Below are 72,089 nucleotides of genomic sequence, written 5' to 3'. Positions count from 1 at the left end.
CCAATCTGAAATCACACTCGTGATCAGAATTATATCAATCTCGTTTAGGATTTCTGTGATTTTTAGCAATTGAAACCTTTCAAACTCTGTGGGCCTTGAGATGGTCGCGACAGAAATTAAACATAAAACTAATATAGGAAATATTTACCTTAGAACAGTGGTTCTCGAACTTTTTAAGACACGCCCCTCTTGTGATGGTGAACGATTTGGCGCCCCCTTATCGTCATATCACATAACGCAACCAGTATGCTAGAAAACCTAACGGATAATTTGATGGCATGGAAGGTTACGACTGTGGGTGAGAGATTTTTAGATATGAAATTCAGACTAATTACAGAGCAATAATCATCAGGAATTGGGGGTAAATCGCGCCGAGCGCGAAAAATTTTTTCAGTTGAGCTCAGCTTCGCCCCCATTCAGATGCTTTCACGCCCTCAAGGGGGCACGCCCTCAAGGGGGGACGCCCTCAAGGGGGCACGCCCCCAAGTTTGAGAACCACTGCCTTAGAATTATTATGGTGAAATATACTAAGAAAAAGTTTAATAAGTCCCTGCATGAATTCTGTATTTAGTACGCATTTTATTAATATTTTTAATAAGTTTCTTTAGACTCTCGCGGGCCGCACAAAACGGTGTTGCGGGCCGCATGCGGCCCGCGGGCCGTAGTTTGCCCACCCCTGCTCTAGTCTATCTCCATCTCCGACTTCAACCACCTTCGTTTTATGGCGTAACAATAGACTAATACGATGTAGGCTACTATTATATCGTAGCAATGCCACATTTTTTTCATGCAGTGCTGCACTGCAGATTGAAACTCATTATGAAACGGCGGGCCGTATTCTTGTGATAACTAATTATTATGTCGCGGGCCGGACGATTTCGCTTGGCGGGCCGGATCCGGCCCGCGGGCCGTAGGTTGCCGACCCTTGTTGTAACATATGACTAGAGTGGTTCTCAACCGGTGTGCCGCGGCATACCATTGTGCCATTTACGGTACGGCAGAGATTTCTTCGAAATTTTCAAATTATACACACAATAATTCTAGTCAATAGCAAATAATCAATAATCTTAATCGGGCTCGAGGTGGAGTTTGTATATTTGACAAATCAAAATTGATGTCATGCAGGCAATGAATATTCTGCACTAATTCACTTTACTCGACCTTTCGCGTGATTTGAATGCGATTTAAGTTTTTCACAATACGTTGATTATTATTCGCAGAGCCTTTGGCGGTGCCTGTGTGGCAAAACAATTTTCAAATCTTCAGTGTATTCTTAATCAAAACCGAGAAATGAACTCCTTTGGAGGTGATGTTCACGTTTACAAAGACGAATTACAGACATAGCCACCCCCATTGTGGTTTTTGGGCAGCGTGCCGGCAATGCCGTTAAAATCTAGGCTTGTAACGAGGCGTTATGTTGGACACAGCGAAAAACGTTGGCCCATAATGACCGTCCCAAATCTAAATAAGCGCTTTGGATGATGAAGCGAACATAACTATCTCGTAGCGATATAATGCAGTAATAGGTCATCCGTTCTGACCTAACAGCGCCCGCAGTCATATTGCCTCCTGTAGCTATACCACACTCTTTTTGAAGGCTAGATATCTGAATCTTAAAAGATATTTATTCGCCTGATTAGAAAGTAAAGCAAGCACTCAAATACAAGTAAACGGAATCTATCAAAAGTCATGATTAGGGCAAGTTTTTTTGCAGTCAAATCCGAGAAACTGATTTTTCACAAACGTTGCACTAAAACGTTGCATTTATGGACAAGTTTCTTGAAATTATTACGGTGTGAGATACTCGAACCGAGCCGTATCCAAGGCACTGTAGAAAAACTCAGTGTTGGCGACTTACACAAAATCAATAGCCTGAAAGAATTTACCCAGAGGTCTAACCTGAATGTACCTCAAATTTAAACGGTAGTGAGAAAATCAAGCGATCTATTTACATATAGCGCTAAATGTTTCAAGTAAAAAGTCGGTTGCATGAAAAATCGAAAAAGTTGCAAATAGTAGCATGAAAAAATGGAGAAAAGTTGCAATATAAGATTCCTCTAAACAGCTTAAAACACCATACAACATAACTTCTGAGTATTTAGAAAGCTGCCAGAATTTGTAAAAAAAAGTTGCAAAAACTTGCCCGAGGGATGATATTACTCGATCAGGATCAGCCCCAATGCAATGCATTACGAGACCTTCAAATTTGATTGCGGGTGAATAAATTTGACAATCGCGTAACAGAAAGTTCGTACTGGTCTAACGATGGCAGTAATTTTGCAACGATAGCAAGAACGGTCTTAGATGCTACTCAAGTATAAGTAGGAACGATGATAGAATCCAGCATTGATGGAAAAACAATTCCTCACTATAAATGGCCAATAAAATGACGGTTTGAAAAAATGATATGATCCTCCAAATATCGTATTTTATGTGATAGAAGTCAAACTTATCTGCAGTTCTTTCAGACTGATGGCAACTGAACTCCATTTCACAAAATTCAAACAAAAAAATAGTATTGAAATAGTAACATGTAGGATGGAGCATGCAGAGGACAACAACAAAATTTTATGGTCGCATATTCTCCCGATAAGGCCTTCGCGATTGACTGTTCGATAACAATCGCCATAGGGAGCATGGCAGGTTTGAAGTACTCATCATTTCAAAACGTCAAGCAAGATACATCCAAATCCACATTCTTTGTGGGGGGATGTTGCTTGTCAGTTTCAGATACCACCAGATTTTTTGTATCTAAAATTTTTATTTTAGTTCCTAACTCTCCTCCGTACATATATAACTTGTCCGCACTTTGAACTTTGCATCCACTGATGTACTTGCATGTGGGATCTGGAATAAATTTCCATTGCTTTGTTACATCGTTGTAGAATACAACCTCATTTGGAGTGTGGCTAATGACATACACAAATCCCTTGTACTCAAAGACAGCTTCTTTTCTAGTTTGCACTGGTACGCGTGCAATCTCTGCAGACTGCATGGTTTTCAAATTGATCTTGTAAGCAGGTGTTTTGCAATATTTGCTTCTAACATCAATGACATAAATGCACTCTTTGGCACTTGTGATGGCAAAGGAATCGAACGGTTCTTCTTGCCTTTTGATTTGAATTGATGATGACTGGTCAGTGCCAATCTCGTGTATGACTGCACATTTTGCTATAACTATCACAAAATACTTTCCACATCCTATACATCTGTTATATTCTTCATCAGAGTCACTCTCGTACAACTTTTTCCATGCCAGTCCAGAAAAACTATATATTGCATTCCCCGTTGTGACATAAATGAGTCCTCTATACTCAACTACATCAAGCCACTTTGTTGTCATGCCGATAGGGAGTTGAGAAAAGACCGACCATTTCTCTTCAAATAGGCTGTACCTATACACTACTCCTGCTTCTTTGTCACAGGATACGATGCCCGTTATTGGTTCAGTGGGAACAGTCATAAATTTCGGACATTTTTCCACCATATAAGCCTGGCGTGACAATTTAAGCAAACATTCTTTGGAATTAACCACCAAATCTTCACAAATAACATTTTCTGAAATAAATTGTTGGGGAAGAAATGATAGATCAATTGATTGGAAACAATCATCAAAGGCATCTTTTCTTGCATCCATATGATGTTTGACCCAGGTAACAACGGCATCCCATTTCAGCATTTGATATTCTTTACCCCAGTTTTCCATAAGAGACAGCGCATAAATGAACTCATCTTGTGGTAATGACTGTATCTCTGGTGACTCAATGAACGCTTGGAGATTGCCTCGGAAAAAGATTTTAATGGAGGATTCCAAAACTTCCTTCTGATAAACTCGAGCCACTGAGAGCATCTCATCTACATTTCCAATGGTTACATTCTCAGAAAGAAATTCAACGTAGAGATCCGTCAAATTATGGAGGCAAAGTATATCCGATGCTTTAATGAAATCAGTGATGTGATCCAAAGAAAAATCAACTTTCCCAGTATAGATGAAGTTGATGCATTGTTTCACAACATCCCCAGGAGTATCAGGAAATGAAACAATCCCAGTCTTTGACTCTTTTGTATCATTCGAAAACATGGCTAGGAAATATTTCGACGCGGTAATCAATACAAATTTATGAACCTTGATTTCATCTTGACCAATCTCAATCGTGATATCGCAAAACTCTTCTTCGTCTTTCAATGCGTTCATGGAATCGAGCATCGATCGTGGATGCAAGCAACATTCCTTTGGAGCCATTTTTCATAGAAGATCAGATAGACACATACAACTACTTATGCTGCAAAAACGTGACAAAAATACAGTATTGCATTCCGTACAATTTCAGGGTTAGGTTAACAGATTAACCGTTTTGATGAGGATAGGTTTAGAGAGGTTGGATAAGGGTTAGATGTAAGACTCGATTACAATGTAACATATCCAATTATCCATGTATTACTCGAAACTGCTTCATTTCTGTTATTCTAACAATTTAAACTGTACTTTTAAATGTATGACCTGAAAAACACCAATTTTCTCACACAAATGAGATGTAATTTAGTAGATATGCAATTAGATCGAATGATACACGATATCATTTCAAATCCACAAAAATCAGTTTTAAGTTTCAGCAACTAAAACTTATTCAATGCTCAATAATACTCATAGAAATATTATTTACAAAGAGGATATAGTTCATGTTCGAATATGTACCGTTCTCCTTGGAGAGGCACGGCATTCAATTGAAGAATCAGTGATCTATACTTACACCATCGCAGATCCGTGAAGTCGGAAATTTTGATCTGTACCACCATCCACGCCATAACATTTTCTGTTTATCAAATCATACTTCCCAATGTAATCAGATTCGCTGCAATCTTCCAATATATAAATCCAGTTGCCAATGTGATAAGCTGCGTTGCAACTTCCACAACGCATAGATGGCAATGAAGTCAATTGAGCCGAGGTGACGTAACATTTTACGAAATCAATGCTATAATCGTAACTCGACCCACCGATCACAAATATCTTTTGATCAATTGCAACAACACCACAGTTACACACAGTCTATCACATTGGTTCAAGGTCAACCCACTGTGACGGGGATGGAGTAAATCTGCAGAATGAAGAATCTTCGACATCATCTCGCCAGCCTCCTATACAATAAATGGAATCATCTAGTGATACAAGGCTTGCATCACAAATTGCTGTAGGCCTCTTTTGCAGTTGAATCCATTGATTTACAGAGGTGTCAAATCTTTCCACGCCGTTTGATGCTATGTCAAGACTTCCTCCGATGACAACCAGCCGACAATACATTTGTATGGGTAGGATAGACATCATGGCCGACTTGAATTATGAAATCACAATGATCATTATCTTGCTTCATTTGATACAATTCCGTTATCATATGCAGGTACTCACTCCGTGCTTTTTTGCATCCAACATACCATTCACACCATGATCGCTAATCTCTGATTGAGTATATGCTGTACAAAAGAAACTAGCAGATGTAATCTGTTTTGACAGTAAACATGAATAGTCACAGGTATCACATATAACTAGTTAGAATAGACAAAATCAATATGGACTGAATATACCAGCATTCCGCTGCACATAGCATATAACGAAGGTGTGATCAAGAAAATAGTCAAAATTGACATCAGGGTACTAATAAAAATGTCCAGATTGGAAACAAACACCAACTTCAGGCCGCCTGGTGTAAGCAAATGGATACTCCTTCACCAGGTAGCCATATGGAAACCCAGCAAACACCCGATATCCCATGGATTTACTGGTATGTCCACAATTGTTCCAACTCGTCCCACCTCCCAAGGTTAGTTACTGAGGACTTGCTCAGTTTGTCACAAATTGGACGTCCAGTTATGTAACTCCAGGTGACTTCCAGTGGAAGAAATTTTTAGAATCTTCCTATTCCCGTCACCAATGAATATTCCAGAGGATGTCATGGTAGTCAGTCACCTGGATGCCACGTACATGGGAGTTCATCAGGATGCCCCTACTTGGATATCGTTTTCATGGAGTCCAGCTGGCTTGTTCAAAATAAAGACTCTCTCTCTCTCTCTGTTCAAAATGGCATATTATCATTATTCATCCCCACGTGGGATGCACATGCACATCTCGCGGACGAAATCGTAAGACAAATAGGCTGTAACGGGTGAATAACTGCAGTCACGTGCTGGGGTTTTCCCCGCACATGTTTTCGGTGTCGGGCCCAGGAAATGTGTGGTTCCCGAAGGATTGTCTTTTAATTTGTTTATATTCTTTTCGTTTAGAGCGAGTTAAATTATTGTTAACCGTTTCCAATAAATATCATAAACCGTTTAATGACTGATATAAAGATGCCAAGAGACGTGTTAGCATCAAGACCGCTGAGCAGGCTTACATTAATGTAGCAGTCTACAATCGACTCCAATCGTCTAAAGTAACTGTTACATTAAAGTTAACAATAACAACTTTCGACCAAGAAGAATACATGATGACACATGCTGCCAATATAAGTGCAATGAATTTGCAACAACAACCCATGATGGCACATGATGTCAATGCAAGTGCAATGAATTTGCAACCAGAACCCATGATGGCATATGCTGCCAATACAAGTGCAATGAATTTGCAACAAGAAACCATGATGGCACATGCTGCCAATACAAGTGCAATGAATTTGCAAAAAGAACCCATGATGGCACATCCTGCCAATACAAGTGCAATGAATTTGCAACAAGAACCCATGATGACTCAAGATGTCAATGCAAATATCATGAAGCTGCAAATGATGGTCAAGAACCTACAACAGCTATATTTAGAAGTGGAGAATCTCATGCTTAACAAAGAAAATAGAAGCTTGGTGATATCGAAATCAAGATTAATTGACAAAGTCTTTGATGAGTATTCATGTACAAAGAACATTTGTGTCAGTCTTCTCCATGAAGATGGAGATCAGACAGTGAAGATCAAACTTGAGTATGAAAATGAAGTCAAGGCATTTCAAGAAGCCAAATTACATATCAATGATTGGATGTATGAAGATATGAAGGATGACGTTCAGGAATGGTGTAAGAGATCAACTAATATCAAAAGATCAGACAGATCACACGGATCTAGTCTTTCATCACTATGTTATTCATCTACTGCAACAAGAAGGATAGAAGCTATTGCCTTGAGAGAACTTGCAAAATTGGAATTATCCCAATTACGAAAAAAGGTTGAACTAGAAACCAGGCGAAGAGAATTAGAAACTAAGCAAAGAGAATTAGAAGCCGAACAAAGGGCTGTGGAATTACAGCACAAATATGAAGCAGCATGTTTGCAGGCAGAGATATGGGAAAACGCTGATGAAGAATATATTAGTAGAGAAACTGAGGGAGTGCCGAAGCCGATGAATACCACTGCGAAATCCATGAGTACAGCTGAAGGTAACATCAAACATTCCTTCATTCCAATGAGTAATGACGTTCCACCAATCGATCCTATGAGCTTAATTCCTCAAAAGGAGGACCATGAAGTTGGAAGTTATATCATGAACAGTTCACTGTCCAAAGCATGTGCCTCGAAAGAATACGATATCCCTGTACTATCTGCACCTGCAGTACAACCACAAGTTTCAATGTCAGTAAATAATACAAGTTTTGCTACTGACTTGGCAAATGCAATAGCCTCTGCTATGAATGTTCCAAAAATTGAAATTATGAAATTCAGTGGTTCCATCACCCAATATGCGCAGTTCAGAGAGTCATTTCAAGTAAATGTTGTAGAGAAGACATTTGACAATGGAAAACGTCTAGCGTTGTTGCAACAATACTGTGACGGAAAACCAAAAGAATTGATTCAGCATTGTTCCATGTACCCACCAACTGAAGGCTACGCTAAAGCGATGGAAATTTTGGACGAACAATATGGTAACCCGATTGTTATTTCACGAGAATTTCTTGATGAATTAATCAGAGCACCTCCTATTAAATATGATGATGCTGGTGCATTAAATGACCTTGCGAACAAGATGAAAGAGTGTTATCTCGTTTCACTACACTTGAATCGGGTTCAAGATTTGAATACCTTTGATAATATTGTGAAGTTATCATGTCGACTGCCAACAAAATATCACAGCAATTGGGAAGATGTGGCAGCTGAATGTGAAGCTAATCAGAAAGATGTTACATTTATTGATTTGCTAAGATTTGTGACAAAAATAGCCAAGATTGCCAATTCGTCAATGCATCAGGCAATGCAATCTCAAAAGAATGATGACACGGGTAAACAACATATCCACAAGAAAGTATACTCACATGCTACCCATGCGGTCATTACCGACAAAGAACAAGAAACCTCTACTTATAAGAATGTGCAAAGAACAAGAAACTACAGTACATGTCCATCATGCTCAGGTGATCATATAATAGCTAGATGCAAGATATTGACAAACCGACTGCAGAACGTGTTGCGATTGTGAAGAACGCAGGGTTATGCTGTAATTGTTTAATACGAGGACATATTGCAAAAGTATGTAAAAGTCAATCTAGGTGTGAAGAAGCCGATTGTGGTAAAAGACATCATACCCTTCTGCATCTACATCAATCAGAAGAACAAAACTGAGAGAAAAAGGGAGGAAACAAATCCAGTTTCAAATGCCAAGATTGCAAGTACAAATATTAATGAGAAACGAAATCGTTCCCGTGGCGTATATCTGAACCTTGTTCCTGCAAGGATATGTGCAGATGGCAAAGAACTGGAAGGACTTCTCATGCACTATTGAGCCGTCCCATTGCCAAGTTTTGTTTAGTACAAAAGTCAAGTGTTTGAAATTGTATTCACCCATACTATTGTTTAGACCCGATGTTCTGCGATATGCACATCTGAGGGGGAGAATGTAACGGGTGAATAACTGCAGTCACGTGCTGGGGTTTTCCCCGCACATGTTTTCGGTGTCGGGCCCAGGAAATGTGTGGTTCCCGAAGGATTGTCTTTTAATTTGTTTATATTCTTTTCGTTTAGAGCGAGTTAAATTATTGTTAACCGTTTCCAATAAATATCATAAACCGTTTAATGACTGATATAAAGATGCCAAGAGACGTGTTAGCATCAAGACCGCTGAGCAGGCTTACATTAATGTAGCAGTCTACAATCGACTCCAATCGTCTAAAGTAACTGTTACATAGGCTATATAGCCATTTATTGGTGTACTGTTTGTTTTTAATTTATCGCAATCCTGCTTTGTATTGATTTAATGAAATTGTTAATAAGCTGAACTATAGGCCTAAAGAGGCATATAGCAGGACCCAGGCGTGCACCTGCACAACTGCACAGTGCACATCATGGCGAAATACGTGTTCTGAATATGTATACTATCCCAATATGGTGAAATACAAGAACAAATGTGAGCATCAAGGTGAAATTGTGATGCATGTGGCGGCATCACAACGTGATTCAGTAAGCATGATACGCCATGACCAATTGACCATTCGTAGCACACGACACGTCAAGTCTGGTATCTCAACAATGGCGGCCCAGACAGCCTTCTTCCTTCTCCGTCACGTGATACCTGCTCAGTGCAGCGCGACGGCGCGTGCTTCTGGCATTTGAATCTGAGTTGATGTCTGTGTGACTGATGCGACGAGTTTCTTAGAGATAATGGACGCAGACAAAACAGTCATTAGTCATTGATTAGATTGAGAAGCTGTACGAAGCGAAAGCTGAAGACTTGCTGTCTGTTGTTAGTGTTGTTGATTCAGAAACTCTACCCGAACCGCTCCAACAGTGAAACAGTTTGAAATGGTAAGAGTTCTAATATATAGAATGATATAGAATGATGCGTAAATAGACTTAACCACCGTATACACTTCTTGTGAGCGTAATTTAGCTTCTCCTTTTTCGTTGATAGTTTGTGTTCAATATCGATATATGGTAGAACACTCATTGTTTGTTACGCCTCGTTATTTCTTGGAATGCAGATACGCCACACTGTGAAGTGTGAACACGCTGCAGTATGATTGAAACGCCATAAACACCTATTTGCTGATTCATTCCAATAGCAATGTTTTGCTGGTTGGTAGACTGAATGTTCCTCAAGATAGTGATAAAAATATATCATGTATTTGCGCGGTCATACCATAGTAATTCATGTAATAAGGCATTTATATATTGCTTGATCACTGGCTAACTCTATATGGATTGTACTAGTTTGGTTGCGCCTGAGACTGATTGCCGCCATTGTGGATTATTCCCAATTAACAACTCTTGCTGAAAGTATTCTGCTGACTTTTCCTTCAAAAACCTGATAAAATGAGTACATTTGCTGAAAAGTATGCCCCATATACAACCTATATGAGTAATTGATTATGAACAAGTGCAAGTTATACTTTGATAGGATACCATGATTGATTATTATGTAGTTAATTGTTAATGACTATGCCCCTTTGTAGTACATGATACGCTCTTGCCGTGGCCAAATTCACCCTGTATATATAGCCGCACCCCAGACTGGAATCGGTGGTTGTTTTCGACAACATGTTGTGCGTGACAGACACATTTCTCGCGTGATTGAAAAATTTAATTCGCGTGGCGGAAATATTTTTCGCTCTGATTCGATACTGAATTACTTTTGAACGACAATATGTGCTGAAATAGACCTGGTATACACCGGACTAAAGTTACACCGTATATTCGCTGTTGCGCAAATGCCACGGTTGCTTGCGTTCATTGTAAAGCGCAAGCGCCTTATTCTGCATCTGGACTATGATATCGCTTTGTGACGTCAGCATAATTCATTATTCGGCGTTATCAGATATAAATGCTCGCGTGACAACTGATGTTAATATACAAGCATATTGTCTAAACGTGATAGAAGGCATTATTTAAGATTATGTTGACTCCCTCTTCAAGTTGAGGAAATGCATGTGCCGCAATCAAACCCTCAACTCAGAGCCGCGGTTTGGCCTTATCGCCCAGCGAATCTCGGCTATCAAAATGAATTATCGAATTACCATTGATGACGTAATCATATTCTGGGTGATTCACAGTAGCCAATATTCTCGCCAACAGTAACCTGATAACTGATTAGTGTGTAAATGTACTATAGGCAGCATGCTTGCACCCGCATCGGTTTGTTTTTGTTTCGCGTACTGTCAGATGACTTGAATACAACCATTCTGATTTTTTACCTAGATATCAGCAATGTCCGCCGTTGGTGATGACCACGTCAAGCAGACTGCACGAAGAATGCATTATAAAGTGTGTAGTGTACCGTTAACATAATGAAGTACTTCAATACATCATGGGCTTCAACTTGACAAAAAAAAGAGCACGGAACAAGTGGTGCCTGTATAATATCATTTTCTGTAAGTTGAATGGTAGGCCTACCTATCATATGCGAAAATCAATGTTCAAAATCAGAATCTATTCTCAGGCACCGGATGCGAAATCCATTCATCAACAATGCGAAGTGTGGCGCCAGGCCCAGGCAAGAAAGTTGGAAAGCAAACGATGGTAAAATAAATAGCTTCGATACAATTTGCAAAAACCGAAGGTGGTTAAAAAATTTAGTGTTGGTACTCAATCAGTCGTAGCATCATATCATATATTTCTGCTCAAGTTCAAGTAGCAGTAGTGAGCGATTGCTCAAGTGGAAATAGAAAATTAAGAAAATTGCACGAGCATCAAGAAGTGGATTAGCCTGAATTGTGGAATTCTTTAGAGTGTAATCGTAAGTGGCCATTTCCAAATATAGGTATAGTCAAGGTGAAAGTAATATCCTAAATTTCTGTTGAAACTACAAGCGGAGATAAAAAATTGCGTTGATAAGTCTTCAAGAAATTTTGAGAAGTAAATTTGGTCAAGGTCTTACCATCATCTTGCCACGAAATCGTGACTATTTCTGAATATAGGCAGTCAACGTATATCCATGTTGACTAGCGCGTATCTTAATGTTGAAGATGATCAGCATTGGAACCCAAGCGAAGCATCAAATTTCTAATCGAGTGTATGTAGAGATCTATAAGGCATGTAAAAGCTGCTTCCAGTACAAGCAGAAAATTGAGTTAGAAAGAAATCTTGTAATTAGTTTCATAGAGTAGATTTGATCTCGGTCAGGAGTAGCCAACCCGTGGCTTGCGAGAAGGTTTTCAGTGGCCCGCGAGTTAATTATCGAAATAAATTAGGCAGGTAATTTATTGTGAGCTTGCAAGACCAACGAAAATTTGATTGTCCTGACCGCAAACTTTGAGATGTTGATGACGAAAATATCAGTTCCGACGCATTGGCGTAGCCAGGGGCCATCCACATTTTCGTATATGAACATAAAGTAGAATATTTTGTTGCAGATTTATTTGACTTGATATTTTTCTTAGCTCTTCGCGCGATTTATTGTCACTCGATTTCTAGCTTTTATAGTATTGTTTCCCTCTCATGAAAATTAAATATGCGCCCAATCTACGGAATTGAGCTCAACTATATTTGCAATTATGTAAGAACTTGTTGTCCCACATGCGACTTCGCGCCTGCACTCGCTGAAAAATAGTCGTTGATGAAACCTTTGCGCAAAATGATAGACACATGTTCACTGAAATCTTCGATTATTCGTGTCTTGGTCAATTAAGCCCTGCGGTACACAGATCTGGTCAATTGAGCCCAGCGATATACAGAGGTGACCCACAATATATGCAACATTATTATTGCCATAATTCATTCATTAACTTTGAAAAAATTTCGCGATTTCGGATCATATAGGTTCTATTCTAGCTGCACCTATATTCGCAAACAATGGAATTGTCAATAATATGGTGATTTGGCGGAAAAATACAGTTAAAATCAATAAAACAATGATGTAAGTCGGTATTTTTCTATGCTACCTATAATTTACTCGAACACTGCGGCAAACCTGGGTATGCGTTGAGGTAGACAAAGTATGTTACTGTAAACGCGGACGTTGAAATTTTCTTCATCGTCTTAAATAGTGATTCAGGTTTCCCTCAAGGCCAGGGATCATTTGAGTCTTTTGTGATGCACTAGTGCAGGGCCGGCCAACCCGTGGCCCGCGAGAAGGTTTTGAGTGGCCCGCGAGGTAATTTCCGAACTTGGTAATGTTATAAAAAAAAATGAATTGCACAGATTGTGAACTTGCAAGGCCAACCAAATATTTGATTAGTCTCGCCGCAACACTTGAGATCTGATGACTAAAATATCAGTTACGACGCATTGGCATTTCCAGGAGCCAGTCACACTTTGGTAGATCTTCGTACACTACAAAGCAGAAGAATTTGCGAAAAATTTATGAAAAGTAAATATTTTCTACACGCTTCGCGCAACATGTAGTCATTCGATTTCTTGCTTTTAATATTGTTACCCCTTTTTGAAAATGAATGAACGCCTAATGTATCAGATTGAGTCTAACTATATTCTCGATTACGAGACAAAGTGTCGTTCAACATATGCGACCTAGCGTTTGCGCTCGCAGAAAGACCGTCGACTATGAAACCTAGGCACAAAATGATTGATGCATGTTGGTCGAAGCTTTCGAAATTGATATGTCCCGGCGCTGATTAGTCCAGTCCTGGCAAACTGAGCCCAGCGATATACTGCAGGCCCGCAATATAGTCAAGTGACAATATTATTGAGCTATGAACTTCGAAAACTTTTCGCGCTTGGCGCGGCTAGTAGCCCGCGCAATATTTCGGCGTTCGAATGTGGCCCTTTGGCTGAAAAGGTTGGCCAGCCCTGCACTACTGCGACAACAGATATTGTAATTATATTTTTGTGAAACTATTGTCTTCACCATGTAACTTGCATGTATCAGTTCCGTTTTGGCGTTTGTGCTTCAGTTTTTGGTAATTTTTTCATAGAACTCGGAACACAATATGCATTTTTTCCGCAATCGATATTTGCAGTGTTGAGGGATTATTTAATGGAAGTATTTCTTACGGAAATTTTAAACGTTGCATTGCATCAAACAAGCATTGTTCAATCTATGCAGAATTGCTGGGCGGTCTGTATGTTTGACAGCCCTGATGTAATGGAATTTGGCTTCTTGCCAACATGGGTAGTCGAAGTAAAAGTAGGCAGTACTGCTCAAGTAATACATAATTTATAGTGAAGTATATGTAGTGGTTTACAAGACATGTTAAACCTACCTCAAGGAAGCCGTTAGTGTGATGTCGTAAATTTGGTCGAGGTGTCGCTTGATTTTTGCATATAACCGTAAGTGGCATTTAACAAATTAAAGTATTCAACGTTGGGACTCTAGTGGAAGTAGAAGTAACAGGAATTTATACTGGAGTATGTAATGATTTACGAAGTATGTTAAAACTACTCCAAGTTGAAATTGAAGTTGAAAGGTACTCGAGTTGTTTGGAAATGGTAGATTGGGTTGTAATGTTTCATTCTTTTACCATGTAATGGTCCGAACATGGGTAGCCGAAGTAAAAGTAGTCGTTTTTGGTACTTAAGCTGATGAAGTAGAAGTAACATCATAAATTTCAACTGAAGTAGATGTAGCAATTTTCAAGGTATGTCAAGATTATTTCAAGTGGAAGTAGAAATATAAGTTGATAAGTACTCGAGAAGTGGTCTCCGTCGAACAGGAGTTAGTTCTCAAGCAGACATGTACCGGTAAGTAACGTAAATCTGTAGTGAAGCATATGTAGCACTTTCCAAGGCGTTGTATAACTACTTCGAGCAGAAATAGGCAACATGCGGAATTCACTGACATTGCTGTATATATTTCAGCCACAAGCGCCGAGAAAAAACGTTTTGGTGCAGCCACTTGTGATTGACGAAGAAAAAGAATAGGCACTCGACATCTGCAAACGGTGCATTGATTTAATTCTTGCAGAGTGAATTTTTACTGAACGCTTTTTGTAATGCTCGTTTTAAATTGTTGCGGTTACTTTATTCCTGCGATACCATTCTTTCATTTCATCAATCTTTTGCACATGGACTGTTCCATTAGCTTCAAGTTGTCCCAACAGTTGCAGTGTCTTATATTCCTGTGACACCTTTTTTTATGTAATTAATGCTTTTTTACTTTGACTATTTGTCATTAGTTTGAGTGGTATTAGCAGTTGCTGTTTGCTAAAACACATTTTCTGTGATTGCTTGTCGCAATATGATTTTTTACTTCAGCCTTGACTGTGTTGAGTGGTAGTAGTTCTCGCCTTATTTCACATTTTGTGTTTCGTAAATTAGATAGTTGTAGTTTCGTTGATAATAACCAATATCGTATTTGTATTTTGCCAGTTTCATTCCCCACTCGCCCAATATACGCTGTGTGTGAGCTGATATGATGTTGTATCCCATGTTGTTAGTCGTGAGGCGTTGAACCAGGTATGGAGTGTAGATGATAAAGGGGGCGAATGACAGTTCCATAGGGAGTGGCGTCATGTCCACAGTACGTCAGGCGTGTCCATAGGGAGTGACGTCATGTCCACAGTACGTCAGGCGCGTCCATAGGTAACCACGTGACGTCCAGGCTAGGTCAGACGCGTCCATGACGAGTCTCTCCATGTCCACAGCACGTCATTGCGGACGTACTCAGCGAGTGGACAGGACGTCTCTAGTTGTCGACAAACTCACTCCAGGGAGGTAACGGCCGGAAGTAACCGGATGTCCTGCCAGCTATTCCACCGGAAGTCAACTGGACATCGAGTGTTTGCTGGGAATCTAAAAGTCCTAGCCAATATATTCGGCTAATTCCAGAGTTTTTACCTGACTTAATGTCAGATCAGCTAGTGCAGTGGTTCCCAACCTTTTTCATCTCGTGCCTTCCTTGGCCGGAATTTAAGCCAAAATTCCCCCCTTAGGATAAATCTGCCCGATGATTAAAAAAGATCATTTTTACCGCGCAAACACCTGTTGACCGAGAGAATAAGACGGGCTGTACCGAGTGTTTGTTTCTAGCAGTGCTGTAATAACACTTTGCAGACCTCCAAAAACACTGGTCTTGGTCTCAATCAAACAAATTCTGGAAGGCTTGACTCGACAGACTCCCACACTTCCATTTTTGTTTTAGGCTTACTATATGCACCAATCGCTAAAACAACTGCTGTGAAAAATCAGTATGCATAAGTTTACTGGTCTCGCGATTTTTTTCTCAAGCTTGCGTATGCATTTGTCCAATAATATTGGTACTTTCACATATGGCAGGGTTGACCAGACTCGAGTCTGACTCATCGAGTCACCATTTTCTGATGACTCGATTTGACTCGAGTCATTTTCTCAAAATGCGGAAACGACTCGACTCGAGACAATCTGGGTATTGACTCGACTTGAACTCGAGTCATTGTGCATGACTCGAACCAAGCCATATGACTCGAGACTATAAGACGACCAAGACCGACATGTCATTGTAATTTCGAAGAACAGTAAAGTGACCACCCTATCGGAATTTTATTTAGTGATCTTGGTACTTGACAATGCGACAAGAAACTGCTCAAAGTGAGGAAAATTAGTATATAACGAATCCAAATCATTCAATACCACCAAACAGTGTTGACTTGAGTGTGACTTGGACTTGGACTCGAGTCATAATACCATGACTCGGACTCTACCCTGTGCTCGGTGACTTGTACTCGGACTTGACCCAATGGTGAATTGAAAGTGATTCGAATTGACTCGAGTCAAAATTATGAAAGTGAGACTCGGGAGTTGGTTACAGCATTGATACATAACGTACACGTGATCAGACTCCCTGCTGGAGCTCATTGAAATTTAAAACATCCATTACGTTTCGGCAACATTGCACCGAGTTTAACATGTCTTTTTTCGATCAGGTTGCTGTTCACTAAAAATAAAGCAAGGCTAGCGATCTCTTTGACTTGAATCGATGACGTTGGAATATTTTGTCACTGTCTGAAAATGTTGACTTGAAAATATAAAATTTTTTTTTTCACTAGAGGCCTTGTGATAGATTCGGCACGACATTTGCTCGCTTAGGATATATTTGATTGAGAGGCCGTCGCTGGCCTACAAAATTGCAGAAAATCTGAACTAGTTTGAAAGGGGGGATTTGTATGTGAAAAAGAGATTTCAAATAACATTTGAACATACTTTCAGCAAACAAAAAACAGGCATAAGGAGCATACGTTCAAATATAACATGGTTGACTACATGACAGTTCGGACATGAACAATTTGGGAAATACGTTACAATTCTAAAGTGGAATTCCTCCCTAAAAATTGCAAAATTACCCCCGAGGGGGGAATTCCTCCCCCGTTGGGAACCACTGAGCTAGTGTTACCAAATGGGCAATCCTCTATCCTCTATAAAACAAAGACAAAGAAAGCCTATAGGATTTGAAAGTTGACTTATGGCAGCTCCGTTTGCTCTTGTTACCGTGTTAAAGGGCAGGCAGGTTCTTGAGAATCTGAATCTGTCCGACACCTGAGTATCGCAACGATAATACATTTTACTCATGAGTAACTTATCCAACAATCTGAAAATTCTGTTTCAAATAATACATTGGAGAATCGCAATCATACATCGGAACGAATACAAATGAAAAAAAATTGGACTTGCCAGTCTAGAAAGAGCAACGCAGTGAGACAACACCATCAAATTATTGCAAGTCAACGAGTGTAGATGAACGTTAACATTATCGCAACTCGGATCGGATGCAAAAAAACAGCTGGCAAAGATGAATGACAAATGACAGAGTTTATAAAAACAGTCAAGCAATAAACTGTAACAAAAATGAAGGAGTAATCTACGCCTGCTTCCTTTTTCATGCTATGCAATTTTTTGTTCAATAAATCTGTATATTGACTCGACTCATCGCGCACGACTTGGACCAAGTCATACGAATCGAGACTCAGGCGGCCAAGATCGATATTTCATCGTAATTTTGAAGAATAGTGAAGTTACCACACTATTGGTATTTTATCTATTAGTAATTTAGTACTGTTAGACCAGAAATTGGTAAAAGTGAGGTACATTGGTATATTATGAATGAAAGCATTGGATAACACCAAGCAGATTTGTGAAAAGTGGATTTACCAAGATCAACTCGAAACTGAACAGTCAAAACAATGAGTTGGATTTCAGTCAAAACGCTACGAGTCAGACTTGAGATTGACTTGAAACTCGGAACCTTGTGACTAGGTTAGAACCCAGGCATTTTCTACTTTTTTTACTTTGAGTACTAAGACTGACTAATTTGACGTAAAAGTCGCTCAAGAGAAATGGTCATCAAGGAAATACATCAAATGTATTAGGATAGCACATCTGAAACTTGTTCCAAGCTCAAGCGTTATTGTTTGGACATTATACCAGAGGTTTTTAGTTCATGTTACAATATGTCATGTCGTTAAGAAGTGATGGCGGTATTTAGTTTCAGAACCAGTCATTTATATCTTCACCATTGCAGATCCGCCAACTACGAAAGATTGATCTTCATTTTTTTTAATGCCATGCCATTCTTTGTTCAGTAAATCGTACTTCTCAATGTCATCGGATTTGCCAAGCCAGTCCACTACAAATATCCAATTGCCGATGCAAAAAGCAGTATTGCGACCATGACATGAATTCATAGATGGCAATGAAGTCCATTGAGATGAAGTAACATCGTAACATTCTACATTGTTGACAGTATCTTCTTCACTATACCCACCGGTTACAAATATCTTTTGATCAACTGCAACAACACCACAGCTATCAGCATGATATCTCATTGGCTCGAGATCAACCCACTCTGATGAGGATGGAGTGAATTTGCAGAATGAAGAAACTTCGACACCATCTCGCCAACCACCGATATAATAGATGGAACCATCCAACGACACGAGAGTTGCATCAGAAATTGCTGTAGGTTTGTTTCGAAGTAGAAACCATTGATTTACAGATGGGTCAAATCTTTCGACATCAGCTTTTTCTGCATAACCACTTCCTCCAATAACGATTATGGATCCAGTTAAATAAACCGAGCTTGGAGACATACCATGGTCACAAATCATATCATCCATCTTTTCCCATTTTGAATTTTTTCTCTGGAAATTGAGTCGATGAAAAGATTTAGCTTCAGAAAAGACATAAATATATGAGTCATGGGAAATCGCTGTGAAATGCAACGAGAAATGCAACTCCGCATCATGGAACTTTTCTATTTCCTCGGTTATTGGATTAAAGGATCGGAGGCATTCTGCGACATCATCAAAAAGAATTATCATTTTGTCAGCGTCATTATCTTCTTTTGCCTTAACGGAGGCTTTCATAATATGATCATTGAATACCTTGTACAGCTCGAAGTCGTTACTTAGGCCCTTTTCATACCGGGGTTCCGGGAATAACATTTCTCGAAAATGTTTACCGGAACCCCTCTATGTGAACATAACACTGGTGATTCGGGGCGGTATGAACGCGCTTATTTTCGGAGATTTTTACGGGACCGACTGAGTATGAACACGAATGGCGCAGCTGGGTTCCAGGGACGCTGTCAATCAAACTTTTAGTTACCGTAACGCGCTGTTCATTCAGGCTGCTTGTATTTCGAGGTCAGATACCTGCGGCATTTTGATCTTCTTGGTAATGGTGTTGGGAATGCATTATTCTTGGATTTATATTCTGTATGCTCAGTGCTCACAATACGTAGTCACTGACTACTAGTCGGCTTCTTTTTTCTGTGGTTTTGTAAACAGAGCACGGCTTAAAAGGTAGAACACCATCTCCAAATGATGCAGCATTGGGTGAGTTGCCTGAAAATGTTAGCACTTCAACACTAATTTGGTAGGTGATCTTAACCCTTACCAAATTTGTTACATCAAAGGGAAGTTTCTAACCACGGATATGCTGTGTGTAGGTTAGTCACCGACTCACCGTCATATACGCCTACTGAAAAGGGGATTTAGTAACATCTGCTTTGATAGTGGCAGCACAGCAGAGAATGATGTCCTTAGCTCTGACTCACTAACCAAAATTCAAATTGTACCAACTGGCTGGTAAGCCATCGTACATCATCCAAGCCATAATTTGGTTTTCACCTATGCCTTCATTTTCTTGTTGCATAACAAAGGAAAACAATCAAGTCATTCCTTTGTCATGCAAGGTTAGGCAAGTGTAACTTAATTTGATCTTTTCGCAGGTCTAGATGGAGGATACTGATGAAAAAGGTGAAAAGGCGGAACTGTGCAAGTGTGCATTAAGTTATAGTTTCTCTCATGAATAAAATGAAACAGCACAAACACATCTGGTTAAGCAAGAGCATTGTTTATTGAGAAAGTCACACAGGGCATTTCCGACGTCTGGGCCAGCGATACTTAGATCACCACCAGGTCTTGTCTTCATTGCGTATACCATCCTCTGTATCTTCTGGCCTTAGCGGATTGCAGTTTATGAGAAAAGCTGAGCACCGCGCCTTCAGTCGACCAAAATCTTTCAACCTTCATGTGTGCTTTGCCAAGTTTCTGAAAAAGCAATTGTGAATTTTAAGGGCAGCAGAAAGGAAATTCGTATTACATATTTGAAATTAGCTTTAGCTTATGCTTTGTTTGTGTTTCAGGGAAAAGGCTCCATGAGCCGGGGCTGAAAGGGATAGGCTGCGTCATCAGTTATGTAGGCTAAAAGGCTAGTACGGAACCCTCTGGCTCCCAATCATGAAGTCATCCTGAAAAAACTTGAATGCAGCAAATGCATGTTTGGTACAAATGTTGCTGTGGTAATTTTTTATCCACCCACAACACTCAGACTTGTACAAAGTACTGGAATTTCAAAATGGAATTTCAAAATGCGCAACTTCAACTAGAACTACTGAATTTTTTAAACTAGCAACTAAAACAGCGGTGGCCAACCTTTTCAGCCAAATCACCACATTCGATTGACGAACTATTCCACCAGCCACTAGCCGCGCAAAGCACGAAAATTTTTTGAAGTTGATAAATAAATAATATTGTCACTTGACTATATTGTAAGCTTGCTGTATATCGCTGGGCTCAGTTTGCAAGGACTGGACTATTCGGCACCTGGACATATCGATATCACCTTCGTCCAACATGCGGCAATCATTTTGTGCCTGGGTTTCATAGTCGGCGGTCTTTCTGCGAGCGCAAACAGGAGGTTGCGAATATATATATAGTTAGACTCAATCTGATAGATTAGGCGTTCTTTCATTTTCACAAAGGGGTAACAATATTAAAAGCAAGAAATCGAGTGACAGGATGTTGCGCTAAGCGTGTAGAAATTTTTTACTTTTGATTAATCTATCGCAAAGTATTCTGCTTTATTGTAGTGTATGAAGATATACCAATATGTGACTGGCTCATAGACCTATCAATGCGTCGGAACTGATATTTCAGTCATCACATCTCAAGTGCTGCGGCCAGACTAATCAAATTTTTGATTGGCCTTGCAAGTTCACAATCTGTGCAATCCATTTTTGATAATACTACTGATTTCGGAAATTAACTCGCGGGCCACGGGTTGGCCGGCCTTGAACTAGAACTATCAACTTTTCAAAATCTACTATTAGAACTAGAACTACTCACTTTCAAATATCCGCAACTAGAACCAGAAACTGTATTTTTTGAAATCCACAACTAGAACTACATAGTTTTAGTAACTATAAGTAAATAAATAAGTAGGTTGATGTACATGTCTGACTACACTACAAAAAATATACAAATTTGGTCTCAATTTCAGTCAAGTGAGCAGGGTTGTAACCAAGTCACAAGTCGATCCCACTTCAATAGTTTTGACTTGATTCAAGTCGAGTCACTTTCAATTTATCACCGAGTCAAATCCGAGTCCAACTCATCGAGCAGAGCGTCAAGTTCGAGTCATGGTTTTATGACTCGAGTCAAAGTCATTGTGTTGATTGCTCAGTTTCCAGTTTAAGTCTATTTTCCATCAATTTGGGTCTTACTTTTGAGACAGAAAGTAGCCTACTTGGCAAGAACAATTGGTCTTTCAGACTTCTTTTTCTGACATAATGATTCAAGACCAAATTTGTCTGACCTTTTTGCAGTGGTATGCTACTCAAAAACTGGCTGACATTCCGCCATGACAAATATAGAAATATTACTATGCACTACGGCTGGGCAAAATAGAGTACCTGAGTGATTCGATTCTGAATCACTTATTACGCTTCGAGTCGAGTCGAGTATCATCATGATGACATCACAACACAATGTACCATGCCAAAATTCAAATGTGTAGGCTACCTTTTATGCCACCATAAAGAACATAACGCCTATTGTCCGTCACATTAAAGATACTTCAATGTTTTTTCGACCATACCGTTTTCATTGCACTGCTTGACAGTGTTATATGGGATGGCCATGACTTCGGAAATGTGTTATTTCCAGCAACGTTCGTAGCTTTGTACTATATCTCGTATGTTGCGACACGGCCAATCAAGGTTTCAAGGTTTACTCAGTGGAAAAGTTTATCAAAACTACGGTATAATTCTAGTTAGTAAATCAACTTTCAGTATAATTTCAGTAGACTACTCGAAAAGTAGTATTTTACGACTAGCCTCGAATCAATAAAGTTGATACTCGATTCAGATTCGAGTACTCGAATCGAATCATTGTGGCTAGCCCTACTAGGCACCAGCAATTTTTATTAAAATCAACTTGTGACAGTTGCCTTCTTAAAACACATCTGATGTTTACCTGGATCTATAAACGATTGGCTTCATTGGCTAGCCTCCAAAGAGCGACAGCTACTCAGCAAGCAAGAGAAATTGAGTTCGTGTAATTTGCTTGTTGCTTTTCGTTATGGTCTCGAAGCTCGTCGCAGAATATACCAAATGTTTCTCTCACGAATTTCTTGATTTCCCTGGTTTCTCTGTACAGTGTACATAAGATTAGATTTACCTAAACCATTATACAGCAATCACAAAGATAAACTGACTTTGTCGTACCTCGTAACAGTCGTACCCAGATGTGATCGGTGGTTCTTTTCATTCCAGGACTCTATCCTCTTTGCTGGCTTTCAGTTTCTGCTCTCAGCTTCGGTTGATAATATACAAGCCAGCGGCAGGAACATGCTCGGGCTCTATTACTGATACAGATATTGAGTATAGAGCCCCATACACTTCGAGAAGGCATATCCGCAACATCCCATAGCTAAAAGTTGGAGCCAACTTCTCCGCATCTCACGTATATGCCTCTCCCACATTGTTTTCCACAAGCATATTACAACTGGAACACCCCACAGACATGGTTTCGTAACTATCAACACTTACGGAGAATCGCGTTCATACTGGCCATAATTTCCCGAGAATTTACCGAAAAAACGACCTGTATGAACATAAGTTCGCGGTAACTCTAAATAGGTATGAACGCGCCTTTTTCCCGGAACTGTTTCGGTAATTTTTTCTCTATGTGAACATCGCCTGTTTCGGAACTTGTTCCCGAAAGAGTTTCGTAAATCCGGTATGAAAAGGGCCTTAGACGGGGGTCAGTTTCTAAAATCTGTTGTAAATATGGCGGGGATATTAGATAAAACTTGATTACTTTGAGAAATTCGTGTAAATATTTGCTTTTACTTTGACATTTCTCGATCCATTTGAGCGATAATGCAAGTTTTTCTTCTTCCCATAATTTCAGTTTCCCTGACTTCAAAAGACTGAGAAGGTCATCTTTTTCAATGCTTACAAATCCAGCTTGGTCTGAGATTTCCATGATATTTTCTTGTAAAAATATACTGCATCTCGAAGAAACATCAACCAGTCCATAAATATCACCAACATTTCTGGTAGAGAAGAAATTTTCAATGGTGATTGATTCCTCCATAATATCGGATACGGCTTGCTTTACATCATCCAGCTGCATCATCATTGCGACGTGAAGAAGTTCAATGATTCTTCCATCAGGAATCTCAAATTTACCCGAATATATGAAATCGATGCAATTTTTCACACACTGAGAATCCACATCTTTCAAAACAACTTTTCTGTCGCGACTCTCTTTCGTGTCATACTTCAACATGGCTCTAAAATAAGCGGAACCAGCCGACAATACATTTTTGTGTGTACGATAGACATCATCTCTGACTTGGATTATGAAATCACAATGATCATGATCTTGCTTCATTCGATGTAATTCCTCGAGCATCCTCATAGCATGCCTTGCCACATCTTGATAAACAACCTGCATAATGGTAACCAATAACTTGTCAAGGATATTTTTATAGATTATAGTGCTGTTTTTAAAATACACATGGTTAGAGTCAAAGCGCACACAAATCATTCATATCGACAAAATAACCTGCACTAATAACTGCCGGTAACCACCTACGTTAATAATGATAATTTCCGTGGAATACAATCACACATTTTCGAAATTTTCAAATAGAAGTCAGTCAATTCTAAGAGTAGAACAAAAGCATTAACATTAGCCTCTTCGACTGGTTACAGAAAGCATCTACCTGAATGAGGAAATGAAAACAGAAAACATAAAATACTTATAGCCAGGGTTGAGTTACCTAGCTGTAGAAGAAGCATAAAATATGATCGAGGCAAGATCATTCTTCGATTTTTCTTTGACCGATGGACATTTTCCCATCATACATTGAGTATTGAAGCTACGTTTGTGATTTCTAACTATTCGTTTGGTAGTGAATGCTGTGATCCAAACGTTTCATTAACCCTTTCGAAATACTATCACAAGTGGTATAGTAAATTGTGTAAATGCCGTAAGTTTGCACGCTAGCAGTTCCACTTTAAGTCCTTTTAAACCCACTTTTTATAATTGTTTGGTGATATCGATTCGTTCGAATTTATAATATACTAATTTTCTTTACGTTTAGCAGTTTCTGGTCGCATTTTCAAGTACCAGTACCAATAGACGAAATCCCAAGAGTGTGGTTACTTGACTTCTCCTCGAAATCACAAGGAAATGTCGGTCTTGGCCGTCTGAGTCTCGAGTACCGTAATTTTCCAAGTATAGTACGCCCCCTTAAAATGGCATGCAAATTCTGGGAAAAAGCCTGTACCCATGTATAGTACGCACCCTGCATTCACAGTACATGAATAGCTGTGTTTTAGTACGCGATGTTGTTCTGTTTTGCGATGTCACTGGCGAACAATCATGACATAACCATCGCTAATCATTATGCAATTAACGGCATTGTCTCTAAACCAGGGGTGGGCAGACTTTTGAGTTCGCGGGCCGCATTCAACATACGAATTCATTCCCGGGCCGCACTACATAAAATTGGGATTATAAACGAAAACGCAATGTTGGTATTTGATTATATAATGAGGACATGGAGATGCTTATTTAAAAGAAACCAAGCATTGCTTTGCTATTGTCGTACATGCGTCAGTAACAGTGGCGAGATTTCATAGGCTGGTCGACTTCAATGACCAATTTGTTAAAACTATAGAGATGAAAGTCGGTGGTCCCGATTCTTAGAACAGGATTGAAATTTAAATCTGTCAGCAGCGATCTGTTCATAGATTTGCCAATTCCATTTTTGGTTCAGCTCCAGGACACACAATGCTGACAGCATCATAGCCATGTTAGCCTCAAACACGCTTCTTCTGTGTGTAGATAAAATATAAATACCCTAACTCTACGAATACAGAGAACAAATCTACCTAATACACGTGCGAATCGTTTTTTACAAGCATATCACTGAAATAATTAAAACTGGACTAGCCAATCTGAAATCACACTCGTGATCCGAATTGCGTCAATCTCGTTCAGAATTTCTGTGATGTTTAGCAGTTGAAACCTTTCAAGCTACGTGGGCTTTAATATCAGGCTGTCGCACCAGACATTAAACATAAAATATAATATGTGCATTATTTATCCTAGAAAAGTGGTCCTCAACTTTACAACTCACGCCCCCTTATGATGGTGAAAGATTTCGCGTCCCCCTTATCGTCATATCACAAAACGCAACCAGGATGCTAGCCAACCTAACGGGTAGTTAGGTGGCATGGAAGGCTACTACTGTGGATGAGGGATTTTGAAATGTGAAATTCAAACTAAATACAGAGCAATAACTGTGAAACGAACGTAAATCGCGCCGAGCGCGAAAAAATTTTTCAGTTGATCTCAGCTTCGCACGCCTCTTCAGATGCTTTCACGCCCTCAAGGGGGGGACGCCCCCTAGTTTAAGAACCACTTCCTTAAAACTATCATGGTGAAATATACTAAAAAGTTTAATCAAGTCCCTGCATTAATTAGATTTTTAGTACGCATTTTATCAATATTTTTTATTAAGTTTCTTTAGACTCTCGCGGGCCGCACAGAACAGTGTGGAGGGCCGCATGCGGCCCGCGGGCCGTAGTTTGCCCACCCCTGCTCTAAACGATAGTACAGAGCAGCCAAAGCCTGCGAGGCTGGCGACGCGACAGTTCGGGCCAGCGACGCGACGTCTTGCGCACGAGGCCTATTACAGATGCGATTGCTAATCATTATACAAGTAAAGGTATTGCCTCTGTACGATAGTAGATAGCAGCCAAAGCCTGCGAGGCCGGCGACGCGACATCTTGCGCACGAGGTCAGATGCGATTGCTCAGGCCAACGGTCATGTCGTGCACACCACGCCTGTTGGAGGTGCGACTGATTACGCAAGCGAATATATTTTGCGCACATGGCCTGTCGATGAATCAGCGAGGATTGCCGTGCGCGCGTTCAGCAATCAATGAATGACCTAATTTCGCTCGCGTGCAAACGGCAAACCAACTAGGCAGGAGATTGCGTGCTGTGCAGACGACTCTCGTTAATTGGCAACACGCTTTTTGCTAATTGGTAGCGCGTTACACTGATAATACGAATTACTGGGCACGATGGCTGAAAGTGATGCGCGATTGGAAACGAACATGAAGAAAGGTGTGCTTTCAAGTTTTTTATCGAGGGAGATTTTTTTCAAGCGTGTTGCTCCCATGTATAATACGCACCACCTGATTTTAGGGCAAAAAAATCGTGAAAATTTTGCGGATTATACATGGAAAATTACGGTAATATGACTTGGTTCGAGTCATGCGCAATGACTCGAGTCCAAGTCAAGTCAATACACGGATTAAATAGAGTCGAGTCATTTCCATATTTTCAGAAAATGACTCGAGTCATTACAACCCTGGGTTTCAAGTGAACATTGGACATGGCAACATCTTATGTCCTATGCAGACATGGGGTAGTCGCGATTAGTAATCGTAATCGATTACGACGATTACAGCATTTTCAAGTAATCGTAATCGATTACATTCGAAAAAATTCCGAAGTAATCGTAATCGTAATCGACTACTTCGCATATTTAATCGATTTCTTTGTGAAAGAACGATTACTTTTATTTGTACGACGACTGTGACATAAACTGAACATTCGTTAACAAGCAAGAGATATTATATAAGTTATTGAGTCACAAACGTCTGATTTTCAAATACCATTGCTCATTATTACGTCAGAAGTAGACTATTAGTTTTGCTCGTCTTTGCGTAAAAATTTTCCACATTCCACACTTTCAGGGTTGCCATCGACATGGACCCAAAAATAAGGACGGTCGAAAAATTAAATTAGCATGAGAATATTCCCCGATGTTTGGATCGGATAATATTGCTTTGAGTTTGAACAATTGCGATGTGCAATCGTTGGTGAGGAATGATTGCCAATGTTTGACAGTACGGAATGCCCAGGTACCCTCTGCAGCAACTGCCTTGTCGTATGTGGCCGCCGGTGCTGATCGACGTATGGGAAAATTATTCATCGACTGGCTCAAATTAATCATTATAACATATTTTTTGTGTTTTGGGGTATCAATGTGAAATGAAATAGCGGTCTTTCCTATGGCCTCCAAGTTAATGTTACAATTGCAGATATTGCAATGTGCGAAACACTCGCCCTTCAAGCTTCATTTGATACTTTTGAATTATGTCTCATAATCATCACGAAAAACGTTCTTGCGCCTGCTTATTTTAACTAATCAGATTTAGCCTTATTAGTAGCTAAAACTATGTGCGCAAGGGCAATATAATTTAGAAATATTTAGCAATGATTAATAGCTTTACTACTTTTTAACCAATGTGTCGACTGCACTGCGCCTTTTTTCACTACGCACTAAATGCTGCCTTCCCCATAGCCTGAGCTTATTCTGTTGTAGACCGAACAGCAGGAACCTGGTACTGCTGTTTACTGCTAAAATGACGTCCGGTATGGTAGCGTGGTATACAGACGAAACCACTCACTGCCCTAGCTATCTCACCACTTGGAAGTCAAATTTTATGGTGTGCACGCCACGAGAGTTCCTTTCCTTTATGTTGTCATAAAATCTCGACGCAAAAGCGTAATTTTAGAATATTATTATAACACATATACCAGAGTAAAACGATCGAAGTTCTGTAATGGTTGAAAATAAGACAAAATAAGGACACAAGTCGAAAATAAGGACATTTCTTAGAAATAAGGACAGTTGAGTTTTCTAAGACGTGGCCCTTCAAAATAAGGACAAATCTTAGAAATAAGGACGGTATGGCAACCCTGCAATAGTGAATAGATATTCGATGTACATTAGTGTGATTGTAAAACACCCACCGTTCAGTATATCGGGTCATCAATACATTTCAGACGCCACTACCTCGCTGCAGGATAATTAATCACCTCTCTGCCTAGTTTAGAACAGCAACTTTTGTATTGATGTTTGGTTATGCTCAGTTAAACGCAATTTGATCGTTGTTGCTTGGCGAGCAGTAGGCCTATGTGCTGGTACAAACGTACACCAGACAAAGGTTTGAAATTTTGTACTCGTCAAATAAAATATTACAGTTTCCACAACGAAGCATTAAAAATCAACAGCTGCTGATATATATCATAACCTAGGGTTACCATATTTTTGTGAAGCAAATTCCGGACACTCCTTAGCGCCCACTAGCGGATTTAAAAACGAGGTATTACACATTGAGTGACAATATGACGTCACACTCGCAAAGCATTGACAAACGACTGTATACAGGAATGGAGTGGAACATAGGTCATGAACTTGGCCCTCTGTAATGTGAGCTCTGGTGATTGCTACTTGCTATGGTGTGCAATAGATTTCTCCACTGGCCGGATGAAATCGTCTGGCGGACCGTGTTTGGCCTGTCGGGATTGTGTTTGGCAGCCCTGCTATACTGTTTTGTGTGTTTTTATTTTAATCAGGTCCGAAACAACATTTTTTCCGCCCCCTTCCGTCCAAAAACAGCACTGATCTCTAACCCACCATAGGGTAATCGATGCAACTTCTTAGGCAATTACTATAAGCATTTGGCTGTGAAATTTTATGAGTGAATTCTTCAATAATATTGATTCTTCCATTAGGCTACTATAAAATGCACCAGCAGGTTGCTCATCCGGTGATTTCCAACCTTTAATAGTCGCGACCTCATTTCAAACTTAAAATTGTTCCGTGGCCTAGATAAAAACTTGATAAGCTGATTACTGAAAAAATTCAACTTGCCCAAACTTACTCCCGGCCTAGGACGGTGATTACGTCCAACATCATCGCGATCCCCAGATAAAGGTAAACGACCCGAAGATTTGGAGCCACTATCCGTGACTAAAGCATCCAATTAGCCTTGACCAACTCTAGTACTATACCGTTTGCTTATAATTGCGATTACCATTGGACTTATTTCAGTAAATGATGGTAATTTATATTTATTTTGATTGCATATTTTGGCGAATGCGGTGCCTGGTGCCCATACTAATATCAATATACGTTGCATTACCTCACGCGCAGCGCGAAGAAGAATTTCGAATATCATAAATCTGCTTGAAAAAAATATTGTTTCTGTTGATTTACGAAAAACTTTTGAGCCTACTTCAACCCTTCAAAATTCCAAACATTTAGGCATATTTTAGAAATTCCTCCCGGACGCAGATTTTTTAGTGAAATTCCGGACATGTCCGGGAAATTCTGGACGTATGGCAACCCTATCATAACCGCGCCGTTTTTTGCCGTTTCTCGTAATGGCAGCTTGCATTACATTATCTGTATCAAGTTGAAGGCAGAATTTTATTTTCACCTTCTCTTATTCTCATATTATTCTACTCAAAACGGGCGTCAATTGCTATTTCACAATTCTTTACTGAAGATTTGGACCTGCCGTCATAGCCATCGGCTTATTTACCATGTTAGCATGGGTTGTAGATAGAATCAGGATCAAAACAGCAAAATCGTCCTCCACTCTAAACGTTGGGCTTGGGCCCCCAAAGGGTAGTCAATTTTTAACTTGAAGATTTAATTTTGTCAATAACATTGTTAATTCCATTATATTGCATTATTAATCCTATCTCAGCCCCCGATGGTCAGACTTACCTGAAGAGCAGGGGGCGCGTAATCCATAATTATAACATCTGGTATATTGCAATAATTACTGTAGTGCATGTTGTTAATTCGTGACCTCCGGTCTGTTATATAGTCAAAAGATATTGTAGTGCCCCAAACTTAGCAGACTAAAAGAAAAACTTTCGTGAGACGCACACACAAATTGTCATGTCTAATGCTCTGTGGGTGCCTGCGTGGCATTTGCATCGTAGGCTCAGATTGGAAGGACCGGACTGTTAGTCACGCCCACCCAGCTTGGCTATTGACAATGGACACATACCCCAAATTTCGGCCAACGTCTTTCTTTGATAGCACACTTCGTAGAGTCGCATGTTGGCCGAAACTGCATATGTCTTTTGGTGTGTCGGGGCGCGGTATTGACTGGCACCAAAATGCCTATTACTATGAGTTATGCATCCTTTATTTCTTGAGGGGAGACGTTTGCATTTCGAAATCAAGCTATCTAGAGACATTTAAATGGCAAAGCTCAAAGAGAATTTTCAACTTAATGAAATCTGACGAGAATACTCTATAATTTATGTTCGTTCACGAAATACTTTTGAGTCCCCTCCGAGCACGCTCCCCACCCTACTGGGGAATTTGGGGTGCAGCAGTTATGGACCTGGCAAGAATGCGAATCATTGGGTGCGATAAATCGTCCTTTATAAAATGGGCAATATGTACATTGTACAATATGACGTAGCAAGCAAATGTCGCATCTGTTTTAAAGAAATATGTTATCTCATTAAGCGTTTTCAGCGCAATCCATGTATTGTCTTCCAATATAACTACTGAGATGCAAAATAAATGTAATCGTGAGTAATCATGATTACTTTTCCAATGTAATCGTATTCGTAATCGACTACTTCCTGATTTTGCTGTAATCGTAATCGCGTGATTCCGAAGTAATCGTAATCGCAATCGATTACATCCATGAAGTAATCACCCCATGTCTGGTCCTATGTGATTAGGGTCAATCGAGTTGAGTCATTTTAAATTCAGCATCAATTCCGGGTCCAACTCATTGTGTTGACTGTTCAGTTTCGAGTTAATACTTGACACCCAGTTTTTACTACTTTGCCTGTTGTTATCGAATGCTTCTCGTTGATAATATACAAGTTTTCAACACTCTTAACTGTTTCTGGTCGCAGTCTCATTTACCAGTACTGGTAGATAAAATAGCAATGGCGTGGTAATGTCAGTATTGGCCGTTCGAGACTCGAGTCATATGACTTGGTCTGAGGCATGTGCAATGACTCGAGTAGCCTACACCTCGAGTCAATGCACAGATTGACTCAGGTTGAGTCGCGTCATTTTCCATCTCTTGAGAAAATGACTCGAGTTAAGTCGAGTCACTAAAAATTTGCCACTCGAATGGAGTCATGACTCCACAGCCCTGATTGGAAGGCCTAAAGATTGAACATTAAACATGAATAATTTTCACATGTTAGCCTACACCACATCGGACTGGGTTCATATTCAATATTAGACTGATTCAACAACATTTAAATATTCAAATAGCCTATCACTGTTACAATGTAATACCAAGTAAAAATACAAGCAGTCTAATAATTTCTAACAATACGTAGGCCTACTAGTGGTTCTCCTCCAAAGTCAACCCAGACTGCAAATATACCTGCAGCATCCTGATACACATTGTTCTATTAAAGTTTCAGCAAGGCCAAGTTCTATTTAATTCACCACCAACTTGATTTGGACAATTGGATTTCTTCTTAAATAAATTCGACTTTGATATAATCTACTTCACTACCAAATAGTGCTGAAAGCGAAATATTTCGTCAAATTTTGCCTAAGAATATGTCTAGTTTTCATATATTATTGGTCCTAAACGTCGATAACGAGTTGTAGGCTGGCTTTCAGACAGTTTAGTATAACACTTGCAACATCTTGAAATAGGATAAAACGAAAGTAGACCGTGAGCTCTGTTGACTCTATATCACACTAAGGAGTGTTCTACATTCACAGCCTTCAAGCTTAAATAGGTTGAATTTAACCTTTTTTTCTCGTATGCAGATATCGTATACTTGTAATCTATCCCTCACTCGTTGACACTGACTGGAATCTGGGAAGGTGTCTTTACAGACTTTCTTGCAGTTTTTGGTTTTTTACCGACTCACGGTACAGGGTCTGTCTCCGTCTCACACTACGACGGTACCTGTGATATGCGGCCTGTACGTTCATCGCTTCATTTACTCAAGGCCATTATATCTACAAGCCACCATAAACATCGATTGGCTTTCGAATAAACATTACAACTCGATACCATCAGCTAGCAGCGTGTTCTCCTACTCAATGTTATTGTTTATTGTCGAGCGCGTGAGAGAGGGAGATAGATATAAAGAGAGAATTCATTTATTAGTCAAGCGAGAGAGAATTCTTTTATTCGTTAACCATGAAATGTAGTATAGGCAATGTCCACAAACATTCACGTCCAATAGTATACATTTTCTTTAGCCTAACCTAACCTAAACCCTAACCCTAACCCAACCAGAAACCTAACCTAACCTACCCCTGACCCGTAATTTAACCCACATGCTCATGTGTCGCATGCCAAATTGTCGCATGCCGAAGTGTCGCATGCTGTAATGTCGCATGCTCATATGTCCACGGACCGGAGTCACCATCTATCAAGCAGCGAGTAAATGGTACATACGCGCTGCTGGTAATCGCAATTTACGCGTAATGATACGGCAATTTAAAAGTGATAGTTGGACATCGTGTCAAACCTAGACAGATTTTAATTTACTTTCATGTCACAGTAGGCTATAGAATCAGATGAGTATATTAAAACTAGAGTGGTCATCGGGAAACTGTTCTCGGTGAAGTTCAATTAACTTTGAAAATGGTACATAGGCGCGGCTGGTAATCGCAATATACGCATATGGATAAGCCAATTTCAAAGTGATAGTTGGACGTCGTCTCGCACCTAGAACTGTCTTAATTTACTTTTATATCGCAGTATATGATCATTGGAGTATATTAAAACAAGATTGGTGCTCGTGAAACTGTTTTGGGTGACACTAAATTAACTTTGAAAATGGTACACACGCGCTGCTGGTAATCGCAATTTACGCGTAATGATAAGCCAATTTCAAAGTGATAGTTGGACATAGTGTTCGTGTCGGACCTAGAAAGATTTAAATTTGCTTTTATCTCGTGGTATAGAATCTTAGATGAGTGTATTAAAATCAGAGTGGTCCTCGGGAAACGGCCCTGGATGACATTAGTTGAAATTTGAAAAAGGTGTAGACGTGCTAGTCCTCAGCGCAATTCATACATGACTTTTTTCGAGGTAAATGTGGTTTCCATTGACTTAAAGCGATAGACTACTAATTTTGTAAGCTATATCCTAGTAGAGAAACATTTATATTAGTACTTCTACTCTATATTTATCACATTTTGCATTGCTATGTTCATGTTCATGGTGGATCAATTTTTACTTCCGTTTATATGAAAATCGTGCTACGATGATAGCGGTTGTCAATGCGTCATGTGAAAACCCAACTTGCAAATCACTCGGCAGATCTCGGAACTTTTACTACTGAAGCGTGAGAGTAGGTCAGCCGCTTCGCTTCATTTGACATGCGGTATTGCTATGATTACAGCAACACAGTGAAAGCAAATGTAATAACAAATATAGTATAAACGCTTAACTGATAAAACAGTTAATAACGGTTGAGACACCGTAGAGCAGAGATGGTCTCATTCGCAAATTTCCGAATCCACCCGGCTCCGGCTTGCCATTTGAAATTCAGTATCCGAAACATTTTGGACGAAGGGTTTAGAGTCCAAATAAGGCCGGCTGAAATGATACTAATTTGTCATACTTAAGAGGAAAATCCTGCTAATCTTCTATTTTCAATGCGAAATCACGATCCGGATCCATTCGACAAAATACACTCCTGCGTACAGACTTGGACAACTAGAAAATTTTCAGCTTTACCAGATTAGATTGGAATTAGATTACTGGCATTTCGCTCTTATTTAGTGCAATTAGACTACAATTATCTAGTTGTCCGAGTCTGCCAGCGTGCTTTTGTCTTCTGATTCGATTTTGATTGTTGAAAGTTGTTTTGTAATTTTACCAGTCCACATGCTATCAATCAGGTTTATTAATATTTTCATCGTTTCAAAACATCACAAGACTGCGATACAATGAAAAGATAGGAAGGTGTCGAAACAATTTAATGTTGAAAATGTTGAGCATCACTATTGTTAGCAAGGCAAACTCTTCGGTCAGCTTCAAGCCTTGCCAACTCTAACCTGGCATGTGTGCATGTAAATATGTCATTGTAAAAGCCCTGTTCATGAACACATCGTCAGAAGTTCGAAAGAAACCGTGATCGCAGAGTTACAATTTATTATGAAACATTGAAATTGCTGGAAAGAAGGTGTTAGGTAAAGATTGTGCAAAGAAACGTTATATACAAATCTTTCAAACACTCTGAAAGCGATTTCTAGATCATTCATAACAATCTACTACACCCCATACAAAAGTGATGTATGGTAGAAGCCGGAAGTTATCAAAACGAAGTACTTAATATTTTTGAAGTACTCGAGTAGGTTCTCTCGAAGTGCACTACTCATCCAAGCGGTGATGTTTTCAAGACCACTCTTACTTTACAATTTTTGGGGTAAAACTATACTTGGCTTGTACGTTATGAAATATTTCAGCTAGTTCTGTGATGGGTTTGCAACGCTTCTGTGGGTGTGATTATATTGGGCCTAGAAGTAGCTGTGTTACCGTAGCTTAATCTTCATCAATTTTAGTGTTATAAGTCATTTAAGCAGTGGAAGATACGTTTGAAAATGACAACCCACCTCGACCTAATCTACCTTTCCAAGTTAATCACGTGGGTCGTCAATTTGAATAATCATAGTGCTGATATGTCGAAAATTGACACTGAGTGTAAGTTTGTGCCGTCGTCTGTACTCGACCAGTAACACAGACTACTTTTACCAGCTCGGTGACTATACCTTAACCATTACAGTTCCACATACAGAAAATGATGGACCTGCATTCAAACGAATTTCATACCATTCGTTGTTCGATAAATCATACTTCTCAATATTATCTGAAAGGCCACACTCATCTACTGCATAAATCCAGTTGCCAATTAGATATGTGGTAGTCCAACCACGACAATGAATCATAGATGGCAACGAAGTCCACTGTGCTGAAAGGACATCATAACATTCAACAGTATTAATAGCGTCTCCTTCACTCCAACCACCGCTCACAAATATTCTTTGATCAACTGCAACAACACCACAGTCATCAAGCGGATATCTCATTGGCTCGAGGTCAACCCATACAGACGAGGATGGACTGAATCTGCAGAATGAAGAAACAAAATCGCCATCCTCCCCTTTACCTCCGATACAATAGATGTAACCGTTCAATGATACGAGACCTACATCAGATATCAATGCAGGTTTGTTCTCCAGTTGAAACCATTGATTTACAGATGCGTCGAATCTTTCCACGTCTTTGGTTGTTGTAAGATAACTGCCACCGATAACGAATATGTATCTGGATGAACAAACTGAGTGAGGAAAGATACCATGGTCACAAATCATACTGTCGGTCTTTTCCCATTTCGAATTTTTGCAATGAAAGTTGAGTCGAAAAACAGATTTAGTCTCGCATAGAACGTAAATATACGAGTCGAAGGTAATTGCAGCGAAATTCAACGAGGACTGAAATTTCGCTTCATGGAACATTTCTATTTGCTCTGTTACTGGATTGAAGGATCGGAGGCATTCTCCTTTCCTATCAAAGAGAATAATCAATTCAGTAGCAGCATTTTCTTCTTTTGCCTTGTTAGAAGCATTCAAAATATATCCAGCAATTAACTTGTACAATTCATAGTCGTTGCTTATATGGGGTTGAGTTTGTAAAACATGTTGCAAATACGCCGGAGAGATTTTATCAAAGTGAATCACTTTGAGACCTTCATGCAAATATTCCTCTTTACTGTGGCATTTGTCGATCCACTTGAGTAATAACATAAGTTTTTCTTCTTCCCATAATTTGGATTTTCCCGACTTAAAAAGACCGAGAAGTTCATCTTTTTCCACGCTCCCGAATCCAGCTTGGTTTGAGATTTCCATGATATTTTCTTGTAAAAATTCTCTGCAATCTGAAGACACACCTACCAGTCCATAAATATCACCAACATTTCTTGTAGAGAAGTAATTCTCAGTGGTAATTGATTCAATCAAAATATCGGATATCGCATACTTTACATCTTCTAACTGCATCATGATTGCGACGTGAAGAAGTTCGAGCATTTTGCCATCAGGAATCTCAAATTTGCTTGAATATATGAAATTGATGCAACTTTTGACACACTCGGAATCTACATCTTCTAATACAACTCTTCCTTGGCGACTCTCTTTTGTATCATGCTTTAGCATAGCTCTGAAATAATCCGAACCTGCTGGCAATATATTTCTGTGAGCGTGATAGACATCATTCCCCACTTGAACTATGAAATCACAATGATCTTGATCTTGCTTCATTCGATATAATTCCTCCATCATCTTCACTGCACGTTTCTCTGCACGTTTAATAGCAACTTGCACCATGATCATCATCAATCCGTCTTCACGGATAAATAATAGCACTATCTAGGCTACAATAGATATACTGCACAAGTAAAGATAGCAGATATTGAATCACTAGGAGTAAAAATACAGACATAATTATTATCACTAGAGTACCAGCATTGAAAAAATACAGATAACCAATTGCATTAACATTGAATGATAATTTCCCAAACAGGGCAGGTTGGTTAGAACTGCTACATATCTTACCCCAGTCGGAGCGACAATGAGTCTAAACTTCAAATAAGATATGTTTTATTATCAGGGTAAAAAAATTATCAACTTATATGAATTCAATTCAATTTATTATTTACAATCTAAACATGTCAACACACCAGAAGACTGTGATACAAGAAGATAGAAAGGTGTCGAAACGACTTGGAGTAGTCTTTGAAATCAGACACCTACCTGTCCTAGGCGATGTAAAATAATAAATGGTTGACCTGATAACAAACGCGAGATACATGTGTTAGCAAGTGGTAAGTAAAATCAATGATGAAAGAAAAGACTATCTATGCAGGTTAGCATACCAAATCACAAAATTCATATCCAATTTGCGTTTCATTCGTCAATTTCTTACTTACAAAAATATCAGCTAGTAGTTTGAATGAAACCAAATGTGTGTAAAATGACAATAATATCCCAATTCAGTTTATTATAAGCAAGGTCATCATTTTAATACACCACGATACTACGATACAATGAAAAGATAGGATTTTGTCAAAACGACTTGGAATAATCTTTGAAATCAGACACCCACCTGTGCTAGGCGATGTAAAAACGAGGTGTGCACACTGAATGAAAAGTAGATACAGGTAGTAAAAAAGGAAAAGGCAACAACAATCATAATGTGTAACGCGAAACAAGTTTACTTCAGACCCACAAGCCATTAAAACAGTACTTTCAAATGTGTCAAAAAAAATTCATAATTTTATCACTTAACTGAGCCTCGGTACACAGTCATGTCGCAGTTACTCGCTACCAATGTTCCCTCTAAGCTGCGCATGTGTGCAAATACGCAGTGCTTTCACGGTCTCTGCGCATAGAAAATCTAAGTTGCGTACAAAAAATCCGAAGTGATGAACTTTTTTGTCGTTACGCACTGTTTTCCAAGGGTCTGCGCAGTGAGTTGGTGAGTGTGCGCAGACCCGTCAAAATTAGAGGGAACATTCCTTGCTACCCGACCATTATTTAACAACAAATATATATGTAAGATCACTTTGAAGTTGCAGCACACCAGAAACTTTCTCGAATCTTGAGAATGCATGTTTAAACATTATTCACAGAGGTTTTCAGTCAACGCTAGAGTATCACATATTCTCAAGAGCCCTCAGTTTAAGAACCACTGATCTATACTCTCACCATTGCAGATCCTTGGAGTCCGAAAGTCAAAGTCCCATAACCATAATCATTTTCTTCTTTTTTCAAGCTATACCATTTCTTGTTCAATATATCGTACTTCTCAATGTCATCAGAATCGTTCAACCAATTCACCGCAAAAAGCCAATTGCAGATGTGATAAACAGCATGACCCTCATCACAAACATTCATAGATGGTAATGAAGACCACTGTGCTGATGTGACATCGTAACATTCTACATTGTTGATGAGCTCCTTTCAACTCAAACCGCCGGTCACAAATATCTTTCGATCAACTGCAAGGACACCACTATCACACACAGGATATCTCATCGGTTCAACGTCAACCCACTCTGATGAGGATGGAGTGAATCTGCAGAATGCAGAAACCTGGAAATTCTCATCACCACCTCCAATACAATACACTGAATCATCCAATGACACGTGACTTGCACCATAATCTGCTGCATGGTTGTTTTCTATTAGAAACCATCGATTTAAAGAAGGATCAAACCGTTCCACAAAATTTAGTTCCGGGTCGTAACTTCCTCCGAGGACAAATATTGATCCGCACAATGACACCGAGGAAGGATATGTACCATGGCGACATAACATATCATCCATCCTTTGCCATTTTGAATTTTTTCTTCGAAAATCGAGTCGATGAACAGATCTATTCTCGCATAAAATGTAAACATACGACTTGAGAACGATGGTTGTAAAAGATTTAAAATGCGTAAACTTCGCATCGTGGAACCTAGTTATTTTTCTCGGAAACCGGATTAAAAGATCGCATACAATCTGCGTCCAAATCAAAAAGAATTATCCTTTCTTTTTTGTTGACCCGTTCAACTGATACTTCCAAGTAATGTCTGTGGATCAACTCATATGACTTGGCATCATTCCTGATAATGGGGTGAGTTTCTACAAGATGCTGCAAAAATGTTGGTGAGATTCCGTCAAACTCTATCAATTCGAGGCACTCATGCAAATATTCCTTCTTTTTTTGACATGTCTCAATCCACTTGAGCAATACCTTCAGTTTTTCTTCCTCCCACAAAATCGATTTCTCCGATTCCAAAACACTGATAATATCATTTTTGTCAACGCTACCGAATCCAGCTTGGTTTTCGATCTCTCTGATATTTTCTTGTAGAAATTCTCTACACACTGAAGAAATGTCATCGAGTCCATAAACATCAGCAACATTTCTTGTAGAGAAATAATTCTCAACAGATATTGAATCTATCAAGATTTCGCATATTGCATGCGTCAGATCTTCCAACTGCATAATGATTGCGACGTGAAGAAGTTCAATGATTTTTTCATCAAGAACCTCAAATTTACTGAAATATATAAAATCGATGCAGTTTTTGACACATTCGGAGTCTACATCTTGAAGTACAACTCTATTTTCTTGACTTTCTTTCGTATCATGTTTTAACATGGCTTTGAAATAATCCGAACCAGTCAATATTATATTTTTGTAGGTGTGATAGACATCATTTCCGACTTGAACTATGAAATCACAATGATCTTGACCTTGCTTCATTCGATATAATTCCTCCATCATCTTCACTGTACGTTTCTCTGTATCTTTAATAGCAACCGGCACCATCATCATCACCAACCAGTCTTCAAGAATAAATAATAGTACAATCTAGGCTACAAAAGATATGCTGCAAAAGTAAAGATAGCAGATATTGAATCAATAGGAGTCAAAATACACACATAATTAATATCACATCCTTTCAGACTGGAACTATGAAATCGCAATGATCTTGATCTTGCTTCATCTGATGTAACTCCTTCATCATACTAACTGCACGTTCCTTCACATGTTGCAAAACAATTTGCACCATGATCAACAATGACATGTAAACTATATACAATAGAGATAAGTACTGCTTCAAAATTAAATATACTTATGATGTTGTATCAGTCAGTGCTGTAAGCCAGGGTTGTAATGACTCGAGTCATGACGAGTCACGATTTTCTGATGGTTTACCTTGACTCTAGTCAGTTTCACAAAACTTGACTTGGACTCAAGTCATTGCGCATGACTCAAACCAAGTCATATGACTCGAGAATCAGACGGCTAAGACCGACATTTCATTATAATGTCTGAGAATAGTAAAGTAACTGCACTATTGATATTCCGTCTATTGGTTTGATACTGTATTTCAAAATTCGACCAAAACTGCTAAAAGTGAGAAAAATTAGTATAAATGGGAACCCTTCGATATCGCTAAACAGAATTATAAAAAGTGGGTGTAACAACACGTTAACTGGGAGCTGAGCAGTCAACACAAGGACTTGACTCGGTGGTGAATTGAAAATGACTCGACTTGACTCGAGACAAAACTGTAAAAGTGAGATTGACTTGTGATTCGGAGTCTTCTGACTTGGTTACAACCCGGCTGTAAGCTGGTACATAACAAATAACTGAACAGAAAATTGACAATAATACGCTCAGATGTTGGCTAGCGCCTCCAGCATCCTCTGCAGATGGATGCTAATGCTAATCTGACTATAGAGTATGACTGGAGTGACGACTCGATTGTTCTCCCATTGTTAGCCGGCAGAATGGTCACGGTCAGATGGATCCACCCAAAACAGGATCGCTCAGTGCTTGTTTCAATGGCGTTCAAGGCGATTCGTCGTGTATTTCTTGAAGTTGCGTCGGAATTAGTTAGACAGTTCAACATTTAGGTAGCGGTGGCGAGTCGTTATGACTAGTGAATAATACTGTGCAGCCTATGTTACATTTCTCACGAGATTGATGTGATATTGTGGCTTTGATCCTTTGTAGAGTTTGCTACGTATATGAATATAATGACAGAAGGTATAGATTCTATATAGAATAGCTGGTTCGTGTGCATTGGCTATTGTGAGATGAATTCATGGAAAGAAAGACTGAAGAATACTACAAAGTGAACAAGTGGAAAGATCTTGAACTATACCGATATGCAATTCACGATATCGTTGATTGAAAATATGTCCTATATTAACTGCAGAAACTCGAGTATGAATATAACAAATAATATTGCAACTGTCTTGTAGTCTTATATAATGCCTGTCAGATAACCGCAGAAACTGAGTATGACTAGCAGGACCGTAACTGCCGCACCCCAAACCCCCCAATTGGGGGGGGGGCGAGCTCGAAGGGGGCCCAAAATTATTTCGCGAATTAGCATAAATTATTGAGTATTTTTCAAAAATTTATGCAACTTTTTCAAAAAATTTTCGCGCTGCGTGTGATTTCAAGTTGCCAACTTTCTTAGTTATTTGGTAGCCTACTCTTCCCCAAGACAAAATACGCAAAATTTATCGAAATGGACATATCGGCGAGACATTCAAAGTTTTAGAACATGTAACATGCGACTCCAAGAAGTGTGCCAGAACGATCGGCAGCGAGAAAACCTGGGCCAAAAAGGACTGCCCGCTTACGCTGACCGAAAACTTCGTTATATATGCAAAATGCATATAGGTATAATTTTCCATAGGCGCCTAAATGACTGGCGCCGAATGTTCCTGTCTTGGCAATCTGAACCTCAGAAGACAAATACCATAATCCACAGGGAAAAATTGTATGCCCATTGCCCATAAAGAAATACCAATTTGAAATCACGTTCGTCGTTAGTCTAGTACATTTAAGCGATTCTGTATTTTTTTATATAACAGACAGGAGATCACGAAATGACATCATGAAACGAAGTCATACCAACGGGGCCGCCCGCCCGAATATGTTTAATTATTATTTAGGGGCCCTACAGTTTCCAAGCCACCTCATTCAGCTCTACCGGTAAATCTGACAACGTGAACAAGAAATTGATAGCAATATATATGCAATTCCCAATATTATTGACCGATTTTATCATGAATTATCGAATATTTTCGCGCTTTGAGCTGACTCACTAAACTGTGGCCCTTATTTCGTGACAAAAGCGAACAACGTGATGGGGGGGGGCGGTTTATCACCCTATGGGAGCCCAAGACCCAAGTTTTATTGGGGGGGGGCTGGCCAAGTGCTGTTTCGTTCCTGCGAACGGGTATACGCCCGAAGATGTTCAATTATTATTGAGGGCTCCTACCATTTCAAACACACCTCACTCAGGTCTACCGTTCATTCAGATTACGTGGGCAGAGAGAGGATAAAAATTGATAACAATATATATTCAATTCCCAATCATATTGACCGGTTAAATCATGAATTTTGAAATTTTTTGCGCTTTGCGCGTGTGGACGACCAAAGCTGCCCCACTAAACGGACGGTGAACACAGATGATGAGTAGCGGTACACAGCGTATAGCCAATGGGGGGTCTGGGGGGCGAGGCCCCCAGAAGTTCGGTTTATCACCCTATGGGGGGCCCATGACCAACGTTTTGGGGGGGGGGCTGACGAAGTGCGGTTACGGCCCTGATGACTAGAACAAGAGCCTTGTGTAATGTTAATGTTCTGCTTGAGCCCGACTCACAATAGCCAGAGCTTACTTCTTGAAAGTGTGCAAAATCGCACTTGAAGGGAATTCGTTTTCATTGGCAAGAACACAGGAAGACGTCTGCCGGTCGACATTAGTAGTAAGCCAATGCACCACGTCAAGGTTTCGACCAATGCATTGGTTTCCTTTTTTAGGTAGGGAACCTCAATGTGGATAGGCAGCATTTGCCACAGAGAGAAAAAACTACCATACTAAAAGAGCATATTGTTCATTTTTTTTTCAAGCCATCTCGCAAACTTTTGGAAAATTTGGAGGACTTTTTTTGCTTCTCATGCAATGCAAACTTCGCAAAATTGTGAGACAAGATGTTATTCAAGTGTCTCATTGCCTTATCCATGACATCCTCAACCTCATTTAGGTCTGAGCCAGATTGAAGTGACACAGTATGAATTAATTTGTTAAAGAATGGATCACAGTGAATTGCGTCAAGTACCCTGAAAAAATTGATCTTTTTCAGGGGTTTTGCCATTTCTTTACTGTGGATAACATAAAAGCGGAGAACCATGCCATGAAACTGTTCAGACGGGCTCTTCAATCCATCGACTTTCTTCTGCATCACTTTAATGAGGTTTCCCGATGGCGCTGCAGATGTTAGGCATGTGGCAATTGCTTCGTTAGCTTGCTTAGAAATGGCTCCCAAAAGCACTCCACCAATATATTCAAGTATGTCTAAAAACATGTCAAAGTTTTTCCATGGAAAGGCAAAGTATCAAAGGCTATTTACTTACCAGATTCCTTGCTGTTGACTCCCCCAATCTCTGTGATTGGATCCTGTTCTTTACCGCACACGAGAGAATCAAACATCTTCAAAAGTAATGCTGAAGCTGGCAATTGCGGCAAACCCAGCAACTTGTTAGCTTGGTGACAGATATTAGAATAATGTTGATAAAATCCGTCAACACCAAGTTTGCAATATTCAGAATGGAGTTGTTTCACCAATGGAACAGCTTTGATCACGTCTAGTTCCTCGAATGATGGGGCGCATTCAAAGTATTTTTTGGTATTTACACAAGTCCTATTCAAAACAGCAATTACAGCATCCTCGGATATATCCCAAGTAGTGGTGGGAACTTTATGATTTTTGTAATGTTTTTTCAGAGCTTTCACAGTCGGAAAGGATGCTTCGCATTCCTCACAAATCACACCTTTCCAGTTATCGAGTCCTTCGAAACATTCTTCAATTTCCATTTCAGTCAGTCCCTCCCAGTCATCCCAAAGTGATGCAGCTAAATCAGTCATGATACCGATTTCTATCCGTGACGAAATATGATCTAAATCTGGCGAAAAATATAACAGAGGCTACACGGTATTATTCACTAGTCACAACGACTCGCCACCGCTGCCTAAATGTTGAACTGTCTAACTAATTCCGACGCAACTTCAAGAAATACACGAAGAATCGCCTTGAACTCCATTGAAACAAGCACTGAGCGATCCTGTTTTGGGTGGATCCATCTGACCGTGACCATTCTGCCGGCTAACAATGGGAGAACAATCGAGTCGTCACTCCAGTCATACTCTATAATCTGACGTTGAAGCAAGAAAGAAGGTCCGACCGGGTAGGGGAACTCCCGTGTTTGTCTGTGGCTTACTCCCGCCAACTGATGGCGTGAATTTATCGTACCAGCGTCTTGCTGCAGAAAATTTACTTATTTCCCAGATACAATAGTTACGACCGTTTCACTGGGTCGTATTGACTGCGATAGAACGCGCGATAAGGTTTAAAGAACGGTACAGTATGAAAAGAATCACGTAACCGTGAAAACGTATTTGTCATTCCATAATCCATCATCATCATCATCATCATCATCATTGGTTTATTAGCAATTTTATCAGTTCAATACACCACAAAAATGCGATCCAATGAAGAGAAAGGAAGATGTCGAAGCGACTAGGAGTTGTCTATGGAATCGGACACCAACCTTGGCCTAGGCGATGTAAAGAGGCGGCATGCACACTGAATGAAAGTAAAGAAGATAGTATAGAAAAAGAAAGCGACAAGAAATAGGGCGGCATGTCATGGGAAGCGAGATCGATAGGTCAGTCGTGGTCCGGTAATCTTGAGGATGGACTGTATTTATTTTGGAGTAATTGCTTGTATTTCGACTTGAATGTGGACATGCTCGTCGACTGTCGGATGGCCGGCGGGATACTGTTCCACACATCAGGTCCGGCATATTTGATGGAGCGATGATCTTTCCGGTCGATCATGTGATATTTGGACGACGTGGACGCGCGTGTATTGTACTTGTGCGCTTTTGATTCAGAGGTAAAGAAGTCATTGAAATATTCTATTTCACGCGGAACACGACGAAATTTTAGGACGTTACTTAACTTTTGGGAGAAGTAAATAAGTGTTGGTACCCCACAATATCAGTCTCTAAATCCCATTGTCTCGCTGTGTCCCTGCCTCTCTCTCTCTCTAACTTTGCATTCGCAATGGAAGAATATAATACTTCTACTTTACAAACTTTAAATAGCGAAAAGAGTGTAAATCACAACACATTAGAACCAGTAGATGTATCGAAAAAATTGATTTACTAGGTAGTGCAAGAAGTAGAGAAGAACTAGTTGAGGACTGCCATGCTCAAAAATAAAGTAGTTAGGTGACCGTCAACCAAGCGGTAGTTTGTACAAGTCTGCTGGGGGCGTTATTCCTGCACCTGCTCATATCAACAGTGCAGGTTGTCAACAAGCCTTGGTCATTACTCATTATGGACCAAGGTTACATCGCTGTCGATGTATCTGGCAGCACACTTCGTTTATGCTGCCGTGCATTACTCATCCCTGGTACTCAAGTAGAAGGGACGTTAAGAGTTTTCCCGCATAAGAAAAATATAAGTAACGACGTTTAATTCAAAGGTTGTCAAACAGCTTCAAGTGGAAGTAAAAAATGGTTGTTAGAAAAATAACCAATTAGGGCCTTGAGTACTGAATAAAATATATTTGATTGAGTGCTCGAATTATCTCAACGAGGAGGAGGGTTCTTTCAAAATTACAGGGAATATATTCACGATTACTGCAAAATAACTACAAATCGCTGCAATTTTCAAAAATCACTATATTCCGTGATGCAGTCGGCATAGCCCAGTTGGTATTTTACTCATACAGGCGATGGGAACATACCGCAAAATTACAATCTACGTCACAAAATCTAAAATTCATACAATAGTTTTGTCTAGAAATTTAGTCGGCGAGGAATCTAACATCACACGAACTTGAGTACGGTAAGTGGTGCAATTGTGCAGAACCTAATTGAGTTCTCCCAAAAATTAGAAATAAGGTGTTACTGACAATCTCTGCTTTAGCGGCTACAATCCGATGCAAGTGCAACTCCACGAAATATCTCGCGCATCAAATTCCACACTTATAGACCGCCGTGAAATCGGAGCGATTTCTAAACTTCGCCACATTCGACTGAACAGCATGGCTGCAGTATAGCCATTTCAAATATAATTCATACCTAACTTTGTTAAGCTCTGTTGAACCATAGACTTGGACCACTAGAAAATTTTAAGCTTTTCCAAATTAGACTACTGGCATTTCGCTCTAATTTAGTGACATTAGACAACTAGAATTATCTATTTGTCGAAGTCAGTGTTGAACAAATAGGTAATCTGTTAGATAGACAACATGCAGAACGCTGAGTGTGATTCAGAATTTTTTATTGTGGCTCCAAGCTCTGAAGTTGGTCAAAACGAAACGTGGGTATACAACACATGGAATAAACGGTAAACACTTGAAACGATTAAGAGTCAATGAAAAATATGGGCAGGATTATGAATTCGGATTCGCCATTTTGATGAGGTTAGGTTTATAGAGGTTGGATAAGGGTTAGATGTAGGACTCGATTTATAAGGCCAACAATATAACATAGCCAAGTCTTACTCGAAAACTGCTTCATTTCTGTTATTCTAACGATTTAAACTGTACTTTTACATGTACGACCTGAAAAACACCAATTTTGTCATGCAAATGAGATCTCATCTAGTATGCAATCAGATTGAACGGAACACAATGTGATTTCAAATCAGTTAGAAGTTTTAGCACAACTAAAGTTATTCCATGCTCAATGAATATTATTTACACAAAGGATTTAGTTCATGTTGGAATATACAACGTCCTCCTTGGAGAGGCACGGCATTCAGTTGAAGAATCAGTGATCTATACTTTCACCATCGCAGATCCGTGAAGTCGGAAAGTTGGGTCAGTACCGTCATCCACTGTATACCATTTCCGCTTTATCAAATCGTACTTCCCAAAGTAATAAGATTTGACGTACCCATCCATTATATAAATCCAGTTGTTGATGTGATAAGCTGCGCTGCAAATTCCACAATGCAAAGATGGCAATGAAGTCCATTGAGCCGAGGTGACATCGTAACATTGTACAATATCAACGGTAGAAAAGTACCTCAACCCACCTATCACAAATATCTTTTGATCAATTGCAACAGCACCAGAGTTAGACACAGTATATCCCAATGGTTCAAGGTCAACCCATTGTGACGAAGATGGAGTGAATCTGCAGAATGAAGAAAGTTCGACACGATCTCGCCAGCCTCCTATACAATAAATGGAATCATCCAGTGATACAAGGCTTGCATCACAAATTGCTGTAGGCCTTTTTTGAAGTTGAATCCATTGATTTGCAGATGTGTCAAATCTTTCCACATCGTTTGATGCTTGGTGAAAACATCCACTGCCGATGACAAATATGAATCCTGACAATGACACTGAGCAAGGGAGTGACCCATGGTCAAAAATCATATCTTTCATCTTTTGCCAATTTGATTTTTTTTTCTTAAAATTGAGTCGGTGAACGGATCTATCCTGACATAAAATGTAAATGTAGAGGTCGAGAACAATTATTGCAAATTGATTGAAATGCCGAAACTTTGCATCGTGAAACTTGGTTATTTTCTCTGAAATTGGATCAAAGGATCGAATACAGTCGGTGTCCCCATCAAAAAGGAGTATCAATTCCCTTTTCTTTACCTGTTCAACCGATGCTTTTTGAATATGGCTCCTGATCAAATTGTCCAACTCGGAGTCACGCTTGAAAATGGAGTGAGTTTCTAGAAGTTCTTGCAAAAACACAGGAGAAATTTCGACAAATTCGATCAATTCTAGACATTCATACAAACATTCCTTCTTTTCGCATCCCTCAATCCACTTGAGCGTTAAAACTAATTTATCTTCTTCCCATAACTTTGATTTTGACGATTTCAAGAGATTCAAGAAGTCACTTCTTTCAACGCTTCCAAATCCAGCCTCATTTGCGATTTCCATGCTATTTTCTTCTAAAAATATTCTGCATCTTGATGTGACATCAATCAGTCCATAAATATCACCAGCATTTCTTGTAGAGAAGTAATTCTCAACAGCAGTAATTGATTCTGCCAAAATATCGGATATTGCATCTCTCATATCTTCCAACTGCATCATAATAGCGACGTGAAAAAGTTCAATGATTTTTCCATCTGGGATCTCAAATTTACTCGAATATATAACATCAATGCAGCTTTTGACACATTCTGAATCCACATCTTTTAAAACGACTCTTCCTCCGTGACTCTCTTCTGTGTCGTGTTTCAGCATCGCTCTAAAATATGCGGAACCAGCCGACAATACATTTTTGTGGGTAGGATACACATCATCTCCGACTTGGATTATGAAATCACAATGATCGTTATGTTGCTTCATTTGATGTAATTCAGCCATCATAGACACTCCATGCTTTTCTGCATCCAAACATACCTTTCGCACCATGATCGCTGGTCACTAATTAAGCATATGCTGTATAAAAGAGAATTGAAGACATAATCTGTTTTGACAGCAAACATGAATAATCACACGTATCACATGAAATCAGTTAGAATAGGCCAAATCAATATGAACTGTATATATGAACTGGAACATTACGATATAGTGATGCATGTAGCATAGAGCTAAGGAATGGACAAGAAAATGGTCAAAACCGACTTCTGGGTGCTAATCAAAATGTCTAGATTTGCAGTAAAAACCAGCTTTAGGGAGCCTGGTGGAAGCGGATAGACACTGTAGACACTTATTTACCATGGTGCCATGTCAAAATCAAAAAATTTCAGAGCAGGGCGCTGTCGATATCTTCGGCAGCTAATTACAGTTATTACCATGGCTTAAAGACAGACCAGCTACTGCGATAAGATGGGCAATCCACCATGTGTTGGAAAAACGAAGACTAATAAAGCCAATCAGTTATGAAAGTTGACCTATGACATCTCCGCATGCTCCTGTTTCCGTTTCAAGCACACGTTTTTACACTAGAATATCGCTAGTTTTAATTCCTGTGAGAATACGAATAGAAATGAAACAGAATTTGGATCTGCAATTCAGGAAGGGGAACGCAGTGAGACAACACCGTCGAATTGAAGAAGGTGTACGAGTGTGAAAGAAGGTTCATCGCCAAAAACTGCTCACAAAGATGAAGAACACATGACAGATAATACAAAACAGTCAAACATTAAACTACAACATGAAATAAACATCAAGTTATAAAAGAGTTATAAAAAGTAAATTCGCAAGATTTCACGAGCACAATAGAATCGACAGTAGATTCGGATATCTCATCCGCTTTTTGCTCAGGTTATTCCAAAATAGTTCAAATTGAAAGCACATGTTCTGACCAAGAGATTGGCTTTATAAAACTTATTCTGTAACAACACACAAATGATATAGGCCTGCAACAATGCAAGACCTGACATCTAAAGCACCAGGCAACTCATCAATACGGCGATTTTTTTGACATGTCCAAAAAAGTCATAAATTGTAGCGTTAGATCAAAATTGTTTACAACTCCATTTTTTTGCAACCAGTATCTTGCTTTTGTCATAGTCGGTGAAATTATGATTTGAAATTTTACAGCTTGTAACCTACTTTATTGTGCTCCCGGCCCATTGTGCGGACATTGTGAATCATAAACGGTCAAATGGAACAAATAGGTTGACACGGTGTTATGCTCATCGTACTGCAATATCCTAACCTACCTGAAGCAAGACTGTGTGGGCATTGGTTCTTATATCAATAAGGGCATGATGGAGAATTGTGATGTTGAGGAGACAACATTGTTAGAATGAAGCAACACGGCGTGTCACCAGCATTGTACCCACAACTTCAGAGTTGCCAGCCAACAACTGCTGCTGTTGAACGTTCTTACTCTCTTCTTGGCAAGCTACTTATTAAGGACGGACACTTTCTACCCATGAATGCAGGAAAGTATCTTTTGTTGTACTACAATAAATGTTGATAATTTCCACCACAACGACACAACGTGTCATGTAGGAACTATTGGAATTCTTCGTAGGTCCAGATTTCCTTACAATAAAGTGTAATCATGTAAAATTTGTCGTTTTTTAGGTCAAAATTACCTTGAAATCATGTTTTTTAAAGTCTAAAACGTTAAAGTTTTGATTTGTTCACAATACCACAATATATATCGTTTTCAGGTAAAAAAAACTTGCCCTACTGCTCACGTACTAAAGTGACTACATACGTTTGGTGTGCGTACTTAGTAGGAACCAATTACTGGGATGTGATACGCTGTCAATAATAGATACATACTGCCTCGTATTGATCTGCTGCCTTCCGAGCACGCGTTGAAGGACGAAACAGTGGTCTTTCATGCTCAATGTTCGGTTGCGGATTTTCGTTATTCCCGCCCTCGGTGCTGGTGGCAATAGCGTCATTACAAATCGCGGCGTATTTGCTAGGGAGTTGTCCAACCGGACAATCTTCGCCGTAGTTACCGAATTCTGCTCTCCCAGTTTCGACGGTGGTACTGCGTGGTGACATATACCGAACCGATACCATAGCTTATCTGCCAACGTTAAGTCGGACATGGGCGTAAGCAGGGTATGGTTTGAGAAGCTCCGCATTGTCCACCAAGGACTCATCCTTCATGTCGCTTGACGTAAATAGGACATGGTTTCAAGCTTTTACAACCACGACGGAATGGAGGTGCCATTTGTCGACCAGTGTGAGTGACAAAACATTCTCACGTGAGGAGTGCAACCGAATAGAAAGCAGAGCGTCCAGTAACACATCCTCCCAATGGCCGCGGGGAAGATGTCGAGAATTCAATGAGCAATGAGCAATGCAATTTTTTTCTATATTCATCACCAAATTGTTGATACATGAAACATTCCCCAGGACCAGTATCCGTCAATGAAGATTGAAGAAGCGTTTAAATTGACAACCTTAACATTGCATACTGATCGATCCGTAGCTGATCGAGTTGTTTGCGGGTCAAATTCTATTTCCCGTGTGCTTGTATTGAGGCGCTTACCGTATTCATAAAGGGAAGATTTCGAATGCGAGATTGTTATGGCCAGTGATCTGACAATATCTGCATACGACATCTGTTGCCAAGCAATTCACACGAGGATGCATAGCGTCTCCACAAAAATAACAAAGCGGCTTTGAAGAGGTTGGTTTTCGACGAGGGCTCTGATCTTCATGCTGGGTTTCATTACAACCTTGTCGTCTCGGCACATGTAGACTTGTCGCACATGACGAAGTAGTTTGGTAAGCATCGGAATCCCTAGAAGTGATTTCCATTGTTTGTGTCTTCTTGTAGGCATCACCGAAAGTCAACGCGCTTTCTTCCAGAAGTCTCTCGTGAATTGGTGCAGATTGCAATCACGCGATCAACGCATCGCAAATTACCTCCAACCGGTCTTGTTCAGCAGAAACTGCCCGACACCCACATTCTTTGCAGTAGAATGACAGAACTGTCCATAGTCTCGCCAGGCAGTTGTTTTCAAGTCAACAATCCATGCCTAGCCGCAGTGGTGTTCTTCTATTTCACATTGAGCTCCTTCAAAGCACCAATGACAAGGTCATAATCATGAATATCGGCTAACTTTAATAAATTGTTTTGACCTAGAGCAAGGGTCGGCAACCTACGGCCCGCGGGCCGGATCCGGCCCGCTAAGCGAAATCGTCCGGCCCGCGACATCATAATTAGTTATCACAAGAATACGGCCCGCCATTTCATAATGAGTTTCAATCTGCAGTGCAGCACTGCTTGGAAAGAATGCGGCATTGCTACGATATAAGTAGACTACGTGGTATTAGTCTATTGTTACGCCATAAAACGAAGGTGGTTGAAGTAGGAGATGGAGATTGTCTGCAGAGTAGACTACATCAGTAGGCTACTTATCAATCGGGTGTATCTCGCAACCGAAGGTGTACCATACTTTTTAAATGGTTTACCACTCTGATGGGGTGTGACAATAAAGGTGTCCTTCCTCTGCTTGCTGGAATCAATCAATCAATCAATCAATCAATCAATCAATCAATCAATCAATCAATCGTTGAGTTATATTTTCATCTGAACAAGTCATACACAATGTGCAATGCGATAAGACACAATGCGATGTCATGAACAGATAGGAGGATGTCGAACGACACGCAGTTGCGATCCTATCATTCTAACATCCACCCCGGCCTAGAGTGCCGGATATCACAGTTCTTTTCTATGTTGATCTTGTTGAAGTCGCGGCCCTTTCTACTAGTTCTTTCCATACCTAGTGAGTGCTTTCTTTCTTCTCTCGGGTCTTTTTCTGGACTTTTTTGTCGTCGTAAGAACGACGACGGCGGGGGAAGAGGACACCAGATAAACCTCCGACGGGAATCGAGCCGGACCGCCGGATTGGTAGGCGCTCATCGTCACCACTATACGCTATGCCCCCCCGCCAAAAACCCTTGGAACATCTCAGACGCAATGACAAAATCTCAAACTTACACTGTTTAATTATAGATAACTAGCCTCTGTAGGTGTAGTGGTAGCTCTATGGCGCCACTAGGGTGTGACGACATCGCAGGTGCTTCGGTGCTTGGTCGTCACTGAATACATGGCTGCTTGAGAACTCACGTCTCGTATATTAGACAGACCGTCAGTCACGCTACTACATGGTGGCAGCAGTATAAAAGCAGCTGATAGCAATTACTTAGCTACTCAGAATTATGGCTAGTGGATATACTGCCTTGCAAGGACTGCACCCGAAGCCATTATCACTGGCTGGAACCAACCCGCCTCAAGCGTGGGTTGATTGGAAGGAAGACTTTGAAACGTATCTCTGTGCTGCAGAATTATCACAAAAGGATGACTGCGTCAAGGTAGGACACCTCCTGAGTCTTATTGGTCCGGAGGGAAAGTCAATTTACAAGAATCTCACGTGGCTTCCTGCTCGACGAGAAAATGATCAAGACATTCCTGCTGAGGATAAAAATGACTACAAACTAGTCATTGAGAAATTTGATGCGTGCTTTGAGCTTCGTGATGATCGCTTCAGAATGCGAAGGAAATTTTGGCTATTCTTGAAACGGGAGGAGGACGAGTCTTTTTTGCAATGGTCACTCCGTGTTCGCGAAGCTGCAGCCAAGTGCTGCTATCATCCGCAGAGGTGTCTTGAGGAAGTTATTATGGATAAACTCCTTCTGTGCTGTATGGACACCGGTACCTTGTCAGAACTCTTCGCCGAGGATCCGAAAACCTTGACACTGAGCAAAGTTGAATCGATCATCGATAAACGCGAATACGTCAAACAGGGTGTCGCGTCCTATAAATCTGCTACGATTGATACAGTCACAAAGAAACCTCCACTAAAAACAGGATCTACTGCTCGACAGAAGGATGGAAAGGATGCCAAGACGTCGCTGATAAAATGCAAATACTGTGGTAAGAAGCACCAGTTTGGTAGATTTTTCTGTCCTGCTGCCGATTACAATTGCTCGGTGTGTGAGAAAACAGGACATTTCGAAACTGTCTGCCGTGCTTCTGCTCAGACAAATATACGCTCCGTGGAATCCGATACTGTTGGTGAAGACGATGTGGACGGACGCTCAAGTCCCATCGCACCAGTCTTTGTGGGATCCGTGATTGCTGCTGTAGATTTGGATAGTGCTCCCAATACCGATACAGTTAACATGGAGCCTGAAATCCCACACCAGGGGCTGACCATTAGCACGGTGGAACCAGCGGAAGATATTGGCTGGTTTGTCAAGCTCAAGGTTGCCCTTGACCTGCTTACATGGTGCGTTGATACTGGCGCACAAGTATCAGTCATGCCCTTGCACATATACAAGCGTCAATATGGATCCATCAGACCCTCCGACAAACGTTTGATGACTGCAGGGAATAAGGAACTTTCCACCCTTGGCTATGTCGCTATGACGCTCGGGTTTGAGGATAACTCCGTTGTGGAAAAGGTCTACGTTGTCCGGGATACGCCTAAACTACTCTTGGGTATCCCAGGGGCATTCAAAATCGGACTCCTGCAAGATGTGCCGGGTACAGTTAGCATCCGTGCAGTAGACTGTGCAGTAACTCCCTCGCTTCGGTCTAAGGAAGAGGTCATGAAAGCTTACCCTGAACTCTTTCAAGGAGTTGGAAAAATGAAAGGACAGTACTCTATCAAACTGAAGGCGAATGCTAAACCGTTTAGCCTGAAAGTACCTCGCAGAGTTCCCATTCCTTTGCTTGGTAGTTTGACTGCTGAGCTAAATAAATTGCAAAAGGCGGACATAATTGAGCCTGTCAACGAGCCAACAGACTGGTGCGCACCGATCGTTGTGGTACCAAAGAAAAACTCTGAAATACGCATGTGTGTGGATCTAACGAAACTAAATGATTCTGTTGATAGGGAACTCTACCCTATGCCGACAGTTGAGAGCACCCTGGGGAAGATTGCCGAAGGAACTGTTTACACCAAACTGGATGCAAATAGTGGATTTTATCAAATAGAACTTGAACCGGAGTGTCGTAAGTTAACTACATTCATCACCCCTGATGGGAGGTTCAGATTCAAGAGGCTTCCATACGGTATCGCCAGCGCACCCGAAGTCTACCAACGGAAAATGAATCAGGTGCTTGCTGGCATCCCCAATGTGATATGTCACATGGATGACATCATAATTGCTAGCTCACCACAGGATTACAATACCACCCTCGGACTTGTACTGGATAGACTCCGAGATGAGGGAATTACATTGAATAGAGACAAATGTGTCTTTTCAGCGACTAAACTGGAATACCTTGGACATGTTGTTGGTAAAGATGGCATCGGCAAGGATCCTAAAAAGGTTGAGGCGATTGCCAAGTTCTCCGCTCCCTCAGACGTCCCGGAACTGAGAAGGTTTCTGGGAATGACCAATCAACTCATGAAATTCTCACCCAACCTGGCTGAGCTTACAAAGCCTCTGAGGGATCTACTGAAGAAAAACACTTCGTGGCTCTGGGGTGCTGAACAACAGCTGGCCTTCGACCAGGTTAAGGCAGAGCTGTCCTCGGATGTGACTCTTGCTATGTACAGCCCGGATAAGGAAACTGTTATCTCTGCCGACTCCAGCAGTTATGGACTTGGAGCTGTGCTGATGCAACGTCAGGTAGACAACTCTCTACGCCCTGTCGCTTATGCTAGCAGATCGCTGACTGAGACAGAGAGACGATACGCTCAAATCGAGAAGGAGGCCCTTGCTATAACGTGGTCTATGGAGAGATGGAAGGAACTCCTGATCGGCTTGCATCAACTTCGCGTGGAGACTGATCACCAACCATTAGTTCCACTTTTGTCAACAAAGACTCTTGATGAGCTTCCGCTCAGAGTGCAACGATTTCGAATGCGGCTGATGAAGTTCAACTTCACCATATCTCATGTTCCTGGGAAACTGCTATATACCGCTGACGCATTGTCTCGTTGTCCGTTGCCAACTTTCGAGGACGTTGATGGCCTTCATAATGAGACAGAAGCCTATGTCAATGCCGTCACATCCAGCCTTCCTGCGTCTTGTAAACAGTTGGATGGAATTCGCTCAGAGCTCCAGAAAGATGACGTATTGCGCACAGTGATGCAATATGTATCCTCAGGGTGGCTGAAATGCAAAGAGACGCTGCATGGCCCACTTAGGCCATACTGGAATGATAGAGCCTGTTTATCTACTTATGAAGGACTGCTGCTTAAAGGGAATCGCTTGGTGATCCCCTGTACGCTGAGACAAGACGTTTTAAGATACCTTCATGATGCTCACCAAGGGGTGACAAAATCCCGACTCAATGCATCACAGTCATGCTGGTGGCCTGGAATTTCTAAGGACATTGAAGAAACCGTCAGAAATTGCGAAAAGTGCACGGAGCATCAGCGAGAAAAGGTTGAACCGATGCTGTCAGCATCCTTCCCAGAGAGACCCTGGTCCCGTGTTGGTGCCGACTTCTTTCAATACCAGAATTCCATGTACCTGCTAGCCGTTGACTACTACTCCAGGGACATTGAGATTTGCATAGTCTCCAAAACAGTGAACGCAGCAGAGACGATTCTGAAATTCAAGAAGATTTTCAGTAGGCATGGCATCTGCGAGACTTTGGTCACCGATGGAGCACCTATGTTCTCTTCCCGCGACTTTGCGTCATTTTGCGAAAGCTGGAAAATTGAACATATCATGTCCTCACCTAGATATCCACAGGGGAACTCGGAGGCTGAGCCTGCCGTTCAGACCATCAAAAACCTTCTGCGAAAATGTGACGATGAATATCTGGCGCTACTCACATACCGCAACACGCCATTGGCTATCGGCTACTCGCCGGCAGAATTGAGCATGGGCCGCAAACTAATAACAAGAGTACCGTGTCATCCAGACGATCTTCTGCCCAAGTCTGTCAACCGAACCGCCGTGAAGAAAGCTTAAGCAGATTACCGACGCAGAGTTACTCGTGATTACAACAAAAGACACAGAGTAGTACCTGGAGGTTCAAGGTGGGAGATCGCGTTTGGATTCCGGACTGCAAATCGCAAGGTGTTGTGGAAAAACTTGACACTGACACTCAACCCAGATCCTTGGTTATCAGAACTGGGCGTGGCACCTTCAGAAGAAATCGCCGAATGGTGCGGAGATACCAGACGGAGAATGCCCCGCAAGAAGGCGTCGACATTACCGCCAGTGAGGCAGCTGAATTCTTCAAATTTCCCGATCAGGGATGAGATAGCAGTTCGAGCGCTACTAGTGTCGATCGTGATGACCATCATGAGGCGGCGATAGTCCGACGGTCGGATCGGAACAGAACCGCACCTCGTAGATACATCGAGGAGTACTGATGTAGTTATAGGAGTAGTGTGTGTAAATATGTTGTGTTCTTCATTCACCTCTTGCCTGCCAATTGCTTCATACCTTTGTACCGCTAACTGCCTCAATTCGGATTGTTTATTGTCTTCATTCTGTGCTTGCGTTGTATATGTTTGTGCTGCTTATAAGCATTTGTGCTTGTCCCGAGAAGGGAGATGTAGTGGTAGCTCTATGGCGCCACTAGGGTGTGACGACATCGCAGGTGCTTCGGTGCTTGGTCGTCACTGAATACATGGCTGCTTGAGAACTCACGTCTCGTATATTAGACAGACCGTCAGTCACGCTACTACAGTAGGTTAGTTATTTATAGTTAAATTCACCAGAAGGCATTGTGCGCCAAGAAAACATTGTGCGCCAAGAAAACAAACCTGAATAGTGTTTTGGCCACAATGATGAAAACTGTTTATATGATTTGGTCTCACAAACTGAATCACCAACATTTATGCCAGATAATATTAGAAGCAGAGAATTAATATGGCAATGTCCTGTATATCTGCTATGTTGGCGCATCAAGTCGAGCAGCTATGCTTGCACGAGTGTACGAACCGAGAAATGAAATAGCAACTCTCCTCGAAAACATAAATATCGCCGACTCATAATCTTGTAATCGAAAATGGTTATCTAATCTTGCTTTCCTTGTACATTTAACGTCACATCTGAGCAAATTGAATTTGCAACTTGGGGGGAAAACAGCTGAATACATGAGATGTTGATGCGCATTCGAAACAAATCTGCGACCCTGGGAAGGTCAACAAGACAAAGAAATTACGCTCACGATTTCCTATACCGGAGGAGAGAAAACCTAGTACCAACACTACATTTGTAACTGTGATACGAAATTTAATTACTGAATATTCACCCGCTTCTCCTAAATTCCTTCTCTACAAAATAAATTCCGACTATTCAGTACTCCGTTTAATGTGGACGCCAATACCAATGCCTGAAAATTTCAAATGGGCCATTTTTAAATGCGATGCAGTTGAATTGAATGACAAATTTCATACAAAGAGCATATCGCTGCATGACTTTACTTAGAGTACCTTCTTGAAATTGGTCTTTATCCCAGCTCGACCAACAATGCAAAAGAAAGTGCATCGATATTTGGTAGCACGTACGCATTAAACAATAGCTTTCAACAATGAAATTCACGAAGAGCAAGCTAAGATCACTATTTCGGATGCCCATTTAAAATATGGTCAGATTCTTGCTTCATCTGACTTGTTACCAGAAGTTGAAAACCTTTCACAAAGCAAGCTTCGTCAATTGTCACATTTATTCTGCGTTGTTGAAGTGTAAATAAATGTGTTTTGTTAAAGGTATGATTGAGATTGCAGCAATGTAGGATAATATACCGAAGTGAGCATAAAATATAGTATTATGAAAAATTCCGGCCCGCGAAAAAGTTGTACACTCGAAATTTGGCCCGTAACTACCAAAAGGTTGCCGACCCCTGACCTAGAGATAGGACTTATTCACCGAACTCTGTAACAAGAAACAAATGAAATAAACAATACATACAATTCAAATCTGACAACACAAGACCCAACACGTTATGCAAAAGAAAACTCATCATGTACTAACAGAAGTACATACGCTGAGAGTGTGTACTCAATGAGAATAAATTAAGCAAAAACTGGAAATTACAGATAACACATAGTAAAGCAAAGTCCAATTGTGGCTGACATGCTTCTAATAATGTTGGCTAACGGCTCAATGAGCATCTAGCCAGAGAGGGCCAATAACGAAGTATGGTAATCTGAAGCGGTTATTAAAGTCTAGATCAGTGGTTCTCAACCTTTTTGACCTCGCGGACCGGTAAAATTTCGAAAAATATTTGGCGGACCGGTGGACTTTCAAAAATGGAAATCAGCCCAATGTAAAGTATACAAACGTTTTATTGCAAGTATATAGTGCTAGAGAGTGAAATTTCAAGGGTTTTGACCGTAAATAATTATGTTCATGATGGTATCCCTGTGATTTTACAGTAGTGATCTAGTCTGCCGCGCTTAGTCAGTAGTAAAAACATTGGAGGCTAGGCCGCTTTGTGATTTGCGGCGCATAATAGTTCTACATCATTGTGCAACGTAATGTTGTAATAACGCAAAGCTATAGTCTTTGTCTCTACAATTCGCATTGTCACTTTTGAACCGCAAACACATTTAGGAATGCATTTTGAATGCGAGCCTAAGCCTGCGCCGGGCCACTGTTATTCATGTGATGCAATCGCACAAGCTCAATCGTTAATTGGTCTTCAACATCTCCACACACAAAAATATTGGCATGCAGTAGATATCATATTGATTTAGAACAAAATTATTCGAGATCATGTGCAAAAACAGGCTGAACAATTGATACAAACGAAAACATTCATTTGCGTATCTTCACTGTTCGAGTGTTCGTATATGAGTGCAACATGGAGAGATCTCCCGATGTGCTGTGATATGATCTGCGCGCACTTTTGTGATAACATCCTCGCTTTGGTAATTAAGGTCAAGATACCTCGCAGTCTCTCTTTATGCTGTTATCTTCGCTTACGGGTTACAATGTTATGTTTAGTTGTACTTAATTTTGTATACGCGAAGAGGCAGTCATAAAAACCAGTAAGATTATCTGACCGTAGTAATATCTGCATTTCTGCATACATTCAAGCTGATCAATTGGTTAGAACTAGGAACACACTGTCCTTTTAAAAACACCCCCTATTCTGAAGGTACCCCTCATTTTTTTCGGCTAGATACGCCCCTACAAATAGCCTATCGCTGTTACAATGTAATGCCAAGTAAAAATACAAGTAGTCTAATAATTTCCAACAATACGTAGGCCTACTAGTGGTTCTCCTCCAAAGTCAACCCAGACTGCAAATATGACTGAAGATTCCTGTTACACATTGTTCTATTAAAGTTTCTGCAAGGCCTAGTTCCATTTAATTCACCACAACTTGATTTGGACTATTGGATTTCTTCTTGAATAAATTTGACTTTGATATAATCTACTTCACTACCAAATAGTGCTATAAGCGAAATATTTCGTCAAATTTTGCCTAAAAATATGTCTAGTTTTCATATATTATTGGTCCTAAACGTCGTTAACGAGTTGTAGGCTGGCTTTCAGACAGTTTAGTATATAAAACTTGCAACATCTTGAAATAGGATAAAACATAAGTAGACCGTGAGCTCTGTTTACTCTATATTTTCTCGTATGCAGATATCGTATACTTGTAATCTATCCCTCACTCGTTGTCACTGACTGGAATCTGGGAAGGTGTCTTTACTTTACAGACTTTTATTGCAGTTTTTGGTTTTTTACCGACTCACGGTACAGGGTTTGTCTCCGTCTCACGCTACGACATGACTTGCGGCCCGTACGTTCATCGCTTCATTTACTACAAGGATATTATATCTACAAGAAAAAACTACTACAAGTCACCATAAACATCGATTGGCTGTCGAATAAACATTACAACTCGATACCATCAAGTAGAAGCGTGTTCTCCTACTCAATGTTATTGTTTATTGTCGAGCGAGTGAGAGAGGGAGATAGAGATAAAGAGAGAATTCATTAGTTAATCAACCAGCGAGTAAATCAATGATTGCGGCATGGCTATGATTACAGCAACACAGTGAAAGCAAATATGATACCAAATATAGTATAGACGCTTAACTGATAAAACAGTTAATAACGGTTGAGGCACCGGAGAGCAGAGATGGTCTCATTCGCAAATTTCCGAATCCAACCGGCTCCACCTTGCCATTTGAAATTCAGTGTCCGAAAAATTTTGGATGAAGGGTTTTTAGAGTCCAAAAAAGGTCGTCTGACATCATACTAATTTCTCATACTTCAGTGGAAAATCCTGCTAATCTTCTACTTTCAATGCGAAATCACAATCCGGATCTACACTCCTGCGTACAGACTTATGGACAACTAGAAAATTTTCAGCTTTTCCAAATTGGATCAGAATTAGATTACTGGCACTTCGCTCTAATTTAGTGCAATTAGACTACAATTATCCAGTTACCCAAGTCTGCCTGCGTGCTTTTGTCTTTCTGATTCGATTTTGATTGTTTGAAGTTCTTTTGTAATTTTACCATTCCACAAGCTAAAATGTTGAGCACCACTATCATCACCAAGGCAAACTCTTCAGTCAGCTTCAAGCCTTGCCAACTCTAACCTGGCATGTGTACATGTATATGTAAATATTTCATTGTGAAAGCCCTGTTCACGGACACATCGACAGGAGTTCAACAGAAACCGTGATCGCAGAGTTGCAATTTATTATGAAACATTGAAATTGCTGGGAAGACTGGTGTTAGGAAAAGAAACGTTATATACAAATCTTTCAAGCACTCCGAAAGCGATTTCCATATCATTCATAACAATCTACTACGGCCCATACAGAGTGATATATGCTAAAAGTCGGAAGTCATCAAAACGAACTACTTAATATTTTTGAAGAACTCAAGTAGGTTCTCTCAATGTGCACTACTCATCCAAGCGGTGATGTTTTCAAGACCAATCTTACTTTACAAGTTTTGGGGTAAAACTATACTTCGCTGGTACGTAATGAAATATTTCAGCTAGTTTTGTGATGAGTCTGCAAAGCTTCTGTGGGTGTGATTATCTTAGGCCTAGAAGTAGCCCGTGTTATCGTAGGTAAATCTTCATCAATTTCAAGTGTCATCAGTCATTTTAAGCAGTCGAAGATACATTTAAAAGTTACAGCCCATCTCGACTTAATGTACCTTTTCAAGTTAATTTGAATAATCGTAGTGCTGATACGTCGAAAATGGACAGAGTGTAAATATGTGGTGTGATCTCTAATGGACCCGTAACGCGGACAACTTTTACCAGCTCGGTGACTATACCTTAACCATTACAGTTCCGCATACACAAAATGACGGACCTGCATTCAAACGAATGTCATACCATTCCTTCTTCGATAAATCGTACTTCTCAATATTATCTGAAAGGCCACACTCATCTACTGCATAAATCCAGTTGCCAATTAGATATGTAGTAGTCCAACCACGACAACGAATCATAGATGACAACGAAGTCCACTGTGCTGAAAGGACATCGTAACATTCGACAGAATTAATACTACAACTACCGCTCACAAATATTCTTTGATCAACTGCAACAACACCACAGTCATCAAGCGGATATCTCATTGGCTCGAGGTCAACCCACACTGATGACGATGGACTGAATCTGCAGAATGAAGAAACAAAATTGCCATCCTCCCCTTTACCTCCGATACAGTAGATGTAATCATTCAATGATACGAGACCTGCATCAGAAATCACTGTAGGTTTGTTCTCCAGCTGGAACCATTGATTTACAGATGCGTCGAATCTTTCCACGTCCCTGGTTGTTGTAAGATAACTGCCACCAATGACAAATATGCACCCGGATGAACAAACAGAGTGAGGAAAGATACCATGGTCACAAATCATACTGTCGGTCTTTTCCCATTTTGATTTTTTGCAATGAAAGTGGAGTCGAAAAACAGATTTAGTCTCGCATATAACGTAAATATACGAGTCGCATGTAATTGCGGTGAAATTCAACGAGGACTGAAACTTCGCTTCGTGGAACATTTCTATTTGCTCGGTTACTGGATTGAAGGATCGGAGGCATTCTCCTTCCCGATCAAAAAGAATAATCAATTCAGAAGCAGCATTTTCTTCTTGTGCCTTGTTAGAAGCATTCAAAATATATCGAGCAATTATCTTGTACAATTCATAATCTTTGCTTATAAGGGGTTGAGTTTGTATAACATGTTGCAAATACGCTGGAGATATTTTATCAAAGTAGATCGCTTTAAGACCTTCACGCAAATATTCCCCTTTACTGTGGCATTTGTCGATCCACTTGAGTAATAACATAAGTTTTTCTTCTTCCCATAATTTGGATTTTCCCGACTTCAAAAGACCGAGAAGTTCATCTTTTTCCACGCTCCCGAATCCAGCTTGGTTTGCGATTTCCATGATATTTTCTCGTAGAAATTCTCTGCAATCTGAAGACACATCTACCAGTCCATAAATATCACCAACATGTCTTGTAGAGAAGTAATTCTCAGTGCTAATTGATTCAATCAAAATATCGGATATCGCATCCTTTACATCTTCTAACTGCATCATGATTGCGACGTGAAGAAGTTCGAGCATTTTGCCATCAGGAATCTCAAATTTGCTTGAGTATATGAAATTGATGCAACTTTTCACACACTCGGAATCTACATCTTCTAATACAGCTCTTCCTTTGCGACTCTCTTTTGTATCATGCTTCAGCATAGCTCTGAAATAATCCGAACCGGCTGACAATATATTTCTGTGAGCGTGATAGACATCATTCCCGACTTGAACTATGAAATCACAATGATCTTGATCTTGCTTCATTCGATATAATTCCTGCATCATCTTCACTGCACGTTTCTCTGCACGTTTAATAGCAACCTGCACCATGATCATCACCAACCAGTCTTCAAGGATGAATAATAGTACTATCTAGGCTACATTAGATATACCATACTGCAAATTAAATTAATAATTTTGTCACTCAACTCAGCGACGGCACACAGTCATGTCTTTTACTCGCTACCAATGTTCCCTCTAAGCTGCGCATGTGCGCAAATACGCAGTGCTTTCACGGTCTCTGCACACAGAAAATCCAAGTTGCGCACAAAAAATCCGAAGTGATGAACTTTTTTGTCGTTACGCACTGTTTTCCAAGGGTCTGCGTAGTGAGTTGGTGAGTGTGGCAGACCCGTAAAAAATTAGATGGAACATTGCTTGCTACCCAACCAACATTTAACAAGAAATATATATGTAAGATCACTTTGATGTTGCAGCACAACAGAAACTTACTCGAATCTCGAGAATGCATGCATAGACATCATTCAAAGAGGTTTTCAGTCAACGTTAGAATATCACATATTCTCAAGAGCCCTCAGTTCAAGTACCACTGATCTATACTCTCACCATTGCAGATCCTCGGAGTCCGAAAGTCAAAGTCCAATAAGCATAATCATTTTCTTCTTTTTTCAAGCTATACCATTTCTTGTTCAATATATCGTACTTCTCAATGTCATCGGAATCGTGATACCAATTCACCGCATAAATCCAATTGCCGATGTGATAAACAGCATGGCCCTCATCACAAACATTCATAGATGGTAATGAAGACCACTGAGCTGATGTGACATCGTAACATTCTACATTGTTGATGAGCTCTTTTCCACTCAAACCGCCGGTCACAAATATCTTTCGATCAACTGCAACAACACCACTATGACAGACATGATATCTCATCGGTTCAAGGTCAACCCACTCTGATGAGGATGGAGTGAATCTGCAGACTGCAGAAAGCTGAAAATCCTCACCACCACCTCCGATACAATACACAGGATCATCCAATGGCCCGTGACTTGCACCATAATCTGCTGCATGGTTGTTTTCCATTAGAAACCATCGATTTAAAGAAGGATCAAACCGTTCCACAAAATTTAGTTCCGGGTCATAGCTTCCTCCAAGGACAAATATTGATCCGCACAATGACACCGAGGAAGGATATGTACCATGACGACATAACATATCTTCCATCCTTTGCCATATTGAATTTTTTCTTCGAAAATCGAGTCGATGAACAGATCTATTCTCGCATAAAATGTAAACATACGACTCAAGAACGATAGTTGTAAAAGATTTAAAATGCGTAAACTTCGCATCGTGGAACCTAGTTATTTTCTCGGAAACTGGATTAAAAGATCGCATACAATCTGCGTCCAAATCAAAAAGAATTATCATTTCTTTTTTGTTGACCCGTTCAACTGATACTTCCAGGTCATGTCTGTGGATCAACTCATATGACTTGGCATCATTCCTGATAATGGGATGAGTTTCTAGAAGATGCTGCAAAAATGTTGGTGAGATTCCGTCAAACTCTATCAATTCGAGACATTCATGCAAATATTCCTTCTTTTTTTGACATGTCTCAATCCACTTGAGCAATACCTTCAGTTTTTCTTCCTCCCACAAAATCGATTTCTCCGATTCCAAAACACTGATAATATCATTTTTGTCAACGCTACCGAATTCAGCTTGGTTTTCGATCTCTCTTATATTTTCTTGTAGAAATTCTCTACACACTGAAGAAATGTCATCGAGTCCATAAACATCAGCAACATTTCTTGTAGAGAAATAATTCTCAACACATCAGTAGTTTCAATGCGATATTGTCCTATTTCACTTCCTCCAATGACAAATATTGACCAGCACAATGACACTGAGCAAGGATCCGTCCCGTGTTCACAAATCATGTCTTCCATATTTTGCCATTTTGAATTTTTCTTTGAACATTGAGTCGATAAACGGATTTACCCTTGCATAAAATGTAAACATGGAAGTCGAGGTAAATTGCTGTGAAAAAATTAAAACGCCTAAACCCAGCATTGTGGAACTTGGATGTTTTCTCCGAAATTGGATTAAAGGACCGAATACAATCTGTTTCCTCATCAAAAAGAATTATAACCTCGGTTGTTTTTACCAGTTCAACCGATGCTTCCTGAAGATGTCCTCTGATCAACATATTCAACTTATAATTATTCCTGATATTGGGGTTCTTTTCTAGAAGATGTTGCAAAAATGTTGGGGAGATTTCATTGAAGTCAAAAAATTCAAGACATTCATACAAATATTCCTTCTTCTTTTCACATCTTTCGGCCCATTTGAGCGATAGCTCTAGTTTTTCTTCTTCCAATAACTTTGATTTCGTCGACTTCAAAACACTCATAATGTCATTTTTTTCAATGCTGTCAAATCCAGCTTGGTTTGCGATTTCCATAATATTTTCTTGTAAAAATATCCTGCATCTTGAAGAAACAACACCCAGTCCATAAATATCACCAACATTTCTTGTGGAGAAATAATTCTCAACGGTAATTGTATCAGCCAATATACCGGATATTGAATGCTTAACACCTTCCAACTGCATCAAGATTGAGATGTGAAGAAGTTCAATCATTTTTCCATCCGAAATTTCAATTTTACTGGAATATATAGAATCGATGCAGATTTTGACACATTCGGAATCGACATCTTTAAAAACTACTCTACTCTCTCGACTCTCTTTGGTGTCATGTTTCAACATAGCTCTGAAATAATCAGAGCCAGCCGACAATATATTTTTGCGGGCGTAGTAGACGTCGTTTCCTACTTCAATTGCAAAATCACAATGATCCTTATCTTCCTTCATTCGATTTAGTTCCACCATCATATTCACAGCATGTTGCTCCACATTCTGACAAATGACCATGATCACCAATCACTTTTAAAGGCTATTTAAGATAATTGTACTGTCTTGAAAGCAAATTTGATTTATATCACCAGATATTGAGAAATACAGAGTGGAAATACACACATATCGATGGAGTAGCATGCATTGACAAAAACTATCGGTAACCAACTACATTTACATTGATTGATAATTTCTCAAAAAGTTTACGAAGGTGCCGTACTGCTACATATCGTGCATAAACCAGAGGGAGCAAAATCAGCAACTCTGTCTTCTGTTTCGGGGGACTGAAAACATCTGTCGGAATAGAGGCAATACAATACAATAAAACATCAAATACTTTGCCTGTTTTGAATGAGCTATATCGTGTAGAACAGCGGTCAGAATTGGTCAGTAATGCATTCGTTTTCTACTTTGGTTTGAAATAGAATTGCCATGTCTTGGATATTGATGGCAGATTTCAACCTCTATTTTTAGTAACAAAGCTGACTATTTTGACAACCTGCGGATAGAGGTGACATGAAGTTGGCATGATAAATTGAATATGATTTAGCAGTTGATTGATACAAATAGATCGCAGGAACTTTACTTTGCTTACTCAAACGATCAAAACTGTACTTTTAAATTTGTCACTCAAAACTATTTTAATAATTACCGTTATTTTCCAATAATAGTGCGCCCCCGTGTATAATACGCACCCCTAAAATAGCATGCAAATTCTGGGAAAAAGCCTGTACCCATGTATAGTACGCACTTTGCATTTCAGTACATGAATAGTTCCGATTTAGTACACGATGTCATTCTGTTTTGCGATGTCACTGTTGAACAATCATGACATGACCATCGCTAATCATTATACAATCAACGGAATTGTCTTTAAACGATAGTAGATAACAAGCAGCCAAAGCCTGAGAGGTCGACGGCTAGATAGATTAGGCCAACAAACCGCACGAAGCCTATTACATATGCTATTGCTCAGACGAACGGTTATGTCGTGCGCACTAGGTCTGTTGGAGATGCGACTGATTACGCAAGCGAATATATCTTGCGCACATGACCTCTTGTATATGTATATGCGATTGTTCGGGGTTGCTGTTAACACAATGAATTCGTGAGAATTGCTGCGCGTGATTGCCTACGAGTGACCTAATTTCGCTCGCGAACAAACGGCAAACCAACTCAGCAGGAGTGCTTGTGAACACGACTCTCATTAATTCGCAACACGCTTCCTGCTAATTGGCAGCGCATTACACTGTAATACGGATTACTGTGTGCGATGGCTGAAAGCGAAGCGCAATTGGAAACGAACATGAAGAAAGGAGTGATTTCAAGTTTTTCATCGAGGGAGATTTTTTTCAAGGCTTGTTATACCCATGTATAATGCGCACCCCCATATTTTAGGGCAAAAAATCGTGAAAATTGTGCGCATTATACAGGGAAAATTACGGTATTCAAGCTGTCACTCAGTATAATGCAGTGGTTACCAACCGGGGGGGGAATTTGGAAATTTTAAGGGGGGAATTGGGCTTTGGCGTTGTATCGGAAGATACACTGGGTTCAAAATGTGTGTTGAGATAGCACAGTGGTGTAATCCACTACTGCAACACCAATGGGTTGTGGGCTCGAGTCCGACTCCAGAATTCCCACCCAAGTGGTGTGGGTTTATCTAGGCTCCTCCTTGCCATCTCGTCCGTGTACGGGTACACGGTGTCTTATAAAAGCCTAGCAGTGGGCAGCTACGGAATAATAAAATGAAGGAAATTGGTCTAGTGTAAATGACCATGCTAGTCAACACACACCACGTACACCTCAAAATAAAAACAAACTGGGTTCAACTTTTTTTTTTTAATTTCATGGTATAACTGTTAAGTAGAAACTAGTTCTTTACAATTGAATGTTTCTTTGGTGGATTTTAAGCTGGGTGTATTTTAAAATGCCTTCCATAAATATTACACCCCCTTATAAAGTGAGGCTCGTGGACGATTTCGTGGGCCCCGCGACAGCCTATTGACCAAATTGCTACTAAGCAGGAAAAAGTCCAGCCAAATTCAGCACAAGGCCGCTGGTGAAATTCTTTACCTTTTTAAGCCGACATATGAGCAAGCGTGAAAAACATATTCGACATAAAACATATCAAATTCATTGATTCGACTCAAGGCCATAACAAGTGGACTTGGTGATATATTTTTCGTCATCGACTACCCGACCGGGAAAAAACAGGTCAAATTTAGCAGTACTCTACCAAAGTGTAGTGCGGTCCGCATTCGACAAAGTTCGGACATATCTGAATATATTTGGCCAGTAATTGCTCAGTCAACAAATGGTTGTGCATTAAAAAGCACCCTTTTTTAGTCACAGGCAAATTTTTCATATGGGGGAAATTGTAGCTCAAATATCGGCCAAGGGGGCCACAAGACTAAAACTGTTGGGAACCACTGGTATAATGAATACAACCATGATTGCTAGTGCCACAATGTAGCTTCAAATCCGATTGCCAAATATGTTTAAGTTTAAACAGAAAGTAAACTTATTCCGATCTTAAAAATGCATGTTTAAACATTATACACGTAAGTTTCTGGCCCACGCTAGTATATGTCACGACCCCCTAAGATCAGTACATCAGACAGTTTATGAGCCAGTGATCTATAGCTTCACCATTACAGATCCGCAAACTTCGAACAAATGATTTGGTTCTTTTTCCATGTTACACCATTTTTTGTTCCATAAATCGTACTTCTCAATGTCATGAGAGTCACCAAACTCATCGACTACAAAAATCCAATTACTGATGCGATAAGCACTATTGTTGCCATGAGTTAAATTCATAGATGACAACGAAGTCCATTGAGCTGAAGTAACATTGTAACATTCTACATTGTTGAGGATATCATCTTCAGTCATCCCACTCGTCACAAATATCTTTTGGTCAACTGCAACAACACCACAGCCATCAGCAGGATATCTCATTGGCGCGAGATCAACCCACTCTGATGAGGATGGAGTGAGTCTGCAGAATGAAGAAACTTCTGCACCATCTCGCCAACCTCCGATACAATAGATGGAACCATCCAACGATACGAGACTAGCATTGGAAATTGCTGACGGTTTGTTTGGCAGTAAAAACCATTGATTTACAGATGGGTCAAATCTTTCGACATCAGCTTTTTCTGTAAAACCACTTCCTCCGATAACGATTATGGATCCGGTTAAACAAACTGAGCTTGGAGATGAACCATGGTCGCATATCATATCATCCATCTTTTCCCATTTCGAATTTTTTCTCTGAAAATTGAGTCGATGAACAGATTTAGCTTTACAAAAGACATAAATATATGAGTCCAGAGAAATCGCTGTGAAATCCATTGAGAACTCCAACTTTGCATCATGAAACTTTTCTATTTCCTCGGTTATTGGATTGAAGGATCGGAGGCATTTTGAGTCATCATCAAAAAGAATTATCAATTTGTCAGCATCATCATCTTCTTTTGCCTTAATAGAAGCTTTCCAGATATCACTAGTGAATAACTTGTACAGCTCGGAGTCATTACTTATGTGGGGGTGAGTTTCTAAAATCTGTTGCAAATATGCCGGGGATATTAGATCAAACTTGATTACTTCGAGAAATTCATGCAAAAATTCGCTTTTACTTTGAGATTTGTCAATCCACTTGAGCGATAATGCAAGTTTTTCTTCTTCCCATAATTTCAATTTTCCCGACTTCAGAAGGCCGAGAAGGTCGTCTTTGTCAATGCTTTCAAATCCCGCTTGGTCTGAGATTTCTATGATGTTATCTTGTAAAAATATTCTGCATCTCAAAGAAACATTAGCCAGTCCATAAATATCACTCACATTTCTGGTAGAGAAGTAATTTTTAATGGTAATTGATTCCTCCAAAATATTAGATACGGCTTGCTTTACGTCATCCAGCTGCATCATCATTGCGGCGTGAAGAAGTTCAATGATACTTCCATCAGGAATCTCAAATTTACCCGAATATATGAAATCGATGCAATTTTTCACACAATGAGAATCCACATCTTTCAAGACAACTTTTCTGTCGCGACTCTCCTTCGTGTCATACTTTAACATGGCTCTAAAATAAGCGGAACCAGCCGACAATACATTTTTGTGTGTACGATAGACATCATCTCCGACTTGGATGATGAAATCACAATGATCATCATCTTGCTTCATTCGATGTAATTCCTCGAGCATCCTCATAGCATGTCTTGCCACATCTTGACAAACAACCTGCATAATGGTCACCAATGACTTGTCAAGGATATTTCTATATTAAGGACTATGGTGCTGTTTTTAAAATACACATGATTAGAGTCTAAGTACACACAAATCATTCACATCGACAAAATAACCTGTATCGATAACTGCCGGTAACCAACCACGTTAATATATATTGATTGATAATTCCACAGTGGAATACATTCAGACATTTTTCGAAAATTGCAGAGACATTCATTGAAGCTTTTAAATAGAAGCTAGTCAATTATAATATTACAAAAACATCATCAACATTAGCCTCTTGGACAGGTTACAGAAAACATCTACCTGAATACAGACATGAAAACGTAGAATACAAAATAATTGACCAACGTCTAGCTGTACAATAGGGTTGTCCATAATTTGGAAAATCTTACAAATCCTCGGTTGTAATGTCTTATTCGATAGATTATTGATAAAAAACGACACTGAGCCTGAAAGAAGCTCACAGAAAGGCCGTTAAGATTTCCTGCAAAGCGTTTGAAAGTAGCTGCCGAAGAATGGGCGTGCCACCGACCATAGAACGGCGAGAAGACTAGTAATCAAGAAACCACGGCTCTTGATTGGATAATCGGCTATGCTTCAATGACCACGTCAGCAGCAGCTTGCTGATTAGGTGAACAAGGAGTCTGCTACTGGCGGCGATTCTGAAAGCGCATTGTATGTAGGTTGACAGATAATGATTTAGGATTGATTAAGGGTACGTTGAGGTACGAAATACATGATGAACAAACAACAGCTGCTTCACAAAAACGTCTAAAGCATGACTGCTTTATTGTGAAAGAAACCGCCGTAGCCTATATGCCTTGTTTTCAACGAGGGAAAGCATAGGCGCTTATGCAAGTGGCGACGGATTCCTAGTTTCAGAAATAATATATCATTATTGAATACAAAGATAAAGCTTAACAATGACACTATAGTTTGTGTGATCTCATTGGGCTCAGGTTGTAGTACATAGTTGAAGGTTTGAAAGCTCTAAGGGTCGGCTGAATCAGCGGGTTATGCTTGGCACTTGTCAGATGCTTGCATCAAACTGTATTCACTTGCAAGTGTTGTCAGAGTCCTTGATGATGACGCACAAAAGAGGCGTAAAAGTAAGCACATAATATGCTGGATATGATATGTCAAATTCCTTAATAATCGCGCAGAAAAGGGGTGTAAAGGTAAACACAGACAATGCTGCATAGTGCATAGTATCCAGCATAGTTTGCATATCATATCAAGCAGGGTCTGTGCTTGCATTTAAACCTCGTTTCTGCGACATCATTAGGGACTTTGAAAACATTTACAAGTGAATTCAATTTGCTGCAAACATCTGATGAGTGCTAAGCCTAACCGTCTGGTTCAGCCGATCGCTAGAGCATTCAAAACTTCAACTATGTACTGCAACCTGAGCCCAATAAGATCACCTAACTTATAGTGTCATTGTTAAGCTTTATCTTTGTATTCAATAATGATATATTATTTCTGAAACTAGGAATCCGTCGCCACTTGCATAAGCGCCTATGCTTTACCTCGTTGAAAACAAGGCATATAGGCTACAGCGGTTTCCTTCACAATGAAGCGGTCATGCTTTAGACGTTTTTGTGAAGCAGCTGTTGTTTGTACATCATGTATTTCGTACCTCAAGA

The 72,089-nt window shown here is 40.1% G+C and overlaps 8 protein-coding genes and 2 long non-coding RNA genes across 10 annotated transcripts; 1 reads left to right on the top strand and 9 right to left on the bottom strand.

Annotated features, from left to right (window-relative positions):
* Positions 1–2,662: 2,662 nt before the first annotated feature.
* LOC145438948 (kelch-like protein 25) lies at positions 2,663–4,243 on the bottom strand. The gene has a single exon (XM_080316352.1). It carries the CDS (start codon positions 4,241–4,243, stop codon positions 2,663–2,665), a length of 1,581 nt encoding a protein of 526 aa, XP_080172478.1.
* A 5,273-nt stretch (positions 4,244–9,516) lies between these two features.
* LOC145443108 (uncharacterized) lies at positions 9,517–15,271 on the top strand. The gene is made up of 4 exons (XR_013916289.1): positions 9,517–9,775; positions 11,165–11,337; positions 11,406–11,485; positions 14,720–15,271. It is a non-coding gene; the product is annotated as an uncharacterized LOC145443108 (long non-coding RNA).
* Positions 15,272–17,662: 2,391 nt separating this feature from the next.
* Positions 17,663–24,078, bottom strand: LOC145438931 (kelch-like protein 30). The gene is made up of 2 exons (XM_080316331.1): positions 23,257–24,078; positions 17,663–19,245 (listed from the first exon to the last, which is right to left on the bottom strand). Exons 1-2 carry the CDS (start codon positions 24,076–24,078, stop codon positions 18,334–18,336), a joined length of 1,734 nt encoding a protein of 577 aa, XP_080172457.1. The 3' UTR covers positions 17,663–18,333.
* On the bottom strand, positions 20,109–23,252 carry LOC145443120 (uncharacterized). Its single transcript, XR_013916297.1, has 3 exons — positions 22,842–23,252; positions 22,591–22,765; positions 20,109–20,385 (listed from the first exon to the last, which is right to left on the bottom strand). It is a non-coding gene; the product is annotated as an uncharacterized LOC145443120 (long non-coding RNA).
* An 11,152-nt stretch (positions 24,079–35,230) lies between the features above and the next one.
* Positions 35,231–36,850, bottom strand: LOC145438923 (kelch-like protein 40). The gene has a single exon (XM_080316319.1). It carries the CDS (start codon positions 36,848–36,850, stop codon positions 35,231–35,233), a length of 1,620 nt encoding a protein of 539 aa, XP_080172445.1.
* Positions 36,851–38,984: 2,134 nt separating this feature from the next.
* On the bottom strand, positions 38,985–39,845 carry LOC145438905 (kelch-like protein 20). The gene has a single exon (XM_080316299.1). It carries the CDS (start codon positions 39,843–39,845, stop codon positions 38,985–38,987), a length of 861 nt encoding a protein of 286 aa, XP_080172425.1.
* Positions 39,846–42,850: 3,005 nt separating this feature from the next.
* On the bottom strand, positions 42,851–43,758 carry LOC145442906 (uncharacterized). Its single transcript, XM_080320949.1, has 2 exons — positions 43,458–43,758; positions 42,851–43,398 (listed from the first exon to the last, which is right to left on the bottom strand). Exons 1-2 carry the CDS (start codon positions 43,531–43,533, stop codon positions 42,938–42,940), a joined length of 537 nt encoding a protein of 178 aa, XP_080177075.1. The 5' UTR covers positions 43,534–43,758; the 3' UTR covers positions 42,851–42,937.
* A 3,887-nt stretch (positions 43,759–47,645) lies between these two features.
* Positions 47,646–48,501, bottom strand: LOC145438867 (kelch-like protein 20). Its single transcript, XM_080316242.1, has 2 exons — positions 47,728–48,501; positions 47,646–47,654 (listed from the first exon to the last, which is right to left on the bottom strand). The coding sequence occupies exons 1-2, from the start codon at positions 48,499–48,501 to the stop codon at positions 47,646–47,648; spliced, it is 783 nt and encodes a 260-aa protein (XP_080172368.1).
* Positions 48,502–61,166: 12,665 nt separating this feature from the next.
* Positions 61,167–63,859, bottom strand: LOC145443024 (kelch-like protein 40). The gene has a single exon (XM_080321009.1). The coding sequence runs from the start codon at positions 63,357–63,359 to the stop codon at positions 61,746–61,748; it is 1,614 nt and encodes a 537-aa protein (XP_080177135.1). The 5' UTR covers positions 63,360–63,859; the 3' UTR covers positions 61,167–61,745.
* A 2,348-nt stretch (positions 63,860–66,207) lies between these two features.
* LOC145443009 (kelch-like ECH-associated protein 1A) lies at positions 66,208–71,530 on the bottom strand. Its single transcript, XM_080321002.1, has one exon. It carries the CDS (start codon positions 70,435–70,437, stop codon positions 68,824–68,826), a length of 1,614 nt encoding a protein of 537 aa, XP_080177128.1. The 5' UTR covers positions 70,438–71,530; the 3' UTR covers positions 66,208–68,823.
* Between the last annotated feature and the right edge of the window lie 559 nt (positions 71,531–72,089).

The sequence above is a fragment of the Botryllus schlosseri genome, chromosome 1, assembly GCF_051294905.1.
Source record: "Botryllus schlosseri isolate E-star chromosome 1, Bs_hap1, whole genome shotgun sequence".
NCBI classification, from domain to species: Eukaryota; Metazoa; Chordata; class Ascidiacea; order Stolidobranchia; family Styelidae; genus Botryllus; species Botryllus schlosseri.
The sequence above is the reverse complement of the archived record's forward strand: the minus strand, read 5'-3'. Positions and strand labels throughout refer to the sequence as shown.

Bases quoted from the DNA above. Each gene is read 5' to 3' on its own strand.
- LOC145438931 (XM_080316331.1), bottom strand. From the start codon at position 24,078: ATGCAGGTTGTTTATCAAGATGTGGCAAGGCATGCTATGAGGATGCTC. The intron at 19,246-23,256 runs CCTATTTAGAGT...CGGTATGAAAAG, and splicing joins GGGAAAAAGGCGCGTTCATA to GGCCTAAGTAACGACTTCGA.
- LOC145438905 (XM_080316299.1), bottom strand. From the start codon at position 39,845: ATGGTGCCGGTTGCTATTAAAGATACAGAGAAACGTACAGTGAAGATG.
- LOC145438867 (XM_080316242.1), bottom strand. From the start codon at position 48,501: ATGGTGCGAAAGGTATGTTTGGATGCAGAAAAGCATGGAGTGTCTATG.
- LOC145438923 (XM_080316319.1), bottom strand. From the start codon at position 36,850: ATGGTGCAAGTTGCTATTAAACGTGCAGAGAAACGTGCAGTGAAGATG.
- LOC145443009 (XM_080321002.1), bottom strand. From the start codon at position 70,437: ATGCAGGTTGTTTGTCAAGATGTGGCAAGACATGCTATGAGGATGCTC.
- LOC145442906 (XM_080320949.1), bottom strand. From the start codon at position 43,533: ATGTTTGATTCTCTCGTGTGCGGTAAAGAACAGGATCCAATCACAGAG. The intron at 43,399-43,457 runs GTAAGTAAATAG...ACATGTTTTTAG, and splicing joins AGTCAACAGCAAGGAATCTG to ACATACTTGAATATATTGGT.
- LOC145438948 (XM_080316352.1), bottom strand. From the start codon at position 4,243: ATGGCTCCAAAGGAATGTTGCTTGCATCCACGATCGATGCTCGATTCC.
- LOC145443024 (XM_080321009.1), bottom strand. From the start codon at position 63,359: ATGATCATGGTGCAGGTTGCTATTAAACGTGCAGAGAAACGTGCAGTG.